At 45.2% G+C, this 72,089-nt stretch overlaps 1 protein-coding gene across 1 annotated transcript; it reads left to right on the top strand.

The window, feature by feature from the left end:
* Positions 1-31,361: 31,361 nt before the first annotated feature.
* LOC135379094 (uncharacterized protein K02A2.6-like) lies at positions 31,362-35,498 on the top strand. Its single transcript, XM_064612351.1, has one exon. The coding sequence runs from the start codon at positions 31,362-31,364 to the stop codon at positions 35,496-35,498; it is 4,137 nt and encodes a 1,378-aa protein (XP_064468421.1).
* Positions 35,499-72,089: the final 36,591 nt, after the last annotated feature.

Below are 72,089 nucleotides of genomic sequence, written 5' to 3'. Positions count from 1 at the left end.
CTTCAGCGCCTTATGCACATCCCTGAGAACCTGCCAGTAATATGCGCTATTGATGGTGGTACCACTGGACAGAAAATCAACATGAACAACGCCAGCCTTGTCCCAGAAAACCGTGGCCATGACCTTACCCGCAGACGGGGTGCTTCGGAACTTCTTGGGAGCGCTGGCGAGCGCGGATTCTTCCACTGTTTTGATGCGCGTTTAGACTCAGGAGTGAAATGGTGCACCCATCGCAGGTGATGATCCGATCAAGGAACGGCTGTCCTCCAGTGTCGAAACGATACCTTAGCTCTTGGGAGATTTCCAGTCTTCTCTGTCAGTCAAACACGGAGAGCTGCCTCGGAACCAAACGGGCAATAACTTTCCGAAACTGGAGGTGTTGATGAATGATAGTGTTCAACGTTCCCACAGAAAGATCCGTCTTTCGAGCCAGTTCGAGACATGTTATCCATTGGTCCTTGAGCATCAGACGCTCCACAAGTTGGATGTTCTCAGGAACTCTGACACGTACTGGGCTCTGAGGCGCGCCCGGCCAGGATCGTCCTGCACTGATGTACGGCCCTCTCCGAACCGTTTGCACCACTCAAACGCTTTGCTGCGGCTAAGTGTATCGTGGCCATACTGAGCCTGAAGTCTTCTGTGAATTTCATATGACTTTACGCCTTCATTCACGAGAAATTTCATGACAATTCGCTGTTCGATGTGCGCGCTCACCTCGTTGTCGGCCATCTTGTCCAGCATGTGTCTTCTGTTTTGCACAAACTTTGGACCACCACGTGGTGAACGCGGAGGCCTGTCGCGTGTGAAAATGACGAAAGAGAAGTAGCGCGAGCCATTTGTACTCTCAGGAGACAGAAAGTCCCGGTTTGACTTGAACACCCCTCGTATACCCGTGCATATTCACGCGATGGTCCGCGCGCAAGGGCAGAGCCACGTAAGCTTTAGCAATCGGCACGCTTTATCTCGTTCTGTTTAGCAACCGTTCAAGAATGGTGTAACACGTAGCAGCTCCAAAATAAACGTCGTTTCCTGTGTAACCTGGTCTCTATTCCGCATCGCTGGATATACATAACAGACTGGATCACGCGACGGTTTCGAACGTCTCGGAGGGTTCAGGTAATATCGCACATACTCTACATGGTGGGTGCAGATAAAATAGCCCCACAACCCCATACGTGAATGAATGTGAGGCTACTTTATCTGCACCCACCATGTACATTGAACACGCCGCTATCTTGCGAAAGGTAAAGCACTGGACCATATACCATTACATACATTAGGTTAGGTTAGATGACCTAACTTTAGTTAAATCAGGTCAGGATAGACATTTGGGAGGGGGCCCAGGGGCGCCTCTCCCTCCAGTTACGCACTAGGGGGTTCCGGCTTCAGTCTTGGCCGCCTTCTCTACTGAGCCAACATGGCGACTGCTATGTTTTGAGCGTGTCCAATGTTAAATAGGTGGGCGGTGCACCATATGTTGTTTCAGCATTCGACGTCACGAAGGCCAGCACACGTTGTAAAAGTAATTTTTCTTATATACTCTCAATACTGGAGGGTTATTTTTATGTTATTACTGAACTTGTGACTTGAACAGATATCGCTATCATCATCATTCATGAAATACGACAGTTATACTGCACGTTTGACACCTGCACGTGGAAATTAGACAAATGCCATTTAGCTAATTCTCAATTTCTCATCGGACGTACAACAGACATCTGACAGGGGGGTACTAGACAACGCCAAAATTTGTCAAAACAACGTCCAGTTGAATGGCACACGCGTATGCAACCTGACACGTTGCAAAACATGGAGAGAAACGTTCAACTATACATACTGAAAACTGGGTTCAGATCCACACGCGACAGATGTGATAGGGAGTAATATCTCACATACAAGTTCCACACTATCCACATATTCGTCATCAACAAGCCACAGGGTACTCAGAAAGACATCGAAAATAAAACTTTCATCATTCCCTAATTGACATCGCAACGAAGCTGCTCAAGCGCGGAGGTTGTTCACGTTAGTTGTAAAAGCCTAGTTGGATTTTGTCCCATCCACGGATCCTCTAAACCCATAATACCCATTTACAACGTCATCCCTGACCCTTTAAATAGCATGTCAATGATGAGGACGGAGCTGGAAATAGAAATAGTAGCTAGTAGACAACTAGATACAAAGCTGCAAGGTTGCTCCGAGCAACGTTGCTTCAAACAGTAGCTCTGTCAGAAATATAGACGAATCTCGCCCCGGGGTTATTCCCTTATGAAGACTGAAGCTAGGGTTTCCGTTTTTCAGCATTATTTTTTTCAGAAATTGCGGGGATATTTTGGGGGCAATTCCATTTTTTGTTCCGTAATATTTACAACAACTTTTTTGTAAGGTGATGGATGGGGAGCTTCATCGCCTGGGGCGATAATGTACCCCATTGCTGGTGGTGAAGCGGGGAATGAAATAATGAGCCCCTTAAACACTTGCGCTTAAACAGTGTCTCTGGCTGTTTCGCTGTAGATTAATTGTTTGCCCCTGGCAATTATTCGAATATATTCGGTATGGAAGAGGCATTCGATTCGATTCCAAATTCGAATACTGAAACTCGTATTCCGATCGGAATTCGAATCGAACATATCAGTATTACCTTCGATATTCGGACAATTCGAATATTAGCACGACACTACTATCAGCTATTTTCTTTGCTTCTTATCTATCAATCATTTCCTATTATTAGATTATAAATGCCCGATTTTTTGCGCTTATGGTACATTTCTCTTGCATACTTGCTTACACATGACTAGTCCTGAGCGTCTTTTCGCTTACACCTATCACGAAAAGGGAATCGCTTGCCGAACCTACCGGCATTCCGCCATGTCTTAGGCGTCCTCGGCCCGAGAAATGCAAACGACTGTCATGCAACAGTTCTCTCGTGAGTGATACTTCTCACATATGCTGTTTCAATATCCTATTTATGTGATAAGACGCGGGTTTAAAAGGAGAATGTAAACCAGGTAAGAGAGCCTCAAATGTCTGTATTTCTTAGCTCTATAAGCTTTGAGCGCGGTGACAAAGGTTGGGCAAGAAAATTACGTTAACCTAGTGCAACGATGCTTTTTTATCCCATCCCAGGAGATATTTATACAGCTTAATACAGCTTATTTGAGAACTTGTTAGTGTACTTTATGCAACAGAAACATTTGGTACAAAATAAAAGCTGTGGGAAAAGCGTGTGAACGATTATCTAATCGCGTGCCCGATAACCTCGTAATCTGCGGATTGTTGATAGCAGCTACAGTTTTCAGTAGATATCGGTGGCACGTGTTGGCAAAAGAGGGCGGGGTCTTTCTGTTTAAAAACGATGCCGCGTAAGGCACGGGGGCGTTTTTCCCTCGGTACGTCGCCAGGATCAGACCGCTTTGGTTTGGCACGGAAAACGGTTTCATCTTGTACCCGGCATCCTGTTGGTATGTTATTGAATGACTGTTAGTATAATCAGAGTTTGGTTTACTTCTCCAGCAGACGGATTCCCATAACTGGCGCCCAACGTGGGGCACGGTTCCTGCTCGTCGGAGTGCGTATTTCCTCCGGTAGGCTTGTGGGAGAATATGCCTCGGGACTGGGATTGTCGTCGGTATGGACTGGAGAAGGGTATCTGTTTTTTTTTTAGAAGGGTAGCCAATTTCCCCCGTTCTTTTTTTTTTTCTTGTTTCATCGTGTGTTTTCCGTTGCCAATCTCCCGTACCTGGCAGATCACGTACCGTTACATGGTTACGGCATCCCGAGTTAGACCTACAGTCTTGTAGTCCGGTGGTGGGAAAAGCGATGTCCTGTCGTCCGACCCCTTGCAGCGCAAACGGGGCAGGATTGCTTCCTAAAGGTACTTGCAGTGCCCCCTAAACTTGTCGAGTCGGCACCCCGACCCGAGATACAAGCGGAGCGTACCGAAGTTGCTGAGGAACATATCCCGATAGCGCCTCGATATAGCTACCTGGCCTATTCGGCAGGTCGCCCTACGTTCCCATCCCGCTCCCGAGCTTACCTCTAACTTTCCAGGCTTGTTCCTTGCAGGACCCGAGCATACCACGAAAGGAGCCGCGTCTGGCGTGTTCAGCGGGATTCTCCCCGGTTGAGTGCCCGCTTATCGCGGGACTGGATGAGTTGTCACTCTTTGTTACAGCACGAACTTGTCCCTCCGGATTCTCGATTCCATCGCGTTCCGCGAAGGTCGAGCAACAGGCACGAGTCATCTCCGACTCGACGTGTCCGACAGAGGTCAGGCCGTTTTCACCCCATGCCCTGTATGATGCCATCATACGTTGCCTACACCTGCTTTCCTCGGGTGATGCGCGTAATGGGCATTACCAGTCACAGTTTCCTAGTGCTCTGCATTTTTCCTTAGCTGCTCGTGCCCTTTCCGTCTTCACGGTCGCCCACGGTAGCTAAGTGATCAGAGGGCTGGACATACCCTCTTGGTAGGGAGAGTCCTCCCCACCATTTCCTGATTTTCTTTGACTTTTTTTTCTTCCGGTCATTTGGTGATGCCTCAGCAACGCGGAAAGCGATCGGCGAGTAGCTGCGCAGGATGGACATGGGAGAGCGTTCGCAGGCCCCGAACAGCGCCGTCCAGAAACGAGGGCTCAGCTGGCTCTGGGAGGGCCCCGAATGTCAGGTCTGTGGCGACTTGGACCGTCGTGGAATCCGGTCGTCCCGTATCTTGGGCATCGCGCTCGAAGTGGTCATCGCAACCTCTGCCGCTCAGAGGAGATGATCCACAACACGTTCCGCCGCCATTTCAAGGACTCGCGCTTCAAGATCGCCATCCCGCGGACCCCGTCATACCCTATACAGAGGATGAGCCGAGGACCGTTTCACCGAGGGACTCATCGTCGCGGTTCCCTGCATCGCGCCAAAGTAGAAGATGCCCGAGCGCCTAGGCTGGCGGAAGGCGACGTCGCAGCCGCTCTCGCTCTTCTCCAAAGAGAAAGACCGGAACTTCTCCGAGCCCCCGAGGAAGTGGGAGACCTGCTCATTGACATCGACCCGGAAGAGCTCTGAACTACGTCATGCTTTGTGAGTTGGACTGCCAACGGTCTGTGCCTGGTGGACCTACCGAACTGTTTTTCCGCGGAACACTCCTAGCTTATTTAAGTTCCTTAGACGCGTGCTGCGTCTCTGTCTTTTGTTCTGATGCACTTCTTGTTTAGGTTTTGTCTACGATATCTGCTAGCATGTTTTTGCCGGTTATTATTTGAACTGCACATTGTTTTTGGGTGTGGAGAAATGTGGGAAAAGCGTGTGAACGATTATCTAATCGCGTGCCCGACAACCTCGTAATCTGCGGATTGTTGATAGCAGCTACAGTTTTCAGTAGATATCGGTGGCACGTGTTGGCAAAAGAGGGCGGGGTCTTTGTTTAAAGACGATGCCGCGTTAGGCACGGGGGCGTTTTTCCCTCGGTACGTCGCCAGGATCAGACCGCTTTAGTTTGGCACGGAAAACGGTTTCATCTTGTACCCGGCATCCTGTTGGTATGTTATTAAATGACTGTTAGTATAATCAGAGTTTGGTTTATTTCTCCAGCAGACGGATTCCCATAAAGCTTAGTATAGGATTGCAGTTGCTACACAGTAAATCATTTTACACCTTTATTAACTCAAAAAAGGTGTATGCTTATAAAAACACAATTTTATATTCCGCAAAGGGTGCAAGAAGAGCATTACTAAAGGTGTAATATCGACATGTACCACGTTTTATTCAAGGGTGTAATGTGGGGCGTTGAAGCAGGTGTTTACCGTCTAATACCCCTTTATTACACCCCATGTAAAATTGGGAGTATGGTGTTAAAAACGGTGTTTTATTCCGTGACAGAAAAATCATGCTGGTTTCACAGCTCCGCTCAGGAAGTAATCACATTATAAACGACAACCTGAGTTAAAAACACAGTATTTGACAGGGAAGGATGTTAGGTATTTAGCTGATATATTTGACTCGTTGCAAGCGCGGGTGTTAATTGCAAAAACGCATTCCCGTCACCGTTACAAAGCATGGCAGAATAAAAGCGCTAAGAACACGAGGACGACGGACACACAGTTAGCGCACTAACATTTATTTTTCAACAACAACCATTCCTTAAAAGAGCTCACAAATTCCCTTTCCTTCGTTGTCAACCCAATGGAAGCGCTGCTGACGCACTTGTCACCCCCCTCCGCTATCAAAAAAGCTTCCCAGATTTCTCGTTCCCTGCTATCAGAGAACCTGCTCTTTATCTGCGTGTCACCAAACAAAGGGCACCAACAAAGGGCAGGTTCTCTGATAGCAGGGAACGAGAAATCTGGGTAGCTTATTTGATAGCGGAGGGGGGTGACAAGTGCGTCAGCAGCGCTTCCATTGGGTTGACAACGAAGGAAAGGGAATTTGTGAGCTCTTTTAAGGAATGGTTGTTGTTGAAAAATAAATGTTGTTAGTGCGCTAACTGTGTGTCCGTCGTCCTCGTGTTTTTAGCGCTTTTATTCTGCCATGCCTTACCAACAGGCCCAGTCTGAAGTTTTAAGTACCGTTACAAACGTTTCCCGCCCCACCACATGTAACGAACGTGCCCCAACAAATTGTATTTCAGTATATGATCCATCCGACACGCCAATATAGGCTACTGAGTGTGCCCGAGGTCTCTTCAAGCCTCGGCACTCACGTTGGTCACAGTGTTACCAAGCTAACGAGGCGTGCTTGCGACGCATTGCGCTCCGGTTTAGGTTCTACGATGGAAGCACGGCTGGTGCCGTGTTCAGGGTGGTGCTTGCATTTTTTAGTTAAATTGAAAACAGCTACGGACAACTAAACAATATTCGTTCAAAACTTCAAAACTCGTTATACGGCATCTATCAGCAATTTGATGCAATCAAATTGACAATTGCAAAATTCAAAACTTTTAATTCAATTCAAAACTTCAAAACTCGTTATACGGCATCTATCAGCAATTTGATGCAATCAAATTGACAATTGCAATTAAATTGATCAGCAAGCTGCTGTTATTGTAAAACAGTAGGCCGAGAAGGCTGCTAGTTGTTTGTAATCTTATGGCTAAAGTGTGTAATGTACATTGTAATGTTTTATTTGCGCACAAAGGTTGTAATTCTCAGTTCCGATTCAGATCTTAATTTGCAGTGGATCTCCCCACAAAGTTCTTCATGTAGTTTCACATGTATGCGTACCTCGCTGCTTGGGTTTTCCGTGCCCCGTTGGTGAGCTTGTTGTACACACTGTACCGCGCCAGTGGAGAGTAGTACGCCTGTACTGGACAGCAGAGAGCAGAAGCAGAGCAGAGCGCTGCGCCACCTCATTTTGACGTAAGTGCGCTTAAACAGTGTCTTTGGCCGTTTCGCTGTAGATTAATTGTTTGTCTCTGCGTGGCTTTTTGCGCGGCAATTATTCGAATATATTCGGCATGGAAGAGGCATTCGATTCGATTCGCAATTCTAAATTTGTATTCCGTTCGGAATTCGAATCGAACATATAAGTATTCGCTTCGATATTCGAGAAATTCGAATATTGGCACGGTACTGCTATCAAACATTTGCATTGCTTCTTAGCTCTCAGCCATTTCCTATTCTTGTTAGCTGTCAACCATTTCAACTCCTGTTTTCTACCGACTATTACTATTACTTCTTTTTCATCGAACATTCATAGCGCCTGTTTTCTACCGACCATTCCCATGGTTTCTTATCTATCCACAATTCGCGATTGCTTGTTTTCTACCGATCATTGGGGTTGGGTTTCTCCCTTTTGTACCTTATCCTCGTTTCCAATGGAGATGAACTAAAGGCATACATACATACATTTCTAGCGTACTTTTTCAATTGATCATTATTAGCGCACGTTTTCTATTGATCATACCTAGCGCTTGTTTACAATCGACAATCCCTGGCGCTTCTTTTCAATCGGCCATTACTATTGCTTGTTTTCTCTCGGCCGTTTCTACAAACCCGGATGGTTCCGATTCTGATCCGCAGCAACTCAGAAGGACACAAAACACAGCAACTAACAACAAGAAAACAAAGTGTATTTCTTACATCTCAAAAAGGCTCCGTCGGCGTCAAGCGGCAGGTTAACAAGCCCCTCCTCGAAGGCGCGCTCAGCGCTTAAGTAACTGACGCGCTCTACATTCTAAAATCTGTACATGCTACGTACCCTACGAAATAAGTGGTTCGTAAGAAACATAGGGTTCATAGACGGTGCGCCTTCGAGAACCGTCTCATTCATGGGGTTCCGGCTGCAGCGCGAATAGTTCTAAGCGGTACATAGCGGGTTTGTGAAGTCTCCGATGGGTTGAACCGCCGAACTGCGTCGTGAACCCTCTGTGAACCTTTTCTTCTCGGCCACGAAAAAGAAGAAGAAGAAGAAAAAAAACAAGCCGATGGTGTGTGCCTCATGAACTTCTCGCCAACCGAAGACACTTCTTTGCTTTAGGACGCTCTTGGCAGTGGTCCAGACAGCCGCTTGCTTGCGTCCGTGTTTCGTCATGTCGTCAGGCCGGCGTGGTCTGCATGGTGTTGTTATAGACCCCTTTAGAAATTCCTCCATCTGGCGGCTGTGAAGGGCGATAAGCGCCAAGTTGCGGGAGTCTTTCCGTATCGGCGTGAGTGACTGTCCGTCCGCATCCTGTCAATCCCACCTTCTATATTATTTTGCTGTCTCTGCACGACATGGAAAATGAATCGTTCCCCATCACTGGATGGGTAAGCGATTTGTCAAAGCTACCGACACTGTCAGAAGAGAGCGTGATGTCATACAATCCGTCAGGAAGAAATGGACTATTCTCTAGAGATCTGGCCTAGGATTTTCCCTCTCCCTCGCGCGCCCCGCCCACCCGGAGCGCGCCAATGGGAGGACGCGTGGGCGGAGTCGACTTTCATTTCCATCTGGGGGCAGAGGTTCGAACGTAGACGGAGACGTGCTTTTCGCGATGCTACGTCCACTGGGTCGTTCCATTCACCATGGCCCTGAGTTGGCCCGTGTTCCAGAGATGGCGCTGCTCGATCTGTGAACAGGGACGCGCGTTCCTTGGGACCACGAAAATGGTCGGCGATAAGTACTGTATCTGAGCGATGCTCGCGTTTGTCTGTTTGTTTGTTTTTGCTTTTAATGAATGTTTTATGATGGCTTGTTTTTGTTTTTAATAAACGCTTCATGATCGGCGTCTCTGAGCGATGCCCGCGTTTGTTTGTTTGTTTTTGCTTTTAATGAACGTTTTATGGTGGCTTGTTTTTGTTTGTAATAAACGCTTCATGATCGGCGTCTCTGAGCGATGCCTGCGTTTGTTTGTTTGTTTTTGCTTTTAATAAACGCTTCATGATCGGCGTCTCTGAGCGATGCCCGCGTTTGCTTGTTTGTTTTTGCTTTTAATGAATGTTTTATGATGGCTTGTTTTTGTTTTTAATAAACGCTTCATGATCGGCGTCTCTGAGCGATGCCTGCGTTTGTTTGTTTGTTTTTGCTTTTAATAAACGCTTCATGATCGGCGTCTCTGAGCGATGCCCGCGTTTGCTTGTTTGTTTTTGCTTTTAATGAATGTTTTATGATGGCTTGTTTTTGTTTTTAATAAACGCTTCATGATGGGCGTCTCTGAGCGATGCCTGCGTTTGTTTGTTTGTTTTTGCTTTTAATAAACGCTTCATGATCGGCGTCTCTGAGCGATGCCCGCGTTTGCTTGTTTGTTTTTGCTTTTAATGAAAGATTTATGATGGCTTGTTTTTGTTTTTAACAAACTACTATCAACCAAACACGGGCGCAACGATTCCGCGGACGTCTTATCAAGATCATTCTAACAACGCGTGTTCCATATGTTTAATAAAGCAAACAAACGCGGGCATCGCCCAAGGACGCCGATCATGAAGCGTTTATTAAAAGCAAAAACAAGCCATCATAAAACGTTCACTAAAAGCAAAAACAAACAAACAAAGAAACAAACGCAGGCATCGCTCTGAGACGCCGATCATGAAGCGTTTATTAAAAGCAAAAACAAACAAACAAAGCGGGCATCGCTCTGAGACGCCGATCATGAAGCGTTTATTAAAAGCAAAAAACAAACAAACAAACGCGGGCATCGCTCTGAGACGCCGATCATGAAGCGTTTATTAAAAGCAAAAACAAACAAACAAACAGACAAACGCGATCATCGGTCAGATACAGTACTTATCGCCGACCATTTTCGTGGTCCCAAGAAACGCGCGTCCCTAGGTTCACAGATCGAGCAGCGCCGTCTCTGGAACACGGGCCAACTCAGGGCCATGGTGAATGGAACGACCCAGTCGACCCAGTGGACGTAGCATCGCGAAAAGCACGTCTCCGTCTACGTTCGAACCTCTGGCCTCAGATGGCAATGAAAGTCGACTCCGCCCACGCGTCCTCCCATTGGCGCGCTCCGGGTGGGCGGGGCGCGCGAGGGAGAGGGAAAATCCTAGGCCAGATCTCTAGAGAATAGTCCATCGGCTTAAAGGAAGAGGTAACACAGGAAATTGCGAATTTTAGAAGTAAATTGGGTCTCGAAGAGCTGGGGTAGAGGTAACCTGTGGGGAAAACCCCTGTCTTCTCCTGGTTACTTGTACGTGTTACTTGTAGTGGGAGTCGATTACTTCTACGTCGTAATGCGTTCGCAAACAATCACAGCCGCTTTTGATCGCTTTTGGTCGCTCATCTGGCAACAGTTTACAGTATCACACGAGAAGGGACACTACATCGCGTCCTCGTGTTTTGTCGGTTGCATCTTTTGAAATGTGACGCCTCTGTGGCTGACAAGTTAAATCACGCTCGTGGTTGTAGATGTGCTATGAACTGCTTCCAAATAGCGTTTACAAACAAGGACTTCTGGGGAGTGCCGAGAGACAGATGCAAAGAGTGCGAGGACTGCAGGAAATACATGGTGGAGTCCGGCAGTCGTCATCTAAAATATGAATACTGTGCGCACAGCCCGGTTTCACATAACAGGATACGAGAAATAGGTAAGTGCGTATTTCATCGGGATCGTTCTAAGTAGATTCGCTGTTGGTTCCTGTCTTATGGCAAGTCATACATGATGTGCTGTCTGCGCACGTGTAAGCTGTTGGTCGCAGTGTCAACGCTCGGCCTTAGCGCATTCTGCTTTCTCTTGCCAGCATTGCTATCTGCGTCGACTTTACTTTGTATCTCTCCGTGTCGTCTTCTTGTCCCAGCATCTTTCATACGCTGAATGGTATACGATACCTATAGAGCCATTTTGACATTGGGTTTTGTGTAATGAAATTTAACTATGAGCAAATTGTTTCCATTCAGCGTTGAAGAAGAGTGATAAGCGCTATAGTATGTGTGTCGTAGCAATGACAACGAAAAGAAACTGGATTTTTCGTAGGAAGGGAGTTGCCTCAGGACAGAAGCCGCCGATATTTCGAACAGAGACTGTTCTTCTTCTGGGCACCGTCCTCATCATTGGCATGGTATTTAAAGGGTTAGGTGTGACGTGTTTAAAGGTTCATGCGAATTGTGGGTCAACAGCCCGGAGGGAAGAAAGGGTCCGTACGGGCTTCTACGGCCGCAGTGAATGGCTGCTTTGTTAGAGTGTGGAGGGATTATGTGAACGTAGTGATCTAGGCTACAGACCGGTTACAGAAAAATGGAAGGTCCACGAACACGTGGACGAAACGGGACAACAGGCAAGAATTGGCAAGCATAGCGAAAGATAAGGAGGTTAGTGGTTACGTGGGGAAAATTCCAGGACGAGCAAAGGATTTTTTTTATTATATATTTATAATACAAAGTTGTGGCATGCAATATAGAGAGCAGAAAGCAGTGACGATGCAGAACATAACAGATGATAATGAAGGTAGAAGGGAAAAGCATATTTTATTTCTGAAGTGTTTCTAGGGTACCTTGTGATTTGTTGATACCGGACGGGTGAAGAGCGTTGAACTTGTATATGAGATAAGACTCCCTATCACGTCTGTCACGTGTGGATCCAAACCCGGTGTTTCTAGAATATATAGTTTAATGTTGTCAAAATTGCGACCAGGAACGTTAAAGTGTTCGGCGACTGCTTTGGGGAGTTTGTTGGACGTGTCGGTTCTGTGTCCGGTAAGGCGGTTGTTCATTTGTTGGCCAGTTTCACCAATGTATTGCATAGAGCAGTCGCCGCATTCAATGCAGTATATGACATTGGAGCTTGTGCACGTGAATGCGTGGTTAACGGGGTGGGTGTAATTGCTCGCAGTGCTTTTGATGGAGTTAGCGCGTTGAACGTGCTTGCATGTTTTGCAGCGCGGGAGGTTGCAGGGTCGTGTTCCCGTGTACGGGGCGCTCGTTTTGCTGATTTTGGCATTGACCAAGGAGTCTGCCAGGTTTCTTGCGCGTCGGTGTGTCACCTGTATGGGATTTGTGAATATGTTGCTAAGTCAGTCAGTGCTTTGGAGGAGGGGCTCGTGCTTCTGTAGAATGGCTTTGATGTTTGGAAGTGCGTTGGAATATCTTGTGATGAAGCTTATTTGGCACGCGTCGGGATTTTTTCGGTTTTCCAGAACCTCGTTTCGATCGAGTGTGAGTGCCTTGCGACGGAATTCGGTTAGGAGGGAGTCTGGATAGTCCCTTTGGGCAAGTGTACTGCAGAGTTCGTCAAGCTTCTCAGCGTAATCTGTGTCGTTTGAACAAATTCTGCGTAGTCTTACACTCTGCCCATTAGGAATTCCAACCTTACAGTGACGCGGGTGGTGACTCTTGAAGTGAAGGTATTGTTGTTTTTCAGTTGGCTTTTTGTACAGGGTTGTGATGAGGTTGCCGTTGTCTGGTGATATCGTGATGTCGAGGAAGTTAATTAAGTGAGTTGACTGTTGTGATGTGAACTTTATGTTTCTATGCGCGGTGTTCAGTAGATCTACGAACTTTTGAAATTCATGTTCCCCGTGTCCCCATATTATCAGTACATCAGTTCCTACATCTCTACCGGTTCGCTGGATTTCTACCCATCTACGTTCGCTACTGACGATCCGATGGCCTCAGGAGGTAAGCAACCCGTCCTCTCTTTCTCACATGTCGCACTCCTAGGGGATAGCTGTTACAAATGCATACACGAACACATCCCGCACAGAGAATACGGACCTCACATACACTTCTCAAGCGGCGCAAGAATACGAGACATCATGACACATGTAACCGCCGCCCCACCGAACATCACGCACTTCATACTCCACGTAGGGACCAACAACATCGCACTACTGATAATATGGGAACACGGGGAACATGAATTTCAAAAGTTCGTAGATCTTCTGAACACCGCGCATAGCAACATAAAGTTCACATCACAACAGTCAACTCACTTAATTAACTTCCTCGACACCACGATATCACTAGACAACGGCAACCTCATCACAACCCTGTACAAAAAGCCAACTGACAAACAACAATACATTCACTTCAAGAGTCACCACCCGCGTCACTGTAAGGTTGGAATTCCTAATGGGCAGAGTGTAAGACTACGCAGAATTTGTTCAAACGACACAGATTACGCTGAGAAGCTTGACGAACTCTGCAGTACACTTGCCCAAAGGGACTATCCAGACTCCCCCCTAACCGAATTCCGTCGCAAGGCACTCACACTCGATCGAAACGAGGTTCTGGAAAACCGAAAAAATCTCGACGCGTGCCAAATAAGCTTCATCACAAGATATTCCAACGCACTTCCAAACATCAAAGCCATTCTACAGAAGCACGAGCCCCTCCTCCAAAGCACTGACCGACTTAGCAACATATTCACAAATCGCATACAGGTGACATACCGACGCGCAAGAAACCTGGCAGACTCCTTGGTCAATGCCATAATCAGCAAAACGAGCGCCCCGTACACGGGAACACGACCCTGCAACCTCCCGCGCTGCAAAACATGCAAGCACGTTCAACGCGCTAACCCCATCAAAAGCACTGCGAGCAATTACACCCACCCCGTTAACCACGCATTCACGTGCACAAGCTCCAATGTCATATACTGCATTGAATGCGGCGACTGCTCTATGCAATACATTGGTGAAACCGGCCAACAAATGAACAACCGCCTTACCGGACACAGAACCGACACATCCAACAAACTCCCCAAAGCAGTCGCCGAACACTTTAACGTTCCTGGTCACAATTTTGACAACATTAAACTATATATTCTAGAAACCGGGTTCAGATCCACACGTGACAGGCGTGATAGGGAGTCTTATCTCATATACAAGTTCAACGCTCTTCACCCGTCCGGTATCAACAAATCACAAGGTACCCTAGAAACACTTCAGAAATAAAATATGCTTTTCCCTTCTACCTTCATTATCATCTGTTATGTTCTGCATGGCCACTGTTTTCTGCTCTCTTTATTGCATGCCACAACTTTGTATTACAAATATATAATTAAAAAAAAAATCCTTTGCTCGTTCTGGAATTTTCCCCACGTAACCACTAACCTCCTTATCTTTCGCTATGCTTGCCAATTCTTGCCTGTTGTCCCGTTTCGTCCACGTGTTCGTGAACCTTCCATTTTTCTGTAACCGGTCTGTAGCCTAGATCACTACGTTCACATAATCACCTCCACACTCTAACAAAGCAGCCATTCACTGCGGCCGTAGAAGCCCGTACGGACCCTTTCTTCCCTCCGGGCTGTTGACCCACAATTCGCATGAACCTTTAAACACGTCACACCTAACCCTTTAAATACCATGCCAATGATGAGGACGGTGCCCAGAAGAAGAACAGTTTCTGTTCGAAATATCGGCGACTTCTGTCCTGAGGCAACTCCCTTCCTACATCTCTACCGGTTCGCTGGATTTCTACCAATCTCCATCAATGTAAGGTTTGGAGTGTCTGTTAGAATGAAAATTGTATAGTGTTCGATTAGATTGGATCGCGAGTATGATTTTATAGTGTTTCAAATGATAAATTAGTTTCCTCTGTTGTTTACATGTTGGAGAATGCGCCGCTTAGAGAAACCGGTTCGCTCCGATATCGTTGTCTGTTCTCTATTAGCATTGACTATTGTTTGTGTCTCTGTTCTTCAGCCTTATGTCTGTGCTAGTAAGAGTTTGAGGTAACTCGTTACAAGCAACTGGTTACTGTAACTACGTTCTTTTTTTTTTTTTGGTAACTTGTAACTTAACTCGGTACTCTTGCGCCGTGGTAACTTTCAGAGGAACTCGTTCCTTTTTCAGGAAACTTTGGCAAAGTAACTTAAGTGAAGTTCCAATTTACTTTTAACTCGCTTTTCACTCACGTCCACATATTTTCTTGCTTTCTCTCCGTTTCCTTCATGGCATTTGTTGCCATAAAACGTTATATTCAGTCAAGGACAGTATCTTATTCAGGAAGTAAGAACCGCTGCCATTGAAATGTAGCTGAACCATTGTGTGCCCAGAGGGAGTCAGATACAAAACGTTCGAATAGACCTCTATCATAGAAACATCATCATGGCATTGGTAGACAGACTGAAACGGAAACAAATCTGAAGGAGAGGGCTGGGTTCCACGAACGGACACTTGTTCGTTGCCTCGAACTGAAAGAAAAGCAGGGCCAGCGTTCGCGTCCCTTTTAGGGTCCATATCATAACCCCCTCAAGACCGTGGCTTTCGTGCGCGACCTTGTTCACCTCTAGCTTCGAGCGTATTTCAATTCTAACAAATTTGTGGCGCTGTCGGACACTACGACGTCATTTGTTTACAAACAGGGAGAGGTCTACTGTTGGACATAAACGACAACGATCTCAGCGTGTTACACTCCTCTGCACCTGCGTAATGCTATTTTGTGTCCGAAGTAATTTGGAACTAACTCGTTCTTTTTTTCTAAGTAACTCAGTAACTGCGAGTTACATTTCAGGCTGAAGAACTTCGTTATTAACTTAGTTACACTTTTCGCACGGTAACTTAACTTGTAACGAGTTCTTTTTGACGGGCAACTTCTCAATCTATGGTGCTAGTCACTGTATTAAATTTGTAGTGTTTCTGGTTTTGATCGATTACTTGGCAGTTATTTTCCTGCGTGTATCTCTTGTTTGTGTGTTGGAGGATGTGCGGGTTTGGATCTCTGTTAGTTGTAGCTGTTGATTGTGTTGTTTCTCATTATTTCCTTATGTCTGTGCTATTCACATAATAAGAAAATGGTTAAGTAAAAGTTGTGTCATGTTGGAAGAAAACATATGCAACTTAGATTCCACGTTGTGCACGAAATTCCTTACAGCACTTAATAGGAAACATTATAATGAGGAAATTGTCAGTGTCGCAATAATGGTGTCGCGTCTCAGACTTTTTATAATAACATAATTTTGATTGTAATTGTTGTTCTGCCTGCGCAGCTTGTATTTCTGATGTTTTCCTTTGTTTTCTTTCCTTTGGTGGCGCCACCAGTTCTTGTGCTATTATTGCTAGTGTTTTCACTGCTACTTCTTCGTTTTTTCGGGTTCATGAACATCGAGAGGTCTCGTGTTCTCTTTTTCTTCGTTTCGAATTGAGCGACCATGAGGGCTGCAAGGTGAATTATAGCATCATTTTTTCACCTCTTGTTACTGGAGTTTTTCAATTGGTTTAGCTATCTGACAAGTCTTCAGCTTGGAAGCATTCAGACGAGGTCAGAATAATTGTGTTGATTAAGATAGCCTTCTTTGACAAAACGCGGTGTCCTAGATTTTGATTCCTCTTGTGTTCGTGTCGTCCCTCTACGCGCCCGTGGTCTTACGGGGTCTATGTTGTGTACAATTAATTACATCTATCAGAACTTGTAATTGAAATTAAAAACCCACTATTGCAATGACAGTGGTCACGTCTCAGACTTTTTATAATAAAACTTGAAATTTTGATTGTTATCGTATTGATTAAGAATATATTCTTTGATTAAAAGTCGCGTCTGTTTCTCGTTTTGATACAGTATTGTTTTGTTATTGATTCCCTATATGTAACTGTTGTTTGCATGTTGGAGGATACGCAGGTTTGGCTCATTATTAGCGCTAGCTATTGATTGTGTTGGTTCGAATTATTTCCTTACATCTGCGCTATTCACTTAATAAGAAATTGAATAATTAAAAGTTGTGTCATGTTGGAACAAAACATATACAACTTAGATTCCCTATTGTGCACGGAATTACTTCAAAAACATAATAAGAAGCATAGTAATGAGGAAATTATTAATGTTGCAATAATAGTGATCGCGACTAAGACTTGTTATAATAAAACTTGTAATTTGATTGTAATTGTAATGATCAAGATTGTCTTCTTTAACTAAGTGTAGTGTCCTGTGTTATAGATTTTATTTCCTCTTGTGTTCGTGTCGTCCCTCTATGTGTCCTATCGTCTTCCACGGTCTCGTGTGTGTACAATTAATTACATCTATCGGCACTTAAACTGAAATTAAAACCATACTATTGCAATGATGTTGGTCACATCTCAGACTTTTATAATAAAACTTGTAATATGGTTGTAATTATATTGATTAAGATTTAACTTTGAACAAATGTGGTATTCCATTTTAATTCCGATTCATTGAAACTTGTGTGTATGATTACCATTAATAAAATATTGTGTTTGATTCTTTGTGTTTAATACCTCTTCAGTGCGATTGTATCGTACCTGTAATAAGTAAGTATATTCTTTATTATGCGTATTGTATTGCATTGTGTTTCTTCTGTTTGAAGTTCTTTGGCTGGGTTCTACTCCTTCACAGATTGGCGTTACACCATTGGCAATACTAAATATATTTCCACTTGTACTTTTGTGTATGGCTACCCTTTGCATGCCTATACTTGCATATAAACCACCCACCGCACAACTGTTGTAGCGGAAAAAAATTGCGAGTGAAGTCGGCCCAGGTGGAAAAATTGCGAACGAAGTCGGCCCAGGCTGAAAAATGCGCGATGGTAAGCGCACGCGCGGCCCTCCGACCACCGCTAAGCGCACATACAATCCTCCGCCCACGCGCCCCCCACCGCGCACGGGAAGAAAATCGCGAGTGAAGCCGGCCCAGGTGTCAATAAACGCTCCTGGCCATTGCTAGGGGCCGGGGGGTCGTTGCTATGGGCTACCTCTGATAAATGCTATACTACTCAGGTGACTGCTTTACCCGAGACGAGGTTTCAGTAACAGGACCCCACGACCAAGACCATTCAGCATTATTCTGCTGTTTTTCATGCACTATTGTGTTAGATGCGAGCCTCAAATGATCTACATGCACAAACCGTGTTTGGCCATGTACCTTAAGTAGGAACGTTACAGATGATTTAACCCTGATTATAAGTCCAGGCAACCATTTTGTCTTTTCACCACGCACAGTTTCACAAAGTCTTATTCATCAACACTGTACAAAATCATCTGGCGACGCTTTTTGTCTGCGCACAACATAACCCCTTTGAGCTTCTCAGTCATTACAGATGCCAAAGTTTGCTTTAGTTGTAACAACCTTGTCCGTACCTTAAGCCCTTGAAATAATTCGCTCGGCGTTGTATTGGTGAAAGTGTGCGGAGTGGTTCCAATGTACATCTAAACTGGCAGCGTAAACTAGCGAGAATACCAAATCAGACCCATCGACAAGGCTATCAACACGATGGCGAGCGATCCTGGATGTTGGTAGTAGATACGATTGTGATGATGATGATGATGATTCGGGTTTTTATGGCGCACAGACAACTAAGGTCATAGTGCGCGAAAACTCTGGTGAAAAGACAATGGTGGTTAGTGACTAGGTAAAAGCAGAAGAATTAGACTAAAATTAGAGCTTCAGAAAGATTCAGTCATAAAACATGATACATGAGCAAAGCTGGGTAAAACTATATAGCGTTTAAAGAGCCAATATCTTTAAAATAGCTGTAAATTCTCATGAAGGGTAAAAGGGGGTTATCGCCCAACAACAAGGCTGGGTGAAATGGCAATTGATATCTGTAAAACTCTTGAAAGTCATAGTGACGGTGAGGCTCATGTAGAGGGCACGTGATTAGGATGTGCAGCACAGAAAGCTGCTCCTTACAGTGCGTGCATTCAGGTGGTTCCTCCCGGCGCAGTAAGAAACCGTGTGTGAGGAGCGTGTGTCCAATGCGTAACCGACTAAAAACCACTGAATGTAAACGATTTTTAAAACTGGGTATGCTTCCCAAAATTGTGTTTTTTGACAGCCAAGGCTTGTTGTTTTCCCGCGTAGCCCACTCTTGTTGTCATTTACAATTAATTTTCCTCCTCAGAACTGACCTAAGGTCTTGAGAGGAACTCTCCAAAAGGCTCACCTCACAAGAAAGTTCACCTGCGAGTTCATCACCGGGTATCCCAACGTGGCTGGGCACCCAGCAGAAACCTAAACAGAGACATTTTTTCATTACAGTGTTTCCAAGATATTGGGCCCTTGATACAATATGATTTTTCTGTTTGCGTATTGTACAGATAGGTTTTAGAGAACTTAGCGAATCACTGTAGATGACTGAAGACTTTATCTGATCGTCTAAGATGAAGCTAAGCGTCATGATGATTGCATATAGCTCTGCAGTAAAAAGTGATACAGAGTTTGGAAGCCGCTGCGACTTCGTGCAAGATTCGGTAACCATTGCACATGACACCGATGTGTTTGTCTTTGACCCATCGGTATAAAAAGCAGTGTGTTCTCCAAAGCTTTCTGTGAGATAACTGAATTCTGGTTCGAGAGCACACGGCGGAGTGCCATGTTTGATATGTTTAGCTAAAGAGTAATTGCATTCTGGAGGTACGTCCCATGGCGGAGCTCCCGCACACGCTTGCAAGATTGGAGTGTGATACTGAGGAAACTCATACGCTTCGATTCCCTGTAGCACACGCATACTGAAAGAAGGCATAACTGTGGGTTTGCTGAGAAAGAACTGTTTAAAACTTGTCTCCCTCACACATTGGAGCGCAAGGTGTTCTGGGTAGCCTCTCACTCTAAGTGCATACAACACCGAAAGGTAGAACCTACGTCTCTCCAGTGACCATTCCTTGGATTCGACATATAGGCTCTCAACCGGTGATGTACGAAAGGCACCAGTTATTAAATGCAACCCCTGGCGGTGTACTGGGTTCAAAATTTTGAAACAGATTCGAGGGCAGATCCATAGACAACGCACCCGTAGTCCACTCTTGACCTCACTGTAAACTCTATGCAACGTGTCCAGATCTGCACCCCAGGATCTGTGTGACAGCACCTTCAAGAGGCTTAGGGACTTGATGCATTTAGTTTTAAGGCTCTTAATGTGCGGTAGGAAAGTAAGTTTGCTATCAAACGTGACCCCAAGAAATTTGTTCTCACTCTTAACAGCGAGGTCCTGTCCATTCAGCTTAAGAGTAGGTGGAGGAAGCATTCCTCTGACCCTAGAGATGTGAACACAGACAGTTTTCTCATGCGAGAACTTAAACCCATTCTCGAGAGACCGTGTGGTAAGCTTGTTTAAAGCTAGCTGCATCCGACACTCGCTAGATTGGTAGAAGAAAATGACATTTGAATACCATCTACGTATAACGAGAATGACATGGAACAAGGAATTACATCGGGTACTGAATTGATTTTCACAAGAAACAGAGTGACACTAAGGACAGATCCCTGTGGCACTCCATTCCCTTGAACCAAAGCACGAGATAGTGTCATTCCGAGCCGTACTCGGAATGTCCTGTTTTGTAGGAAGTTCATGACGCACCTGAGTATGCGCCCCCTGATCCCAAAAGACTACAGATCTTGTAGGACACCATGCCGCCATGCGGTATCGTATGCCTTCTCAAGATCAAAGAAAACAGAGAGGCAGTGTTGCCTTCGGACGAAAGCCTCAGGTATCATTCTTTCTACTCGAACGAGGTGATCCGTTGACGAACGTCCAGCACGAAAACCACACTGAAGTTCAGAAAGACATTTCTTTTCCTCTAGGAAATGGATGAGGCGACCATTGAGCATACGCTCAAACGTTCTGCCGATGCAGCTCGTGAGAGCGATAGGTCGATAGCTAGTTGGATTTGAAGGATCTTTTCCAGGTTTTAACAGTGGAACAACAGTAGCAGTTTACCATGCGGATGGTAATGTGCTATCTGCCCAGATTTGGTTGAAGAAACTAAGCAAGCGTTCTTTCGATGTTTCAGACAAGTGTTGAAGCACTGTGTTGAACGCCTAACACCCTTGTTCATCCGCTAAAGATGCTTTAAGGAGGGCTTTTTAAGTGTTTATACAGCATGTTCCGCGTATCCAATTGACGCAGGATGGTACGGAGATTGTTACAGTGTGTCGTATTCCGTTGGCCTGAAGGAAGCTTTCAGACTGATGCGACTTAAACTGAGGACCGTTGTCCGTCACCACATCTTTCGGCAACCCGTACGCAGCAAAAATAGAGCGAACCTGTTCCACTGTGTTATCGCCCGACGTGTTGCTCATAATACGTACTTCGAGCCACTAGAGTGCGCGTCAGTTAATACCGAGAAGTATTTCCCTTCTTTCTGCGTAAAATCAATAAAAACACGCTCCCACGGCGTCATGCTCCATGACCAAGGTTGCAAGGGCGCAGCCTGCAGCGGCAACACTCTGACAAATGTCGCATTCGCGTGCGACTTGTTCCAACTGCTTGTCATTACCAACCCGCCATACTGTGGATCGAGCCAAAGCTTTTAGTTTGTTAAGTCCCGGGTGCTCCTCGTGCAACATTTCAAGCACTTCACGTTGTAAAGCTTGTGGTATGACTACACGATTATTCCACACAACAGAGTTCATGTCCACTGACAGATCGTACCTACGAACAAAAAATTATTTCACCTTCTCATTTACCTTACGTGGCCAATCTGCCAATGTCATTTCCCTTACACCTCATCCTTGTCAGTCGCCGTCTGGACATCTATGGCAGTTAGCGGTATGCCCCTCATGGATGAGAAGTAGTAAATTTGTTCCACTTTGTCTGCTGTGTCTCGAAGTGAACTCGTGACAACCCGTCTGCATTACCTATGGTGCTGCCTTTTTGATACCGCATGTGGTACCTGAAATTTGCTAGAAACGTCAACCAGCGATGTAGTGTGCTAGCTGCTACTGCACGAGCGTGTTTCTTATGATCAAAAACTGAAGAGAGTTTCCGATGATCGGTCACAATTAACTACCCAGTAATGAAAACATGTAAGCTTAATAGCCCACATTGGGTTCGTTAGTAGCCTTCGTTGGGGGTGCTCCGTGTATGCAGGATGATTGGAAGTTACCCCATCCTCCCAAGTCTTTGTAGACGCGGCTTTGCCAATTCGCGAGCTTCCTTCACACGTCAGCGAAGTGTGTACGCACAAATTTCATTATGTAAAGGACAGAAAACAGGCTGCCATAAAATACTATTAAAACGATATTATGTTAGTGTTTTTTTTACTGAAATCACTGTTAAATTGTGCATGTTGTTCATTTTCCCGATTATTTACCACTCAGCATCCGTTGTCAACTAAAAGGGCGCGCTGCGGCCGACCTATCGCAACAAGTGATTTCATTTTTATGCATTCAAAGCGCTTTAACAGTTGAGCTCGCGTGTTCTCGAGTACTTATGAAACATACAGTTAAACTATTCAACTATTTTTAATGAAAGTAATATGCCGACGTGGCTATGTGAATCATTTATGTAGTTCACCAAAGTTTACATTTCTCGCGCTGATCCTTTGGTGCGCCTCCTGAGCAGCCAAACGCTGCAGAAAATTCGTCCATGTTGCTCAGGGGCACAGTGACCTTGGAAGAGAAAGATAAATAGAACATAATACATGTCTCTGTTTGTGAAAATTTGTCGAGCAAAAAGAAACCAAAGTCACGCTGTAGGAAATACCTGTATTTTGGAGGCGTGTGGGTGCCGTATTGAATTACTTGTCTCAGCCACTCATTGCGTAGGTGTTCACACCAAGCCTGGAAAGGATTGCGTCACAGTATTAGAAAGACACAACAGTGCTGACACGTGACACAAGTGTGTGTACAAGGAATGGCGTTCAAGTTAACTCTGATGTGGGCTGTACAGCTAATATAAACACAGTACAATAACTTTGAAACACCAAATGAACGGCGGTGAATGTCATGTGCGTAAAGCTGGACAGTCAAAACCTGAGGGTCCTACATTATGGCGGCAAATCTGCTAGCGACTGTGGCGCTCTCCTGCGGACGACATCATGTGAATAAACCCCATTGGAAGCTCTCCGGCGGGGTGTGTTTCTCGCCATTTCGTAGCTCCGAAAGTTCGCTATCGTTCCGAACGCCTTCGCCTGCGCAGGTGGGAGGCCCTTGAACAGTGTTGTGCGTAGCGGCGCTACTTGTAGCGCCGCTTCTGTAATCGCTACTTTTTTCAGTAGCGGAGGTGTAATTCCGCTACATTTGTTATTTGTAGCGGGAAAGTAATTTCCACTACTTTTGAGGGACAAAATAAAATAAATTTGACGCTAGACTCTAGCGTCTAAAGGTGATTTTACTACATGCTCCGTATCGTATTCGACTGCGAAACCGGTAACGATACATGGTATTCACTTTAGGTTCGACCGATTCATGTCAGACCACAGCCTTCAAATCGCTGCTGTCTTAATTCTGAGGTTCAAGCTCTCATGGCTCACGGATGAAAACCAACGAAAGGAAGTAACCAGCTTCACCGTAAACGAAGTGCTAAGGTGTTCGGTCGCCTCAAGTGAGAGCGCCGAGGAATCCACGAGCAAGCTCCATGCAGATGATTTCTTTTTTTTTTTTTGGGGGGGGGGGGAGTCAACTTCTACAGCAGATCCAGCTGGTCGTGAGCTTACTCAGTACCTCTATGTGCCAGATAACTTTAATTTGCCGTCGCTAAAGCAAGGTTATCCAAGGGCGTTCCTCAGGCTGAATATCGCCATTCCGTCAAGTGCGTCTGCCGAACGACTTTTCAGTATTTGCGCCGATACGCACCAAGAAACGTGTTAGGCTCAGTGACGGGAACTTTGAGCGGCAACTGTTCTCGAAGTTCAATGCAAGTGTGTAATGACTTTTTCAGAAAGTGATGTGATGTGATGTGAATAAAGAAAAAAATGGGGATGTGAGTTTCGACGAAGTCAAACTGGCTCCCCAGTACACTTTCAGAAAGCACTGATCGCAAGAAACGAAGTATCAGCAAGAGCACATATCTTTGAATGTATCGAATCACATATTCATACGCCTTCGGCGAGAAAGTAGCGGAAGGGTAATTGCGCTACATTAGTGAGTTTTAGTACATCGTACGCTATCCCTTTGCGTACGCAAGGGATAGCGTTGATAGTTCTGCGCACGTCCACAACAGAAAGCGAGCTTCGCCCAGTGCGCAGAACCAACAACGCTATCGCTTCCGTACGCAAAGGCGATAGCGTACGATGTACTAAAACTCTCTATTTTTTTTTTTTGTAGCGGTAGCGGTATCGCGCTACTTTTAAATAGGGTAGCGGGTAGCGGTATTTCGCTACCTAAATTGAGTAGCGGGGACAACACTGCCCTTGAATGATCACGGGCGTGTTCACGCGTCATATCTCAGATTCGCAATGCGTTGACCCAACTCGTCATCATAGCAGCAGGCGAGCCACATAGTACACTCTTAAAAATGAACTTCACCGCATAGCACGCTCTTAGCCAACCATCATCTCGAATGATATCGTTATCTGCCCTGATTTGATGGAAACGGGAGGCGTACGCCTTTTCTGTGACACTTATGCTGTTCATAATTGTCACAGAAAAGGCGTACGCCTCTCGTTTTCAACAAATCAGGACAGATAACGATATCATTCTCGACAATGGTTGGCTAGGAGCGTGCTATGCGGTGAAGTTCATTTTTAAGAGTGTACACTGCGCGGGATGAGGGACAAAGAGCCGTCCCTTGCCAGCCCCTCCGCTTAGGATCGTCGCTGTTGGGAGAGGAGAGTGAACGACGAAAATGAGTTCCATGTTCGACGTTGGCTCCAAATACGTCTTTACGTGCTCTTAAATAACGAAGACGTTGCGAATGACGACCAAGTACGCAAACACAGCACCTATAGAATGCCTTCGCTACCATGTGGTCAAAGGGAATAAAGAGAGCATGGTGACAAAAATATGTTGAATTAAGTTTGTTAGTTTCGTAAACTGTGTATCAATACTAAACTTGCATACAATCCAAGTAGGCTAGGAATGTATTTGCTAAACAATTTATTTAGACTGTTCAAAGATATGGTATTATTACCATGTGGTAACATGGCTCCATTGCACATTACACTTAGATCGTATGGAACTCATAAAAACAATCTCGCTCCTGTGTAAAGCAGAGGTGGAGGTCACATTTCCTCCACATTACACGGGACGTGCATGTGCAGTCAGGCATCTTACAACGCCCTCTTTATGTTGTCATAATTGGAAGACATTGCGGATGACGACCCAGTACGCAAACACGGCACCTACAGGACGCCTTCGCTACCATGTGATCAAAAGGGAATAAAGCGAGCATGGTGGCAGAAGTATGTTGAATTAATTTTGTTATGTATCGTGCCATGTCTGTACAAATGCCTCGACTTGAATATCAGTGTTAAGTTATACTAGACCTGCCTTGCAATATGCTCGTGAAGCTTTAGCGATCGCGAAAGACAGACAAGCAGCAATGTACGATAACGTAGGACATAACAGAATGACATTCTCCGCGCGCTCTCGTGCAGCACGACGACGGGCTGGAACAACACCATCTAGGTAGGAGAAGACCTCCGTGCTTCCCTCTCCAGCGCCATGACATCACAGAATCCCGTCCGGCTACTTCGTCTACTGCTCGTGACCCCGCGAGATTTTACATTGCTAGATGCTCGCGTTCCACTGCATGCGTGATTATTTCATCACAGAACGAGCCTTTTAACGTTGTAGCATGCTTAACCGACGAGCCCGGGTGCCAGGGCAATTGTGACAAAGGTCCAAAACGGAGGAATTTCAATCCTCCTGAATCATCAAGGACAAAAGTACTAATAAAACTGCCAAATGTGCTCATGCTACTTTCTTTTTTGTTCAACTCTCGCAGGACCTTGCAAGTAGAATAAAGAAGAATAAGGAGATGCACACATATATCAATACATATTTAGTTCGTGAAGAACAGCACTGCATACAAAGCATTAGTCGTAAAAGTGTAAGATTTCTACGTCGGTTTGCGAGCTTCATTTTAAGACAGAACCAATCACAAAAACATCAGGCTACGTTGACCCCAAGACAGAGAAGGAAGTCGTCGTCTAACTGAAGCCCCATGGCTGACTAGATGATGTGACGTGTATGTGCTAACCGCCTGCCCCAGTTATTTGTCTACTGCAAGCATGTTACAAGAGGCACCTGAGAAGAAAAAAAAGGGAAGCGAGTACTGAAGCAAATGCTTTGCAACATCATATGATTGGGTCAATGAAGAAGGAAAGAAAATGATGGGTGCATCATTTCAGCAGCTCCTGAATGTGGTTCACTACCCTGAGTTCTCCAGATTCTGGACAGCTGTCACAACTAAAAAAGTATGCATAATGTAAAACCCCGAGACTAAGGAAACGAAAGGACAGACACAACTCGTCCTTTCGTGTTCCCTAGTCTCGGGGTTTTACATTATGCATCATTTTCACTAGCTCACTTGCTTCCTAGCCATTTTTTTATTAAAAAATTATATTATTTATATTATTCATACATGTTCTAGGGGGTGATACTCCACAGACACGGTTATCTGTCAGAATCACCAATTGATAGGCTGTTATCTGAAGACTATCAAGACATGCCAGCTGCAGGACGGTATGGAAGTCAATGATATCACAACCTTCTCAAATGCATTAGACAAACTGGCAAGCCAACTCATTTTTTTCACTCAGTTCACATCCTAAAGTATATCTTCAACAGCTGGCTCAACAAGCAACAACTGGGTCAACCAAAATAACGCTGTGGAAGGTGTTTTTTTTTTAACCAACCTACAATGGCATTGGCAGGAAACCAATGTTGACGGAGCATCATTAGTGCATTATAAAATTACTATGCGCTCGAGAGAAACAGCAAAAAAAGCATGCAGTTGGACTGACATTTAAGGTCCTCAACGCAACAAACATTGAGCAACAGAATTGTAATTGTACAGCTAAGAAGAAAATATTACGGAATACCGGGGTGTCGCATTTCTCCATTGAAGTGACACGCTATAGCTGCAACCAGGAGCGGAGACACATACTGAGAGATGGATAAAAGAGGTGGTCACCCGTTTCTTATTCGCTCTCCTCCTGGTAACTACCATGATGCCCTTCCATTGAAGAAATACGCCAGTGGCGTGTTCCGTAAACTTTTGTCCCAAGCTGTACGCTACAAAGTACAACTTTTGCACGTATTTCGAAGTCTGTTGTTGACAGACCATTTTAGAACTCTTCTGGAAGAAGTATTCAAAGCTACACGAGTACAAACGAGTCCCTGCTGGAAACAGTCCAATTCAAAATAGCCCAGAAATCTCATTCTGTTTAAGTGGATATCGCATTCAAAATTCTCTATTAGAGTGACCAAAATTTCCCATTCCGAATCGATAATTTTGGGCCAATACCATATTGAAAACAACGGGAATCTAGTGGGTTTCCATGAGAAAGCACTGTAAATATCAATGGGGATGAAGTGGAACCACACTCAATCACACCCAGTGCAGGCCAGTGAGTTTCCCATTGGTCCAATGTGCCGCAGCAAAGATTTTCCCATTAAAGTTACCTTGAAATTTTGATTACCGATGCACCTGTTAAATGTGCAGTAGCATGCGATTCTACTGCATGAAATGAGCAGAGAGCATGTTTTTGCTCTAAAAAGGAGTTACACTAGATGCCGTTTCTGCGTTAACATTTATTCTTACACACATAACAATGCAGTAGATATGAAAATATTACAAGTGGCAGATACAAAGGTGAAAGTTATTTCAGATGCTTTGTATAAGTGTGAATATTTATCAGTCAATTGAAAATCGCTGGCAAGACATAGTAAACAACAAGAGTAGGAACTTGATTCAACACTTAAATGTTTTGAAAGCATACTGTCCATACTCAACACACACAACATAAATCCATAATGAGAAAATTCATCCAAACAGCGCCGACGAAAATCTTGACGAACTCAATGCCACTGGGTTCTTTTGTGTTTCGTAAGTGATTGGCGATGCCCCGTCCCGCTTGCCTTTCTGGCGTGAAAATTAATGCCATCCAAGTTCGGTAAAATTCCGTTTTGACCACCTGCTGCAAACGCCGACGCCCTTATGCCAGCCGCGTCGTAGACCATGACCTTCAAGAAATACCCCAGCAAACCATCAATATCCCACAGACCTCCCAAATTGGTCTCACACGTCACAGATGTCACGCGTATCTTCACAACGTCCGCTGTATATCCACCATGAGACGTCACAAATATCCCCCAGTGAATATTCTGTGGATATACAACGAATATCACAACAATGACATTTCTTTACCTTACAAGGATTTATTGTGTCGATAACAGCCATTTCCAGCATTCTCAGACGTGGCAATTTCATTTTTTGCATAAAAAGGTTATAAACTATCCTTAAATAAATCACGTCTCACTTCAGGCATGTACAACTGAACAAATAAAAAGCTCTCACAGAATAAGCTGCTGTTCAACACCGACTATTGGTGTAACGTAGAATGCACGTTGTCTAATGTTGACTAATGTTGAGCAATGTTGTATGTATAGATAGATAGTGCTGAATCAACGCTATTTCAACTGTACCTGGTCAATGGTGGATTGTGAACATAAAGAACAACGTTGATTTTCCAAGAGCCACTCAACGAAAGATTTGCGCAGCAAATATTTGCGTGGGTTCTATATTGTACCTTCGACATATTGTCAACTTTTATCACGAACGGAAAAGTCGTTGCGTCTTTACTCAACATACTGCGCACCCAATTTGTTCACGTGCCGTTCGCATGTAGAGGAAGGCCTGTTTGATGTGGTACTTATCTCACTCTTTCCTCATAATAATAATATTGATTTTATGCCATCATATCCATACGTTTTCTAATCATATTTGTAACGACTCATCACGTATCGCACCATAGTCAATAAACAAAAGAGAAAGAGAAAAAAACATATTTTACCTTTTCCACGGGAATTATAATGATCGGTCAGGTATGTTGAGTGATATAACAAGAATGAAGTTCCCAACAAGCGCGAGCCGAAGCGTAACGACGTCTGCCTCATCGCCATCGACATTCTCCAACCGCCGTTTCAAACAGGCGAGGTGCATCGTCGTAGCGGTTCGGTAGGATATGACATGTCACACGGAAGGGTCTTTGGAACCTCAGCATCGTGCGTATTTTGTACTGGAATATCGGGAGCATCGAGGCAGTACTGGCCAGTACGTCGAACAACTACGTTGTGCATAACAACGATTGCCGTGGTGTGCGAGAGCTAGCGTTCCTTTGTTCTGCGGCTTTGCAGTTAAGGTGAGTTCGTTCTACCTTTTGCCTCACTTAAGATTTGTGCGTTGTTGTTTTTTCAACAATCACATGTGGTAGAGGTGTGGAGCAATGACAGCTTTGTATCTGAGTAAACAGCTGTAGTTTGCTTTACCTGCGGAGTCTGGTGCGTATCACTGACGAACTCATGCGAACGGCGGAACCGTGTGAGATTGTGTGTGTACAGGTACAAAGTGCAAGTCCAATTCTTCACATCTCTTTGATTCAGGATTTGATTGGGGATGATGAAAGCAATGGTGAAGCAAGTTCTATTAACTATGCGCAGCCTGCTAGTAGATACTACAGTTGTCTTTCATGTAAAGGATGGAGTTATGTTTTCACGTTTGACTGCACTGTTTTTCAAAGTTCCTTGTTTTTTGCATGACCGCTTATCTTTCTTAAATGTCACATGGACGCGATGTGACTCTAGATTAATAAAACATGACTGTTTTACAGTATCCACACACAACCATGGATAGCCTCACATGTGTAAAGTTACTGGTATCTCTACAACACTGAAGAGCCAGGCATAAACCGGAAGACGTCGCTTGGGTCTGCCAGTGATTAGGCTGCTTCCGCATGTAACCATCTATACTGCAAGAGAAACTGCGGTAAGTCACTGTCTTGCATTTGTTCCCACTTTTTGCACAGTGTCTGTTCTTTACGCCTATTTATGGCAGTGTTTGAGCTGCTATCCCAATAGATGCAATTAACTATGTTATTGGTTATCTTTCAGGGATGACGGTTGCGAAGTGGCGTAGCTATCACGTGATTATTATTATTATGACCATTATTGTCTTATTATGCGTCTTATCCGTGTCACCCTATATTGTTAATAATTAGCCTATTTATGTTGTAATATCATACTTTGTACTATTAGAGAGAGCGTTTCTTACAGTGCATGTAACATCACTGTACTTGGTTTGTGTTCAATAAACAAGAGTTCGTTGATACGATCTTCTCTGTTGCAGAGTAGTATTTTCCGTAGAATAAGTAAAAATTGCAAAAAAGCTACAAAATACAACAATAATAATACGTCCTGATATGTCCTCTATATGTCCAAATATCCCTGAGAGACATTCCTGGAGCCTTCCCTGGATCAGCAAATGTGGGAGAAATACGGGTCCTCTGTCTGTCCCAGAGACGTCAACGGGCTATTCAGCCTAGTCCCTGGGATATCCCAAAATCCCAAGTGGGATATCGTGTGGACGTTTCTGAGACATATATGGTTTACTGGGACCATTTCAAAAGTCCATGTAAAATATACTGGAACAGCAGCATGTCAGCGTCAAAATATATTACATACCGATGCACACAGCGCGGGTGGCTACAAACTGACTGCACGTCTCTCCCATCAACAGACGTAATGCCTACGAGCAGGGGCAAAAAAAAAAAACTGCGATGAAAGAACGGGAATACGTGACAAATCGGCTACATACCTCAGAAACGGATAAAATCCACAAAGTGAAGCCCGAATGACGCCAACTGCCTGCGAGCGACAGCGTGGATCCTACCACCCCAACATTTCGTGAGATACTCATTAATCCGTTGGTGACTCCCGGGAACGCTTCCACATACATGCACTGAATCTTGCGCGGAATGCACAACAATAGCTTAGTAAGAGGTGTAGCACCAAGGTACCACGACACATGTACTTTTGACGATATACACAAACATTTGAACTAACGCGAACTATTTTCAACTCGGACGAGCCACTATGCGGTGCGGCGCGGAAATGTGTTACAACGCGTCCTCTTGGCGACATCGCGACCAACGGTCTGCTCGCCTCCTCAGTTGATTTGTTCGGAATAAATTTTAATTTCAAATTTTCATTCAAATTTCACTTGCAATATTTTTGATACGATGCGTATTCTGGAATTTCATTTGTTTGAATTGTGTCGTATATGTACAATAGACGACGACAACGAGACTCGCTCGTTGTCGTGGACTAGCGCGAGCTGGTGAATGCTGGTAACGTCATTAAATGTTCTGCTGTTCTACCGGCTGGTCGTCTCCTTGGCTTCTGTCCTCAGATCTGCACACGCTGGACCACGACATGGTGGCAGCGGTCAGTGGCTACTGATCCCACGTCTCAGCCTACAATACTGCCGCGAGTTGCTGGCGCAGCACTTCTGCATACCCATGTCGAACGACGAGCCGACTCCGGGAACTTCTGCCACGTCGACGGTACCGCACACGTCCTCCTCCTTCAACCCCTTCGCGATCGAACTCCCCGAGCGGTTCGACTTCCGCCACCCCGAGAGTTGGAAACGGTGGATTGTGAGGTGGGAGCGGTACCGCGTCATATCGGGCCTCCAGAACCAGAATGCCGACACGCAGATCAATACGTTTCTGTACGCCATGGGAAGCGAAGCGGAGGACGTCCTGGTCTCTCTACGTCTCGACGATGAGGAAGCAAAGGACTACAACAAGCTGAAGTCGCGTTTCGAGAAGCACTTCATTCCGAGGCGCAACGTCATTTTCGAACGCGCGCGCTTCAACCAGCGCAGCCAGCTAGAACATGAGGCCGTCGAGGAATTCGTGACGGATTTACATCGTCTGGCAGAGAGCTGCGACTTCGGATCCCTGAAGGACGAACTTATCCGAGACCGGTTAGTAGTCGGACTCCGGGACAAGAATTTGAGCGAGAAGCTTCAGTTGGACGCTAATCTGACTTTGGAGAAAGCAGTCAACACGGCTCGCCAGTCGGAAACGGTGAAGGGCCAACAGCCTGTTGTTCGGGGAAATGGTCTGTCTTCCTCGACAACCACGCCTGCGCTGGACGCGGTAACTCAACATCCCTGCCAGGGAACCAACAACTCTCGACGGACTCGCCGACCCACCCCTCGTCACTCAGCTGGGCAAAGCGTTCAGCAACGGAGCGCCTGCCGATGGTGTGGGTCAGCGCAGCCACACGAAAGAGCACAGTGTCCGGCACAAGGGAAGCAGTGCATCCTTTGCCAGAAGCTTGGACATTTCGCAACGGTCTGCCAGTCGCGAAAGACCAACGAGCCAGGGAAACAGTCCCGCGCAAAGCGTCCTGGCCCCTCTCGGGGACCAACTCCCAAGACCGTCTTGGAGGAAGTCTTCTTAGGCACGATCAGCAACAAGTCACCCACCACTGATCCCTGGTTTATCACAGCGCGGGTCCAGGAAACCGACATCCGGTTTAAAGTGGATACAGGAGCGGATGTGACAGCTATACCGGCATCAGCTCTGCCGCCCAAGGATCTGTCGTGCGTGACACGGCCTACTAAGGTGCTATACGGGCCGGGAAGGTCGAAGATCGACACAGTGGGACAGCTCAAAGTCGACATAACATGGAATGGACGGACAACCCGTCAGGACGTTTTTGTCGTCCGACACCTACAGCATACGCTTCTCGGGCGTCCGGCCATCCAGTCACTCAACGTGCTCCCGCAAATACTGGCAGTGGAAGAAAGCTCTACAAGCGACCCCATTGCATCCAAGTACAAGAAGTTGTTCGGACCGTTAGGCCATATGAATACGGCATACGACATCAAGCTAGTCGCAGGTGCAAAGCCACACGCAGTGAATTATCCCAGGAGGGTGCCCATCCCCCTGTTGCCCAGCGTGCAGGCAGAATTAAAGCGGATGGAGGGTCTCGGAGTTATCCACCAAGTCGACCGCCCTACAGCTTGGTGTGCGCCGATGGTCGTAGCAAAGAAGAAGGATGGGAAACTGCGCATCTGCGTAGACTACGCAGAACTGAACAAACAAGTCATGCGCGAGAGGCTTATCATGCCAACGGTGGAGGAGAATTTATGCCATATCAGCGGTGCCAAGCTCTTCAGCAAGCTTGACGCAAACGCAGGGTATTGGCAGGTGCCACTTTCCCCACCAAGCTCCGAGTTGACCACGTTCATCACGCCGTTCGGGCGATACAGGTTTCTGCGACTGCCGTTCGGAATCTCCACAGCGCCCGAATTTTTCCAGAGGGAGATGCTACGCATCTTGGAGGGCTTGGAAGGCACGTCCTGCCATATGGACGACATTCTGATCTACGGCAAAGACCAAGCCGAACACGACCAGCGCCTGGAAGCCGTGCTGAAGACGCTAGCCAAAGCGGGTGTGACACTCAACCCACAAAAGTGTCAGTTTCGAAAAACCAGGATAGAGTTCCTCGGCCACATCCTGGATGCAGAGGGTATATCCGCGGACCCTGCGAAAACAGAGGCAGTTCGTCGTCTGCCACCGCCGAGAAATGTAGCGGAGCTACGATCATTTTTCGGCATGGTGAACCACCTCATGAAGTCCCTACCTGGGCTAGCGGAGAAGACCAAGCCATTACGCGACCTCCTGTCGCAGGACGCTGCGTGGCTGTGGAGCCCTCGACAACAACAAGCGTTTGAGAGCATTAAGGACGACCTCACAAGAACGCCGGTCCTCGCCTTTTACTCGCCGGAACGGCCAATCACACTATCTGTCGACGCATCGTCCTATGGCCTCGGCGCAGTACTGCTGCAGGAAGAGACAGACGGACATCGGCGTCCAGTCGCGTACGCATCACGGGCATTGAGCGAGGCAGAACAGCGCTACGCCCAAGTGGAAAAAGAAGCACTTGCAATCGTCTGGGCATGCGACAAATTTCGCATGTACGTCTTGGGGCTGCAGTTTCACGTCGAGACGGACCACAAGCCGCTGGTGCCGATCTTCTCGGCGAAGAGGTTGGACGAGCTGACCCCTCGCCTCCAGCGCTTGCGGCTCCGTACGTTGGAGTACGACTTCACCATCACGCACGTACCGGGGAAGCAGCTTTTCACAGCCGACGTACTCTCCAGAAACCCCTTGACGAGCAACTGGGCCGAGGACTTTACTCTCGCAAGGGAACTCAAAGAATACGAGGCTCTCGCTCTGGATCTACTGCCTGCTTCGTCCGACATGCTGACACGCATAAGGGAATCGCTACCGCAAGACGCAACACTCAGCCTCGTGATGGAGTACTGCAGCACGCAGTGGCCGTCAGTAACCGTCCTCACCGAAGAGTGCCGAAAATACGTCACCGTGGCCGATGAACTGGCACCGATCGACGGCCTCCTGCTGAGAGGAACTCGGCTTGTCATTCCGGCAGCGCTTCGACACGAGGTGATGACCCATCTGCACACCGGCCACCAAGGCATTACGAGGTGCCGGGCAAGAGCTAGGGAAGCTGCATGGTGGCCGGGCATCAGTCAGCACCTTCATGACTTCATCAAGAGGTGTCCCATCTGCCAGATGCACAGAAAGCCCACAACAGAACCCTTGCTTCAAACGCCTCTACCAGAACGGCCGTGGCAGGTGATTGGCATGGATATATTCCACGAAAATCGACAAAACTACCTTGTGGTCGTAGACTACTTCTCAAAGTTTTTCGAGGTCTCACACCTCAGAACGACCACATCGTCGGACTTGATTGCAGAGCTCAGACCAATGTTCGCTCGCTACGGCATGCCAGAAGTGGTACGCTCAGACAATGGGCCCCAGTTTCCATCATCCGAATTTCGACGGTTCCTGGCAGCGTGCGGGAGTACGCACATAACATCCAGCCCATACTACCCACAAAGCAATGGACAAGCTGAGCGCTCTGTGCAAACTGCAAAGTCCCTCATGGCGAGGTCGCCGGACTTGCATCAAGCACTACTCGCTTACCGCACAACGCCGGGTGCATGCGGTTACACGCCAGCTGAACTACTGATGGGACGCCAGCTCCGTTCCAATGTACCTGTCCTGCCTACTACGCTGACTCCTTCATGGCCACACCTGCGGAAGTACCGCCGGAGGTACAAACGGGAGCAAGCCGTTCGTGCGGCTTCCTATAACAAGCGACACCGGACCAAGGAGCGCCCGGAGCTACGTAGCAACACGGCAGTGCGAATCTTCGCAGGGGCAGCAGCGCACGGAACTGTCTGCACTGAGGGACCAACGCCAAGGTCGTATATGGTCCAGACTTCGTCGGGGGTAACCAGACGGACGAAGCAACATCTTCAGGAGGGGGCGATGGCACAGCCGACGACGTTGAAGCCACCGGTACCGCCTCAGAAAAGTATAGGTACCACGCGGTACGGTCGAACTGTGAAGCAGCCTGATCGCTACGGCTACTAGCGGAGGGGTGCAGTGTTTTGTGTGTGTCACCTGAAATGAACACATGGGTTTGCTGTGCTAAAAGGGGGAGATGTCGTATATGTACAATAGACGACGACAACGAGACTCGCTCGTTGTCGTGGACTAGCGCGAGCTGGTGAATGCTGGTAACGTCATTAAATGTTCTGCTGTTCTACCGGCTGGTCGTCTCCTTGGCTTCTGTCCTCAGATCTGCACACGCTGGACCACGACAAATTGGACGCGTTCTCGAATTAGTTTCGAATTTGTCGAATTTCTACACGGACGTACGGCGTTCTTCCTAATCATATTACGTAATTTGAGAGTGAGATGTACCGTTGGTCACTATTAAGCTCGTTCCTTCAGAAACTGGTTTTTCACTTATTGTTTTAGCAGCCATGCAACATGTTGGATCCCATCAAATCAATGGGAAAGCAGTTTCTCATTGATACCCATAGGCTAGTTCCTCATTCCTTCGATTGATGCAGTCTGTAATACACAACATACCCGATCTCATTAAGTCAATTGGAAATCAGCGTTTTTCTTTGGCACCCATTAAACCAATTCGTTGAATTGGTTCCTTACGTTGATGTAGTCCTCGCCACACAGCACGGCGGACCACGGTTTCGCGAAAGCAGCTTCTCTTCTTAACTTCCAATTCAGTCAATGACAAATAGTGGGCTTTTACACGTTGAATGAATTAGCAGTCTGATTTCTGATTGAATCTCATTAGAATTGCGGGAAGAAGTCGATGGGATCATGCCTACTTATTCCAGCAGGGTAAGCTGTTCAACTCACCTTCGTTCGTGCTTTCGTATACTCGTAACAAAAGAAACTGTAAGTGGCTCGTTTTGCCGCTGTGTACGCAATTATTTCGTATGTTAAGAGCACAAATGCTCCAGTAGAACCCCATTCTTCGAAAGTACACGCCGGTTCGCTGTTTCACATCGAAAAAACGGGTAAACTCGTCTTCAAAATAGCATCTCTGCCGAACACAACCACAGCAAGCGGACGCCACGTTGTATTCCCGTCGCACGGGATGTGTTGACGTCACGGAGCTATGAAGAGACCATCTCTATCTAGGTGGTGTTGGCTGAGGCGACAATTGAGCCACTACAAAGCCATGACCTTTTCTTCGTTTTTACTTGATCAGGTGGTCGTGACGTAGTAGTTGCGGTGATGGCATTCCACGCTGGAGACTAGGGTTCGAATACGGGCACTGGCTGTACTCCATGTGCGTGTTTTCACTGGGTTTTCCTCAGACGCTGTAATACAAATGTCGCCACAGTTCTCTGTGCAGTCGGCCCAGGACGCTCGGTCTCTCCTGCGATACACTCTTAACTCCGTACCCTTTAGTAAAGGGTAAAAAATCGCAATATTTTACCCTCTATTTCAGAAGCTACAAGGTACCCTCTGAGTGACACCTTTTATAAAAGTTACAAGGAAACCCACTAATTAGAGGTTACGGCCTTCAATCCAGCACCTGCCCGTAAAGGTTACGCCAACGTGCGGCTTTTTATACAGGATGTTCATTTTTATTCGCAACGGAGTAGCGCTCATTTGGCAGGTGGGTTATGTGAATCTTTGCTAATTAGTCGATCCGTAGTTACAAACACATGCGTCAGGAAATGTCGGAAATGTTTGTAACTACGGATGGGTTAATTTGCGAAAATTAACATAACCCACCTGTCAAATGAGCGCTGGTGTGATGCGAATAAAAACAAACACCCTATGCGTGGGATATGGACAGACATTTACAGAACACACCAAGGTACCAAAATGAACCAGCAGAAAAGGAGATCTTGAACATATGTATATTACAAAAACAGAAGTCTGTCGAGAGGTGACACATTGTCCACAAGTGCGATTCTGGTGTGAGGAGAAACCATGGTCGCTTTACCATGTACGTGGAAAAAAGAACTATCTTCTAAGTGAGAAGCAATGCATAAAAGTGCGAGGAAGCTAGCGAGTCAAAATAACTGACCTATGTTTGCTAAGCTGAACAGACCCAACGAAATGGAGAACTGCAGCAGAAAAAAATTTATTCCACATTCGTGTTGCAGAGGCGAGCGCAAATGGCAATACAGTATTACATAAAACGCACACAACCTTGAGGAATGTGAGTGTACAGTAACGCAGGAGACACTACATTACTGCGTTATCAGCGTTGGAGGCGCTCTGGGACGAGTTTGTGAGGTACTGCATTGCGCTGGTGACGGTATGTGAACCTGCATGTGGGATCCTGGGAACAAAAGTTTGGGCAATGAGAGTAGCATTTACGGAACCATTCAAATCCGTACAAAGCACAAGGTACAAAGCAGCATAAATGCGGGAAGGCGTTCACTCCGCGATTGAGTCTTAGAATATCGTAAGAATACAACAAGTAGGAAGCTGCGAATTATATATCTCGATGCATATATCCGCAGCTCGCAAAATGCACGCCGGTGTATTGACTTGGCGACCAAGTAAGAGCAGAAAAGTAGCAAGCGTAAGTGGCGTTCATATGCAGGACCGCAAAACGCTTGCCATAATCACAACAAACCTGCGCTAAGAGCTCTTGCTATCAAAATAACGCACGTACCTAGCACAAAATGTACACTTACCCAGTGTATGAAGTGTGTGAATTAGGGCTGCGGTGGTGACGTTCGTTTTCGGTTATATATTCTTTGCAATCTTCGCACTCACTACACTTTCCCCTGAGAACACCGAAAATATACTTGTTTGCTAGCGACATCTAGCTTTTCCGTTGTTCCTGACGATACTATGATAAAACCACTGATTAAAACAGATTACACTTGTTAACGGACGGACGACGAGCGTTAAGCGTTTCAAGGAAACCGCTCTCAGTGTGGATAGACCTAGACCAGGCTCGGCTACGCAGCGAAATCGAAAATCTTGTTGGTTGCGGCATTGACAATTGTTTTCCACCCTTTAGAAAGAAACATACTATCAGTATTTCAGACTGCAAACTTATAATCTGTGTTCATACAGCATTGATAACATGTAGTTGACGTATAGGTGACGCTGAAACAGATAAAAAATAACAGCGTAGATTCGCAACTGTCGTCTCGAATGGGAGGCTGAAACGCGGCATTATGCTGAAAAACAAAACGAAAACAAACGATAAGAAACTAACAAAGAGATTATCGTTGGAGATTTCGCTTAGAAGTTACAGTGTCGGAGTAGAGGGTACATTTATAAGTTACAACAAGCTGTTTTTGTTTTTTCCGAGATGTAACTTCTATTCGCGTTGTAAAGACATGACCTTGGTCGCTTTTAACCTCTAAATATACGTTACAGTGGTGTAACCTATAAGAAATCTCGAAATCTCCGTCTATACAGAAGTTACATGTTTCTAAAAGTTACAATAAAAGGTACGGGTTTAAGAGTGTAGTCTTGACGTTGCCCGCCTAAGCTTGCCAACTACGTCAAGCTGTTCCACCACCACCATCTTTTCGCTTGGACCACTGCATTTTGACGACCTCTGGCATATCGCTGACGAGGGCGGAACAAAGGCGAGCTTGCGAAAATAAGAAGTGACGAGGAACGCGCCCCTGGACTGCGCGCTGCACGCGTACTTTTCGTGCGAATCTGTGTCTCAGGGCACGGAATCGTAATTTTTACTCTTCCCGGCACTTTTTTTTTTTTTTTTCGGGGCGTTCTAGGCTCGTTTAACTGTTGTGATTTGTATATTTTCAGAGTCAGGTGTACTTTCCTTCTTGGTGTAATATCTATACACTTCACTTTGTTTGTGTTGGAGGAGAGAAGAGAACAGAGTCGCATACTGACATACACAGAGCATACTGCAAGCCATACTGCAAGGAGAAAGCACAGGACTAGCCGCGTGCTGTGTTTTCTCGTGTCTCAAATCCCGGAGCCGGCTTTGCTGTCTGCGGTTTTTCCTAGGTTTTCCTCAGATGCTGTCAGGGATATGTCGGCACTGCTCCCTTAGAAGTCGGGACGCACATTCCCACAAAGCGTTAGTCGTGACATTGTCCACCTTTGCGATGCCGACAACGGCGTGCTCTTTCCTTAGGACTACCGCCACCATCACCACTTCCATTACTAGCCCTAGTAGCTTTTGCGCCAAAAAAAACCCAAATCATCATCACTTCCATTACTTCCCAACGGTTGCGTGCTTAGAAACGTAGCCATAATATATGTTCCTTTTGTTGTCGCTTTCCCGAGTATGTGTACTACTCTTCGTCAAGTCAGATTAATTCATCCATCGGTACCCTGCTGAAAGTCTTAACGCTCGTTTTTGCGCAGACTTGCGTAGAGGGTGCTTCTACAGATCATATAATTCTTGCAAAGCCTCCTATTTTTGTGGTGATTAAGTCCATATATATGATCGCATGCTCTAATAAATCCTTACCGCAGCATACGAAAACATTTGGTCACCCGTCACGTTTTCGAGGCCAGGCCGGGTTAAATCTTCGTAATCATGTCCTTCGCGAAGAAGTTCTTTGTACGTCTGCAAAAGAAGGGCTCTAACAATTTGCCCCTTCTATAAATACGAACTTTCCACGACGTTGGAACCGTTAGAAGATGGCTCTTACAAGGAAGGCACCGATGAGACCACCATTATCTTCGATGTTTTCTCCTTGTGTGTTAGCGCCGTTAAGCTGAAACGTTACGTTAGGTTAATTAAAAAAGCAAGGAAGACCGAAGAAATTTTCTAACGTAGAATAAGTGGCGTTTTTCATAGACAGCTACGATTATTTCAAATATTGAGTACGACTATGCCGCCAGTCGCTTTATTTTGCATCACATTAGCTATAGTTTGACATATGCTGTAGGTATTCCAGGCGCCTGTCATGTATGAGGTTTACATCGCGGCAAATGTTCTAGCACAGCCAGGGTTTATCTGTCGTCAGTGTGAACTCGAAGTTGATTTTACTAACTACAGTGTACTGCTGAACTGCATTTTTTCGGACTGAAGAATTTCTTCAGAGAAAACAAACTTATTCAGTAATATCACAGTAGCTTGCTTCTGGTAGCACGAATTGCGTATGTGTTCGAAGCTATTCTTCCTTGGACCAGCAGTTATGTTGTCCAAATGAACCCGCGATGGTGGGAGGCAGCACGACTTCGACAAACAAACTACTACGGAATGCTTGATGGTATATCTGCTTGGTCTTTTTGCAACGAGCGTCAGCCGCGGCTGTTCAGCGATGCCTGTGCCCATTCCTACGCCAACAATTAGCACCAAGGTAGGCCTAGGAGACTTGGGGCGAGCACTGGTGCGCACTCAAGTTGCACTTGCGGGAACTCGACAGTTCCGCGGAATCTCAGGAAAAGTTTCGCAGAATTCCGGTTGAGAATCTCTATTAAGAACTATGTCCGCTCAAACGCAGTTATTCTGCGTTGCACATACTAGACTGCATTCGGTCAGATTAATTTTGGTACTGTTCGTATTCGGTTCTTCATGTTTGCGTAAGCCTTTAAGTGTTCTGTTTCGTTTTATGTCTTCTGAGGCTGTTCTTTATATATATGTATGTCATCATGTTCCCGAGATAAATAGATAAATAAAAACATCAATTTAAGAGGACATACCCCCCCCCCCCCCTGTTTTCTATGTGAACTTTGCATAGGTTTTGTGGCTGAACTACGAGACAGATCGAATTGCGGAAACTTTCATTGGAAAGGTGACGTCAAGATCTCTTAACTCTGGGAACTGAAATATCGCTCTAGCGTTGTAATTTTTTTTACGGACCCCTGAAGGTGGGAACCCCTCTGTTTTCTATGTGAACTTTGCATAGGTTTTGTGGCTGAACTACGAGACAGATTGGAATTCGGAAACTTTCATCGGAAAGGTGACGTCAAGACATCTTAACTCTGGGAACTGAAATATCGCTCTAGCGTTGTAATTTAAAAAAGAAAAAGAAACGAATTTTGTCGCTACAGCTTCAAAAAATCCAAATAAATAAATGAAAGCAAATACAAACAATCCGCTTCTGAGGTTAACCGGGGACATGTTTCAGGATTCAAATGACGCTTTTTTTGTGTGTTTTTAGCATTCTGTTTTTCCGAAAAAGAATTAAAAGTGAGTACAGGCATGCATCCAAGGCGTTTACCACTGATTCCGGAAGGTGGCGCCGTCCGCTCGCAGCGCTCGAATGTAGTGCGATCGTAAACATCCGCGTATTGCGCAGCAGCTGATCGGCGTCCGTGGTTTCGGCGGTTCGTCCTGAAGTGACCAATTCGTGGCTAAGTTACGCGTTTTTTTCACTTTCTTGTCCTGTTCATTTGCTCTCTGTCCTTGTGTGTTTTCTACGTATTCATGGTATTTATCCATTATGGGTGAAGTCACGTCTACGGACAACGGAAACGTAAGAAGAAGGACTTCGCGAATTTACGTGGTAGAGGCAGGCATGTGACGGAGACTGCGGATTTGAGAGATTTTGGTAATGCAGGATGCTCCATCCGTGCTGTTCCCAGTGATCGTTGCACTTCGACGACCCCACATCACGCAGATACCCTTGTAGGCGCAACCTTTGGTGGTAGTGTTGTTCCTCAAACTGTAAGTGGTGCCGGTCGGAATGCTTGTTTCGCTTCGAGCACAAGCGAAATTCGTCATTCAAATTCGTCATTTGCTGATTCAGCTGAGGTTGATAATGTAGTCCCCTGCAGTTCAGGTTGTGACGAGCTTGCCGGTTCCAGAGCAAGTCCCGTTCCAATCACTGCCGCTGTTACACCCAGTCGATCTCCATCTTTCGATACTGGCAGTGTTCACCAGACACAGAGTCAGCGCACAAGCAGTGTGAATGGTCGGCGTATAGTGGAGATTGATCACTTCTTCTCGTCTTTGCAAAGTTTGTCGGTACATAGTCCGTTTGGTGGCGGCCTGGCTGACATGGAAATTGTATCAGAACATCGGCGAGGTCTGTGTAGCTCTTTCAGTTTGAAGTGCAGGATGTGTCTGAGGAAAGATGTAGTCACAACGGAGGCACCAGTTGATCAACTTGTTCAACAACGGATGGACGTCAATTCCTCAGCAGTGAACGGTATCGTGTCTATAGGTTCTGGTTTCTCAGGCCTTCTCGAGCTCCTAGGTGCTCTGGACATACCCGGCATGGCTAGTAGCACGTACAGTAAGTATCAGGATATTGTTGCTAAAGGAATCGACGAAACAGCTTGGGAAGAAATAAGAAAAGCAGGCATTGAGGAAGCTCGGTTAGCTAGGGAGGCTGGGGACGTCGAGGCTGACGGTTTTCCTATAATTACGGTCGTTGCCGATGGTGCTTGGTGCAAACGTTCATACAAGAACAAGTACGACGCTCTTTCTGGCTTGGTAAGTAAATATTTTTATCTACACGTAATAAAGGTGCCCGAAAAAGGAGGATTTATCTTGCACACCGCTTGGCAGACGGGATATACAGGATGTCTGTGCCCACCATTTGTGGAAAGAACACTATGAGCATTTATTTGGAGGAAAAAGTTGACCCCTCTGGTGCTATTAGTGGCACTGCTGTCTTTTGGTAAACACACTTTCTAGAGTGGTATACATCCTGTGGCATTAGTTCGTACGAACGGGTACAAATGCATAATTCCTGGAAACATTGTCATTGGGGGTAGAGTTTTGTGGAATACAATCCTGACATTTTTTTCGTTTTTGCAGGCTGTAATTGTTGGGTACCGCACAAAGAAAGTACTGTTCCTAGGCGTCCGGAACAAATTTTGTACACTGTGCGCAAGTTGCAAGGCAGGGTCGAGCCCAAAAAAGCATCTGTGCTTCAAGAACTGGGACAGCAGCTCTACCAGTATGGAGAAGGATATCGTCGTTGAAGGCTTCAGGCGCAGCATTGAGTTGCACGGGGTAAAATACTTGCCGTTGATCGCTGACGGTGATTCGAGCACATACAAGTGAATTCTTGAAGCTGCACCGTACCAGCATCAGGTAGTTCAGAAGGTAGAATGTCGCAACCACCTTCTTGGAAACTATGTAAGTCGTCTTCGAGATGCTGCTTTTGCAAAGAGAACAACCCTCATTCCCCCATCGCTGAAGAAGCTACTTCTGGATAATGCTGTTCGACTAAGAGTTGGAGTTGCTAGGGCTATTCACTATCGCAAAGAGCAGGCCGAGTTCAGCAAACAAGATCAGATTCGGAACCTGGTGGCTGGTATCCGTAATGGGCCACTCCATGTGTTCGGCGACCACGCAAAATGTGCGGGTTACTTTTGCAGTGGTCCAAAAGAAGGGGAAGTCAATCACGTCCCAGAGCTCAGGAAATGCGGACTTTTCAATGAAATCCTTGTAGCGATGAGTCGTTTGGCAAACAATGGTAGCAGCTTGATCCTTGACGTTAACAATAATGCTGCAGAACATTTCAATTCTCTCGTTGCAAAGTTTTCTGGCGGTAAAAGAATAAACTTTTCCCAGAGGGGATCATTCGGAATGCGGGCTTCAGAAGCTGTCGTGTCTTTCAACTCTAAGCAGTACCATCGTGCTGTACATAAGGCAGTGTACAACACCAGCCCTGGGAAGTATGCAAAAATTATGCTGAAGCGTAAAGCAGCTGTTCGTGCTGCTTGCATAAGGCATCGGAGTTCTGGGGCTGCTCGCTGTAAGCGTTCACTTGAAAGTGCGCCTTGCAAGCGTGCTTCCAGCGACAACCACTATGGTTCCATAGTGGATGCTCCAGACGTGAACCACGATGACTATGTTGAAGCTGCTGCGGCGTACAAGGATTCCCTTGTGCTCTCCCAACCAGATGCAGAGCAGCTCGAGGCTGATACTCGAGGTCAAGAAGGGAGGACTTTGTGGATGCAGGAGAGGCGAAAGCGACTCACCGCTTCTAATTTTGGCAAGGTATGCAAGATGCGAGATGCAACGAGCAGTGCAAGTACTGTTCGTTCCTGGCTCTATGGTCATTTTGACACTGAGGCTCTCCGATATGGTCGCGACACTGAGCCCATTGCAATTGCTAAGCTGCAGGATGAGTTAGCGGTGACTGTTTCACCATGCGGCCTTGTTGTTGATCAGGAGTTTGCATACCTTGCTGCAACACCTGATGGGCTTGTCAGTGACGACACTGTCGTGGAAGTGAAGTGCCCTTATTCGGCTCGGTCCCTTACCCCTGTGGAGGGACTGCGGGCAAAAAAAATCACCTTTTGCACTATTGATAACTCTGGTAATATTTCGTTGAAGGAAAACCATGACTACCACTATCAGGTGCAGGGACAGCTCCACATCACTCGACGTCAGTTTTGTCTTTTTGTGGTATATTCTGGTGAGGAAATTTTTGTCCAGAAGATCGAGAGAAATGATGGCTTCTGGAGCAAAGTGATTGGCCACCTTCAACTGTTCTACTCGCATAGCCTTCTACCGGAGTTGGTTGACCCTCGTCAGTCCCGTGGGCTGCAGCTCAGAGATAACAAGAAGAGTGACCATCAGGTTGCCTCGCTCTGTGATGCCGCCAAAACAACTTCCAATCAGGGCGATTCATCCAGAAAGAGACGGAAGACTGGTAAAGATAACTAACCTGCCGCTGTTCTGTAATTATGGCTAGATTGTGGATTTACGTGTCATTTAGTTTGTGCGGCTCCACCTTTGCCAAGTGTTTAAATGCATATTTATCCATTTTGATTCATAATTAACTGAATGTTTTTCCATATACATATATTCAACTTTGGCTCAGGCTGCATATCTTCACGTTTGTGTTACATATTTAAGTTACCTTTTTCCATTTTTACTGTGCATATCTGTGCATATTTTTCAATTTTCCTAAATATTTATATTAATATATTTCTATGTATAAATCCACAGACTAGTCGTGAGATGCTTGTCATATTTTAAACATGGCGTAAGAGTGTGAAATCTGAATCCAGCCATCAGCACGTGAGGATCTAAGTATGAGAATGGTGCACAATCTCCCAACCATAGAACCCTCTTCCCCGGCATTGTTGAAACACGTCCACACGTTGATACTATATGTGTGAGGCCATCATGGTATTCTACCTTGGCTTGAGTGTATGATGATATGGGAAAGCTATCCCTAAACCGTCGTTCTTCCCAGGCATGGTTGAAACACGTCCACACGTTGATGCTATATGTGTGAGGCCATCATGGTATTCTGCCTTGGCTTGAGTGTATGAACATATAGCAAAGCTGTCCCCAAACCGTCGTTCTTCCCAAGCATGGTTGAAACACGTCCACACGTTGATGCTATATGTGTGAGGCCATCATGGTATTCTGCCTTGGCTTGAGTGTATGAAGATATAGCAAAGCTGTCCCCAAACCGTCGTTCTTCCCAGGCATGGTTGAAACACGTCCACACGTTGATGCTATATGTGTGAGGCCATCATGGTATTCTACCTTTGCTTGAGTGTATGAAAATTGTGGAAAGAAACATGAATGGTATTCCTAGCACTTTTGAAGCTCCACCAGCCTGTTCAGATGTCGACATCCTGAGTATGAATCCATTTTGATATTTTGACAAGGTCGGTAAGTACAGTGAAACCTTCCTATGTTGGACACCCGCGGTGCAGCCGAAGCGTGTCCCACTTATAGAGGTGTCCGAGTTACAGAATATGAGGGAAACAAAAAATGGAAAAGATCACAGCTGTGTTGCCAGAAATGTCCCCCTTCTTCAATTTATGGTCCTTCGTGGTACCTGGTGGTAGTGGTACCTCTACCCATTATTCACTGATAATTATTACTGATTTTGGTAGATTCAATTCCGTTCAGATTCCACTCAATGGCATTACCTCTGGAGCTTTTCGAGCAGCGAGGACATGTCTCTGAAGCGTCAGCCCGCTTTTCATTGTTTTGGTGCAGTGCGCGTTCAAAGGCTCTAGACAAACCGAAGACAAGTGCTCACACAAAGAATTACAATGTGGACTGACAGCACTTGTTTTTGGACTCGAAAAACTAAAGCAACAAAATGCCGAGACCAGTATAGGGGAAAAAAGGGGCGAAAGTCAAGGTCACTGGCTCATTTTGAGTCTTTGGTGCAAAGATGGGCCGAGATTGAGGTAATTTGGCCAGGGTTTTGTCCGACTTAGCAGGGAAAACCCTGTCCTACTTCCGGAATAGGGAGGTGTCCGACATAGAGAATTTCGTCCCCATGTAGTTTCAATGGGAGCCTGCCTGTGCAATGAAATCTTGTCCGACATGGGGAGTTGTCCGAGGTAGGGAGGTGTCCGACTTTGGAGGTTTCACTGTATCATAATTGTGCAGAGCTGTCTCCCAACTGACGCCAGTTCCCCGCATTGTTGAGCACGAGCAACATCCCAACATGTCGCTCTGCGTTACGTCCTCTTGCCATCTTGCCTTTACTTGGGTGTCATTTCAACATATGAAAATTGTATTTTCAGATTCAGGTATCCAGTACTACTGCAAATATGATGGCCAGACGCCCAAAGGTCAAACTTCCTAAGTGTTACTGTCTTTACCTGTCATTTGAAAATTTCATACTCTCTCCCTGATTATGAAGCACCTGCCCTTGCCAGTGTTGTACCTGGTTGAGCATTATGTGTCCAATGATGAATGGTGCCCTGTTGGACTTTTTTTTCCATAAACACACACTCTGAGGCTTTAGCTGCCAACTGACAAGAATGGCAAAAGCAACTATCAGTTGCTACTTCATTGCTCAAAAAGGAAACTCGTTGCTGAGTAACACGTTCCAAGTTTTTACTATTCCCATATTATGAATCTGGCTCTGTCCACCAGGATGCTATATGTTGATGCCGTATGTGCGAGACCTTCATGTCAAAGTGCGCCTACATGCAGCGGACTGTATGGTACTTCATTATGTGTGTATGCCACATCGCCAATGACGAAATGTGCTGTTGGATACTGTATCCACGAATGAACATTCTGAGGCTACAAGCATGAGCTGATACGCATAAGTAATGCAGAAAACGTGACGATGTATACATGCTGCGTTCTTCAATAAAATATCTCCAATCTACCAATAGTGAACACATGCTACTGATTTCTTTTTAATCTTTCGGGTGCTGGCTGTCTAGGATTTTCTGCTTGCAGGAATCTGTGAACCAGTGGTTACTAACAATGGCTATTGGTCACCTTGACCAGATTTCATCTGAAGAAAAACTTGAGACCGGGGGAACACTGCAAACACATCTGAACGGACCACAATACGAATTTGAGGAGAAATACATTTTTCCCCTTGAAAAGCTTGCTATGAAGCATTAATATATTTTATTAACCAAAATATATCGCACGAGTTGCACCCGTAGGAAAATACCCAGCCACCTCATTCAGGCTACAGTGGGCATCAGTGACTCACTCATAGTGGCAAGCAACGCAGTAGTCTTTCAATTTCAAATTTCACACGCATTATCATGCACCACCTCGCTGTGTTTAGAGTTTCTGCTCCAGGAAATATCACGGGGAGGGGGGCATATGTGCCCTGGACCAACTTCTAAGGAAACTACTGGTCTCAGGGTGCCTAGGGTAACGAGCAGACAGCCCAGCCGGAAGCTGGCAGACGGCATGAAGCCATTACAAAATCGCCATCGGAATGATGATAGTTGTTTACAAAATTTTATCGGACAGGTCTTGCGTAAGATGTGGGACATTTGTACACTAATCATGGGGCAAAGTATGCGATGGCAGGAGGAACAGGTTAGAAAAAGCTTTGACTACGTTGCTGCTGCTGACAGAAGTGAGCATAGGATTGGGGATCAGATGACGTGGTTGTTATAATACAGCAGGTAATGGTGGTAACATCGTTCTGTGTCGTCATGACATGGCGGCTAAAATGGTGAGCGTTCACCACGGTGAGCGCACAGGCCTGCATGCACTCGTGGGGTGTCCCTTAGCACGACATTCTTCACACGACTCCATTGGCTTGAGTACGATGCCACGACGCGGACCCGGTGCTTTCAGCCATGGTCCATAGCGTTTCACGAGGGCTGTGCGGAGGATGCCTGCTAGGCACGATAACCCCCGTCCCCTCGAAATGTGATAGCCATCCCGTGAAAGCATTCCCTCTTTCACCTCCTTGTTCCTGGTAAAGACCTTGTGCTGGAAAAGATATTTGAACATATATACGGAATGTTTTTGCAAACAGCACTTCACAAAGACAGCAATACAAATAAACCGGAATTCCTGGTAGGCATGTGCCAGTACTTCGTACGCATTTTATTTTCGGAAAAAATGCGCGATAAAAAGCAACTGGAAACTAGCTTTTGTGATATTTGAATTACAAACAGGTACCGCATCAAGACCAGCACGTGTTTGTAATTCAAGCACCACAAAGGTAGCCCCAGTTACTTTTTGTCGCACTGTTTTTCCAAAACTAACGAGCATACTGTATAAAATACCTGCCATGACCCCCAGGAAGTTCCAGAGTTAGCGTTCGAGAAGCGACTACTCACGTCAATGCTCAACACCGTAGCGTCACCGGCACGGACAGCTGCATCTACGGTGCGCAGCATCGCGTTATATCTCTGAATTGTGCCAGAAAGTTCAGGCCGTCTTGTCTGTGGCATCAGCTTATACAGGAATATATGCTCCGCGTAGCCTTTCACCACCTCAACGGTATCCTGTGAAAGAAGACAATTCATGGAAATGAATCTTCCCTGGCGTGTCAGAGGAAATTGGTTTTAGCAGCACGGAGATTGAAATCGTTGCAATCTGTACTTACTGAGACTTCCCGCAAAACAGCTGCGGCACTCTTCCCATCCTGGATATCGTTGCCACCGATATACATGACGATCCAGTCTACTGCTAGGTGCAGTCGATGGATTTTTTCTCTCAGACGGGCCGCTGTAGCTCCGGGATAGCTAAAAGTGACGATTTCCACGTCAGAGTCTACGAACAGCCTGTCGCGCGTCATAAACTTCAGCTGGCTACTGCCAACCAACGCGCCTTTCATCGTTTACGTTTCTCTGGGATCACAATGCGTTATGCGGCGAACTGCAAAGTCAGTTGAACGCTAAACAAGTAAATCTCCGAAGAAGCTGCAAGGGAGAACCATGCGTGCGTCTGTGCCGTGCGCGAGACGCAGTTGGCGCCGTTGCGTAGTCCTCCTCTCCACAGCTGTCTGGTCGTCTGCTCGCTGAGGTCGACGCGACCACCAAGCCTTTGGCAGCCCGCGCGTGCAGACCGGGATGTTATGTGATGGGGCCCACACAACAAACCCACCGCATGCAAAAATATAAATAAAATCAAATGCGTTTGTGGTGTTTTGCACATTGGTTTAGGGATTGGTTGGGATGACCGTGAGGGTGGGGACGTTTACCACAAGATTTCGCGGCACGCTACCCAAACCCGGATTTATTTGTCATGAGCATTCTGCATGTATTCCTAAGAATCCTTCGCTGTAGTGGGACGATCATATGTTTAAACACTAAAAACAACAAATTATTTATCGAGCGGTCAAAAGCTTCCTTTTATGAACTGTATATGCACCTCGGAAAAGATGGAAATTCGCCTGCGATCTCTGACGGTGAAAATGAAATCATAGTTCGATTGCCGCGGAAATAAACTTTCTTTTATTTTTGAATCGGATAGTCCGCAATTGATGCAACATACTATGATAAACAGTTGCGTCCGAAATATCGAATATTCAGACAAACAATTCAACACGTCAGCCTGAACAGACTGGAAGACAGATTGCTTTATCTTGGAATTATGAAATTTTTATCGTGGTTGAGGAAGGCCCGGCTAGCATTAAACCCCATAAAAAAGTAACAATAATACAGTGAAGGAAGTAACAAATTGATACCTGCCGTCTGCACGCACACTGTATCACGAAATTGGCCAAATCCGGCGGCCATTTACTCAAACTCGCCGCCAAAATTTTGGCACGATTTTCGGGTATGTTATGGAGCTATCCTTCCCGAGAACACAGAAAGAAAATCGGAATGGACAAATGGGACTGGCCATCGGGCACGCTGCGAGCCTGGGGAACCTTAGAGCAGAGGTGGGTTTGGATAGCGCCTCAGTATGGAAATATTGGTGTATGGGCAGGGCACGGGCCTGAAAATCCGGCCCATGCAGTGCTCTAACCCTTCTCAAAGGCGACTACAGTGCCAAAATGCGCATGACCTGTGCATACGTGCACTGTTTGATTTGTTTGATAGCTGAAGAAACTCGGGACGGGGGACAAGACAGCCGTTTCTATAGAAAAGCGCTATCACGCATTTTGTTTTCCCAAATGTTCGCGTAAGCCAGACGGACACTTGGTAATTTGACGAAATGGGCATTTGGACCGTATGACGTGCAACCCATTATTTGAGGATGAAATCCATACCCGACCCCTAAATCCTCTGACAAGACCCGCCACCCGCGCTCTACCAGAAAATGAAATCCACACCCAACCGGACCCGACCAGCAGGGGCTGCGGCGCCTTTGTTTACTTATTATTTGGTATGATCATTTCTCTTCGTTGTTGTTGCTGTAGCCGTTGCTTGTTCGTGGCCGACCCGCCAGCAGTGCTTGTGCCAAAAACGCTGCCCGCAACAGTCTCGCTACCCGCGCGGGTGTCAATAATACCACCCGCAACCGACCCGCTACCCGCGGGAAACTCCAAACCGGGATCCGCACCGCATGATAGAGCGTGTCGTGCAGAACCCTGCACTACGCCTGAAAACTCCGCACTTCGGCTTTCCTCTTGATCAGCGTCTGACTCTGCTTCACGGAGAGAGCGGTGTCGTGTGTACGCGGTTGCTCCTCTCTGGCTTTGCTGAAGGACGCTCCTTCTGCTGTCCAAACGCGCCCACCACGCCTGTGGGCCCCAACGTGTGTGAGTGCATGTGTGTGGAATTTTGAGTAGCAAGCCGTAGCCACCTGGCTGACATCTCCTAACCCCTATGTAGAAGAAGAACCGAGACCCGACACAAACATTCAGCTGTCGAGTCTCATGAAGTCTGTTGACGTACATGCCGTACCATGTGTTGTCGAATCCGAACCTGGCACGGGCACGTGCGAAAAACGTAAAGCCCGGCCTGACAAGGCCCGCGCAATGCTCTAAAGGGGAGTGTGAAACCCTATCGAAATTTGCTAGCAGTCCTGTGCGAGCGCACCTGCCTTGAGTTCTACTATGAAATAATGCGAGCCGATTGAGGGAGCGCTTTCACGACACCAATCGACAGCAACGAACGTCATGGTTCAACAGCGTAAATGTCACTGGCAAGAAAAGCAGGGATGTTTTGCAACGGGATGTTGCAGTGCCATATGACCGTCGACAACCCCGCGTCCTTTCTGGATACTGTTGCCTCTGACAAAAATCGCTATTCAGCTCAACTGGAGTCCCCCGATTCTCTCAGGGACACGTGATCCTGTGACACCACGAAAACTGAAAGCTATGATCACTATATCACGAATAGACACCTCCACGGACAGTCTCTGCGTATCGGGTGAAAAGCTTTAGCCCGCTGCTACCGATCAGAGCAATCTTCATCCACGAGAAAGCGAGGTGGTAACGGCGGTACGCGACAGTCACACGGCATGTTCGAGAAATGCCAGTAAAACGTGCACAGCAAACGCGATACAACCAAATCCACCGCGCAAAAGCAAATCGGGGAAAGGAGGAAATCTAAAAATAAAGGAAACACAACCCAGCTCATAGGTCTCCGCCTGTCACGTGGGCTTGTCGTGTCCTCCAATCAGAGACGGGATGGATTTCTTACAAAGTCGGAGGAGTGAGAAGGGCGCGTGTGGCGCCATCTATCGCAGAAAAAAGTTCATTTTTGAGTTGAGACCTATGTGATATGTCCTCTTAAGGCACAAGACGTACAAAATTGGATTACACACATAACATCTATAACAGGAAAGGACAGTACTAGGGAGTTACTACGGACCAGAAAGCAAAATTATTTTATTGCATTTTCCTACTATCAGCCTGATGTGTGTAGCGTTTGTTTAAAGAAAGCTGTCGATTTACAGGTAATTAAACAAAAATAATCGTAATAGTAACCTTAAACCAGCATTATAAAATGTTGTTAGTGTAACATCAATTAAAAACTATAAGGTGTAACCTCCTGGCTTAAACATCCTGATGTTATGTAGCCTAGTCAGATCACGGGTGAAATCAACAGTGTCAGCAGTTAATAAAGTGGGAACTAAATGGCGAGATTAGGTCAGATATAAAGAACGAGAATTTGCCGAGGCTGACCACAATTAGGGACGACAGGGACACGTAAGCCTCAAACGCCAAGAAATTAACGAATTCAAACTCAGGGAAAAGGGGTGCTGGTGCCAGGTAACGTGCCAGGAATCGAATCTGGGTCTTCTGGTCTCCGGTCAGATATGCCAACCGCTACACCACACCAGCACGCTTTTCCCTTGAGCTAGAGTGTCTCAAGCGCAGGGGGGACGGACAACCAACCACGCTATTCCCATTCTCTCTCACTCTCTCATTCAGCACGAGGCAGGGCGGTTTGTAAACGACGTATAAAACGCGAATTGGCCGAGGCTGACCACAATTAGGGACGACACAGACACGTAAGCGCCAAACGCCTAGGAAGTAAAGAATTCAAACAACCCAGGGAAAAGTGAATTCGTAAATCTCTGCGCGTTTGAGGCTCATGTATTTATAGCTGCGTTTACATGAATACAACACAAGTGTATCGTATCCAGTTGTCGAATCAAATCCACCCATGTAAACGGGTCAATCCGCTAGGACAGCGTATCGTATTCAATCCGCTAAACAGAGGTGGATCAAGACGGTGGATGCGCATTCAGGTTGTGATGTTTCCAGACGATGCGCGTCGATGGAAGAGAGGATTATGGGAAGCGGAGTTTGGCTCCGGCTAGTTGCGTTGTCCTCTACTCCCAGTCGCACAAGGGGGACGTAAATCCGCCATCTTTGTAACTACCCACAAGCAGGTGCTTTTTGCAAAACCGCCACCTTCTCCTCGTCGCATGTCATAGAAAACATTAGTTTGAGGTCATGGGACTTTCCATGTTGTTTTGCCGCTTACGGACATATTTCCGTTGTCATAAAGCCAAGAGATGAACGTATTTTGCCAGCGTGAAGTATGCGGTGCTTCTTCCGCTGCATGGTAGCCCATTTCTCCTTAGTTTAAGTAACATCGCATCGGCTCAGTGAGGCTTAACGCGCGTTCGTCATCACATCTTTGAAAGTCGTCAACAGTACGAGGCCTTATGTGCAAAACTCTGCGCTTTACAGCGCGGAGTTTAAAAGAGAAGTTTAGAGTTTTTTTTAGAAGTTTAAAAGAAAGAGTTTAAAAGAGAAAATAACCACCGTGGTCGAAAGACATCCAAAACGTCACGCAGAAACAATAACCACATTGTTTACAAACAGTTTTGGCGCCGCTCACGAGCGCGGCCATCTTTAAGGTCATGTGTGCCTTGACGTTTGCTGTGATGTGCGTCCAGGACCTACCCAGAATGCACTGCGTTCGCCCAGCACGCGTTCGTCTAGAGACCTATACATTGGATGCCACCTCTGCGCCTAGCAGGAATGGCAAAATGGTGATATTAGGGAGGTCAGCCATGCTCCTCTTTGGATATGTGGGTCAGTCTACACTAGGAGGACTCGCTGCCGTAGAGCTGAGTGCATTATGATGTACGCTTGAAAATGGAGCGTAGATGCTACGTTTTCGGCGTTTTGACGTTCGATACGAAGGTAGCAGGACAGAGGAAACGGCAGTGTTTGCGGAAGTGCGCCTCTAACTCCCCGATATGACACGGTCTGGCGCCATCTTCGGTCTGGACTGAATGCGCATCCATGTAAACGGTGGCGTATCGTCTTCTCTCCCGTTTCGACAGGATTCGATACGCTTGTGTCGTATTCATGTAAACGCGGCTTGTGTCGTCCCTAATTGTGGTTGTCCGTAGCCCCCTGTACATGAGGCACTCTAGCTCAAGGGAAAGGCTTGCTGGTGTGATGTAGCGTTTAGCATATCAGATCGGAGATCAGAAAACCCATGTTCGATTCCCTGGCGTCAGCACCTCTTTCCTCTGAGTTGCCTGAATTCCCAGAGTTGTTTGAACATGCAGGTCAGATAACCTGCAAAAGCGCGAAGAAAGAAACGCGATGTTTCCAGCAGGGTGCACTTAATCAGAGTATTTGATATCACGGCGGAGTTTAAATGTGCTCATCCATGCTAAATCATCAATGCTAAAAGGGTTGTCTACGTTACGGCGGAAGCTCCGCCTTCGAAGGCGGAGCTTCCGCCGTAACGTAGACAACCCTTTTAGCATTCCAAGTATCTTAAATGTAAATAAATTCTCCTTTTTTTCTTACTTCCCGTACCTTCGTAGTCTGTGTTTCAATTTCCATTTCAGCTATATATATATATATATATATAAATTCAAAAAAAGACACGGAAACAGATTTTAGGGAAGTTACAAACACGAGTTTATTACATAGACGTTAAAAAGTGAAATGGGCAAGGGGTCGACGTTTCGACAGTGGCACTGTCTTTGTCAGGAGAAAAAGACAGTGCCACTGTCGAAACGTCGACCCCTTGCCCATTTTACTCTTTAACGTCGCCCTATGTAATAAACTACCGTTTGTAACTTCCCTAAAATCTGTTTCCGCCTCTTTTTTTGAACTTATGTAAAACTTCGTGGCCGTTTGATAATCCTTTTATCTCAACCTATATATATATATATATATATATATATACAGGGTGCCCCAGCTAAATGTGACCATATTTTTTTAAAAATATATCTATAACTTTTTCCGAGATGAAATCAATTGCAATATAGCATATGCTGAAGGGCACTCCCTAGGAGGGCATTAGCAGACTCCTAAGGCAATGTCTTAATTAACTTTCCATAATTAACTTTTTAATTATAAAAGCTACGAAGTTGTTCCAATGAGAATATCTGATCTCTTCGGTCACCAGATATCAAAGCCGTTTTCAGAACAAAAATCCGTTCGATAGATCGTTCGCAAAAAATTCGTGAAGGAACACAATTTTTTACTTTATTTTATTCATTGCGCATCTCTACAGAAGCGTCTTTCCTTCGCCCCCAATACGAGAGGATGAAAGAGCACACTATCGCCTCTTGCGTCCTGGAAAAAGATTAAAGGAAACAGAAAATGCAGCCCAAGATAAGGGCACTTGCGATAGAGTCACCCGATAGATTTGTGTTTGTTTTGTTTCCACAAGTTAAGGCTAATCTTCGACGCATGAGGCGGCACTGTGCTCTTTCACTCTCTCACACTGGGGGTGAAGGAAAGCGCTTCTTCGAAGATGCGCTATGAACAAAATAAAGAAAAAATGGCGTTGCTTCACGAATTTTTTGCGGACGATCTATCAAACGGATTTTTGTTCTGAAAACGGCTTTGGTATCTGGTGACCTAAGAGATCAAATGTTCTCATTGGAGCAACTTCGTAGCTTTTATAATTAAAATGTTAATTATTGAAAGTGAATTAAGACATTGCCTTAGGAGTCTGCTAACGCCCTCCTAGGGAGTGCCCTTCAGCATATGCTATATTGCAATTGATTTCATCTCGGAAAAAGTGATAGATATATATTTTTTTTAAATATGGTCGCATTTAGCTGGGACGCCCTGTATATATATATATACATACATGCATACACATACATATAAAAGAAACACGGTTATGAGCCACGATAAAGTTCAGTAATACATGAGACGAAAATCAGTGGAGATTTAGAGGTAAATGCGAGAGAAAAGCGTTAGCATTAAACGCCTTTCCCACTCCACACTTGACTTCCGGGCATACACTTGCGGTTTAAATCCCACTTCCGGTTGCCCATTTCCCGTCTGTGCTTGACTTCTGGTACCACTTCCGGTCCAACTCGACTTCCGGTTCTCTACTTCCGGTCTAACCTGACTTCTGGTTCGACACTTTCTATCAGTATATGCAAGTTCATTTAATTAACCTTTAATTAGCCTCAATTATTTCAATCATCCTTTAATTACCGACGGTAACCGCAGGATACCTGAGGCAACCTTGAATTTCATTTCCCGTTAATTACGTTTACTTGCATTAATTACTCTCAATTCCTCTTTAATTGACTTTAATTACCTTCAATCACATTTAGTCACCTTCGGTAATCTGTAATTTCATTTCATCTTTACTTTAATGGCATATGCCTCACATTCATTTAAACTCAACTTTCCTGCTTTAATTGCGTTTAATTACCTGTAATTACTTTCAATCACCCTTACCTTTTGCTCTTAATTACCTGCGACTACTTTAATTCCACATCATTTACCTCCATTTAGATTTACCTCTTAGGTCCCCTTTAAATTTTACGCCGCTAGATGGCGCCGAGTACAGACGCATGTGCTGTGTGCTCCTCTTCTTTCTATGGCCGTCAGCAAAAGCTTACATGTTCCGGACCATGTGGGAGACGATTTCATTGCAAGTGTATTAACGTCACACATTCGGATTATGATTTGCTTTGGAAGAACGACGTCTGTTTGTACAAATGCACTCGATGTACAAAACGTGCCTCCAACGAACAATCTACAGCTTCAGCTCCGAACACACATGCTGCTACGCCCCTTGATTCTTCCACTGTATCTCCCAGTTCTACGCCTCCGAAGGATAATGCAGCTAACACGGAACATACGAACTCCTTGCCTGAGCAAAAAGGTATTGTTACTATATCTGACGAATGCTGTACTTCGCTGGTTGGAAAAATTGACTCTCTTATAAACGAGGTTTTGGAGCTGAAAGCAGAGAAGTCTAAACTACTAAATGCGTTTCAGTCTCTTCAAAAGGATAGCCAGTTTCTTCGTATTGAACTGGCCAAAATGAAGGCAGAAATTATGGGCGGCTTTGAAAGCCTCCAGCAGCCTCGAGCAGCGTATCTTGAAAATTCGATGGGTACCTATTCTACCGTGCTACGAAAGAAAAAGACCGCACCTCCCTCGTCGGGCCCGACAGTTCGAGGCACATTCCCTTGCGACGCTCATGTAGAGGATACCTCCGTTTCAGAACTGGGAGGGCATCCTGTGCTCGGTAACTCCTCTGTGAAACAGACGCGTGGATCCACCAATTCTGGAGACCATCCCTCTGCTCCACGTGTACAGCAAACTCCTGTTTCTACTACTGTGTCTCGCGACAATGCACTGTCTTCCGTGGTGCACAACATGGATGACGACGGATTCACTATTGTGCAGAATCGCAAAAGGCGGCCGCCAGTGACCCTTGGTACAGCTAAATCTTCGGCGCTAAGGATCGCCCCTCTCCCAGCAAAGGAAAAGGCGCTTTTTGTCTCCAGGCTCGACGCAAGTACTACTGTCGACGAAGTCTCCAACTCAGTGAGTGATGTTCTGCAGAGTTCGCCATTCCGTTGCATTAAGCTGCAAACTCGTCGGGATTCATATTGTTCATTTTGCATAGTAACAGACAGTGCTAAGTTCCACCTCATTAACAATCAAGAAGTGTGGCCAGAAGGATGTTTGTTCCGCCCATTTCGCGGTAAAATTCCTGACACCGAAAATCTAGTCACTGTCGCTGCTGACAATCGTAGTCAGCAAAACGCATGACAGGACACACAACTTTTTCTGTGTTTTACCAAAACGTGCGTGATCTCCGCACAAAATCAACTGAATTTTTAGCAAACGTCTCGTTAAACAATTACGATGTAATTTGTCTTACGGAGACTTGGCTGAATCCGGATTTTAAGTCTAGAGAATATTTCCCATATATTTTCCCATATATTTTTCGGCAGGATCGTCAGTATCATCTTATGGACGCAAATTTTGGGGGCGGTGTTCTTATTGCTGTTAAGAAAACTCACTCTGGTTTTCGTCGTAACGACCTTGAAGTTTGTAAAGAAAGCGTGTGGGTTGAAATCTGTACAGGAGGTAAACCAAATCTGATAGTAGGTTGCTGCTACTTTGCACCAAATGTAAATAGGCATGATTTTGTCTGTCAACTGGATGATCTGAGCAAATGCCTAGACACCTTTAAATATCGTGTGTTGTGCCTCGGGGATTTTAACGTACCCAACATTGACTCGACTGCTCCACGTCGTGTCTCACTTTCTGGCGATAGATCTGCGTCCAAGGCGGACTCTGTTCTTTTTCTTATGTCTTTCCTGTCTTTAAGAGAGCTGAATACATTCCAAAATGATGCAGGATACGTATTAGATCTGGCCCTCACAAACTGCGACGTAGAAAGTATCGAAACTGTCAGAGAACCTTTAGTGAGGGAGGACGTGTTCCTTTTTTGTTATCCTTGTGCCTTACTTCAACGCCGTATAATAGATTTGATAAAATCACTTACAAGTTCGCCAAAGGCGATTACCTTGGCATGTATCGATATTTTGAATGTTTGGACTGGTCTGCAGTTCTTGAAGCATCCGATGCAGACATTGCTGTCGAATTGTTCACCTCTGCTGTTAAAAAAGGTATTGATGTCTATGTCCCTAAGAGTTGTGCGAGGAAACAAAATTATCCCTTTTGGTTTTCTGCCGAACTTCGGCGTGCGCTACGTAAAAAACTGAAGTTCCATCGTCGTTTCAGAGCATTACGAGATGTTGATTCGTACTCAATATACAGCGCACATAGAAAACAAGCGAAGGCTTTGTATCGTCGTGATAAAATGCGTTACCTTGATTATGTTCAAAATAACTTAGCTCGTAACCCGCGAGAGTTTTGGCGCTATACGAAGGAACTAGGTTCCAACCGCGAAAGTATCACACATGTTAATGATCCTTCGGGAAATAGGAGGGATTTGCCTCTTGACATTTCCAACGCTTTTGCGGATCATTTTTCTTCGGTTTACGCCTCACAAGAGGCAAGTTACCCATGCACACCTATTTCAATAACTGATGATTGCCTTCATGTACCTTTCATTGATTCCTCTGAAGTGCTGACCGCAATCCAGATGCTTAGGTCAAAAATGTCCTTAGCCTTCGACAGTATACCTTCTTTCATTATCAAGGGCTGTGCTGTGCTTTTTGTGGTTCCCCTGACACATGTCTTTAACTTATCGTTATCCACATGCCGATTCCCTAAACTTTGGAAGAATGCCGTTGTTATTCCTGTATATAAGTCTGGGAACAAATGTGATGTTAAAAACTACCGTCCAGTATCACTGTTATCTGCATTCGCCAAGGTTTTCGAAATCATTCTGTGTAACCGCCTCACGCATTATTTTAAACGCAAAATCGTACCGCATCAGCATGGTTTTATCAGAGGCAGGTCCACTGAATCTAACTTGGTTTGCTCTTTGAATGATGTATGTCCTGTATTTGAGGAAGGCGGTCAGGTTGACTGTGTCCATTTTGATTGTTCAAAGGCCTTCGATCTAGTTTTGCACCATGCCCTTGTGTCAAAGTTAAATTGTTATGGTGTTAGTGATCCTCTCTGTTCATTTTTCTTAGACTATCTTACACATAGAAAGAACTTCGTACGTGTGTCTGGCTGTTTGTCGCAACCATATTACGCTGTACATGGGGTTCCCCAGGGCTCAATACTTGGGCCTCTTTTGTTTAACGTATTTATCAACGACTTATGTTTTAACTTAAATTTTGCGAAGATACTGCTGTACGCTGATGATATTAAGCTTTACATGCCTATAACTTCGATAAATGATTGCCTTATTCTTCAAAGTGAAATTAACAAGGTAAAATTATGGTGTGGACAAAACGGAGTAATATTAAACGCATCGAAAACATGTGTAACGTCTTTTACCAGGAAACGTTCTTCCGTTGATTTCTTGTATATGCTGGGGGATACCCCTTTGAAGAGATCACTTGTAACTCGCGACCTGGGTGTGTTCGTAGACAGTAAGTTGAAATTTGTAGAACACGTTAACTATATTATTAGCACATCTTACTCTGTGCTGGGATTCATTTCAAGGGTCACGCGTGGATTGAGCGATCCTCATTGTCTCATCAGATTATATCGTTCTTTAGTCTTGCCAAAGCTAGAGTACTGCTCTATTGTATGGAATTGTATTGGAAATGTTTTGGCACCGACCATAGAAAATGTACAACGCCGATTTATCAGAATTTACTTTGATAGATACATCGGAAGGCGATATTTTTATGAGTATAACAGAATACTGAGTCATTGCAATTTAGAAACGTTGGTTGCGAGACGCAAAAGTCGAGACATTATATTTTTGTGCAAATGCGTTCATGCCATTTTCTACAGCCAGTGTTTGATCGAGTCAATTAGTTTTCATGCACCAATGAGAACTTTCCGCCAGTGTCGCGTTTTTAATGTTCCGAGATTGAGCTCACTAAGTCATCTGGCCCGTGTGCAGCGTCTTTATATTAATGAAATTTGTGACATTGACGTTTTTGATTGTACAATGTTTTACTAATTCAAGTTCCACTGTTTTGTACTAACCATTGTACCATATTTTAAGGCCATCGCGCTGTTTATGGACAAGCTAATAAAACTATATAAAACTATATAAATGTCCACTTATACCTCTGCCTTAGTGAGGCTTAGTGAGGTGATACGTACATACAACTTTTTCCATTTTGACACTCCTAAGGCTGACGCATTAAAAGAAGGGAGGGTGCCGCAGTCAATGACCGTCTGGTCTAACTTATTCCATTCATCAGTAGTTTTAAGGGGAAACGAGTACCGTATACAGTTTGTTTGGAAGCGATATTGCACTAAATGTTTGGTGTGCTTTCTGCGACGACTACCAGTGTCGTAAAGTTTCAAGTACTTACACTTGGGAATGCAAGTTTCGTCGTTAAGTATGGACCAAATAGTTTTTAGGTACATTATTTTGTTTCTGACATGAAGATTCAGAAGCCCCGCCGACTGGAGCATTTGAGTTGGTAAGTCAAAACGGGAAAGTTTGTTGTACACGACGCGAATAGCTCGTCTTTGAATCATTTCAAGCTCTTTTATTCTCGTTGTAAATTCTGGAAACCCAACGAGAGACCCATAATCAATTACCGAACATACTGAGGTTTCATAAGCAATTAGCTTCACCTGTTGATCGGCATCGCAAAGATTTCAACTCAATATTCAAAGCTTTCTACTGGCACTGCTGATAACATCGTTTATATGTTGATCCCTTTTCAAGTCTTCGCTAAATGTAAGACCCAGGTATTTATGTTCAACATTTTTCCTTTTAGTTGTTATTTTCATACACTGCGTCTACGGCGCTACCCATCGCCGGCATCAATGTTTCACATGAATAAATCATAATAATAATAAAAAGGAGTGTGATAAATCAGAAATCGAGCTGAACTGCAGCTACACCCATGGCCATAAATCAGACGCACTGAGCGACGGAACATAACATGTGCTTAGAAAATAACATGTATCGCACATCAGTATGCATCCTTGGAACCTCAGTCGTTAGATAGACAATTAAAATATAATGATCCAGTAATGATCCAGTAATGATCCAGTAATCTACAGAGTAGTAGTTGCTGTGGCGCAACCGGTCGAAGCCAATGAAGGAATCTGCCAACGTAATATTTTATTCCAAACAGTGGCGATGCTCGACGGCGGTTATTCACAGTTCAGACCACTTTTATGAGCCACTTTTTGCCACACCTGGATATATATATTGTCACTGTGAAGTAGGGATGATTGTTGCGTAAATACTAACCTGTGTCATCGAAAGCGTGGGTAACTTCGTGGCCAATGGCAGTTCCTATTCCTCCCATGTTGAATGACCTGAAACGTTGAAACATGTTCATTACTGACATAACCTTCAAACGTTGTCTGAAAAAGAAAGGGTTAACGAGCACATGAACAGAAATTACTTTGTCCTCGTGTCTGCATTCTCAGAGATATACCTTGTGATGAAACACGTAGGCAAGTTGCACACTAACTTCTGCAAGGAAGTGTTTTTTTTACGTCTATTTATAGTATTGTATTGTAGATAAAGAAGATACTGACTTGCAAAGAATGACAGCGTTGATATCAAACAAAGAGGAGAAAACGAATGAAAAACGGACGGTCTGGAGGACTTTTCTTTGTGAAGTACTTCTAAAGTGGCTTGTGTCTTGTTGATGCCGAACGGGCTGATCTCCTATCTGAATACATATATGACTACTGCCTATTACGTCAGTCGCGTGTGAATCTGAACCCGGTTTCCAGTATGTGTAGTTCACTATTGCAAAAATCTTTTTCTTTTGTGTGTGTGTGTCGAGGGACGTTAAAATGTTCGGCAACCGCTTTGGAAAGCTTGTTGGAAGTGTCCGTGCGTTCTGTGGCCAGTAGGGCGATACTTCATTTGTTGTACCGTTTTGCGAATGTATTGCATTCAGCAGTTGCCATGTTCAATGCAGTACATGACATTAGAGCTTCTACGTATGGGTGCGTAGTAAATGGAATGGGGGTGTGACGAATGTTGTCGGGTTCGTCACCAGCTCCTAGGGAATGGCCTTGTAGGCAGGCCTGTTCGCTCTTAGTTTAAGTTTCCCCTGCAGCGACGCCACACTATGCAGGTAATTTGGACGTCTGCGAGAAGGATATAGGGAGGCTAGCAAACAGTTGACATTTGCAACATTTTACTGGGAAATATAACAAAGGTTAACAACGAAATCAGTGCAGCAGTACTGGTATGGTACATATATGTCGGACTCCTGCAAAGTCGGGTGCTGGATGCCTCCAGCGGTGGTGGACGATGATGAGTCACGGCACACTTGCGCTGGCGGTTTCTTTGAAGTTTCTTAACGCCGATATGATGCCGAAATCAGCTTGCATTGTATGTCAAGATACCAATGCTCAAAAGTACGGCCCGAAATCGCCTTTAGGTGTTTACGTTATTAGCTGATAGGAGGATTCGTCTGCCGCATTTACCAAGGTTGCAATTTTTGCTGGCAATGAAGTTTCCATCAGGTGCGTCGCCTTTCCGTTGTTTATGGAACTGCAGGGGTGATTGCGAGGAGACAAATAAACATATCTCTGTGGTAATAAAGGTTCACTAGCCAAATATTCCAATGTGAGGGAAACAGTTCGTCAGTTGTTCCCTTTTGGGATCAATTGGTACTTTTCCGTATTGAACTGCTTGACGTGCAACGCTTCTGAATCTCTGCAGATATCTTCAAAAAGTTCTTGGACATTAGTAGAAGCTTTGGAAATGGTTCTAGGAATCAGCGACGGACACGAGAATAATAGTGTTGGGCTATGCACAACCGAATGTGAAGGGGACGAACGTGACCTATGAACACCAAGAAACTTAGAAAGGGCTTAGAAAGAATTGTATACAAACGATTGTATGCGTTTTTAGATAAACATGCGTTGATATCTAACTGTCAGTTTGGTTTCAGGAAGGGCATGTCCACCGAATCGGCACTCTTGAATGTTATGAAGGTTGTACTGAGGAGCTTTGAAAATAAACAAATTGCACTAGGAATTGTTATTGACTTTTCGAAGGCATTCGATAAAATCGATCATAAAATATTATTGAATAAACTACACAGGTACGGTGTCAGGGGTAATGTCTTAGAACTTTTTCGTAGTTACTTGCACAGTCGTAAACGATGTGTACAAATAGAATCAGCGACGTCTAACTTACGAACAATAACTACTGGGGTTCCTCAAGGAAGTATTTTAGGGCCACATCTTTTTCATTTGTACGTGAACGACATTGTGAGAGTGGCAAATACACCAACGTACATAATGTATGCAGATGACCTCAGTATTCTTTTATCAGGACCATGTGCTAACGATCTAATCGAGAAGGCTAAAATAGTTCTGGGAGACATACATTCCTGGGCCATCAGTAATAAACTAACAATTAACACAAATAAAACCAAAGCTATAGTATTCCGGCCAACAAATAAAAAAATTGAATACAACAGCAAACTAGAGATGGCCTCTAAGACCATTGATTTAATAGATAAGTTTAAGCTTTTAGGTGTGCATTTCTTTTATACTATGTCCTGGAACGAGCACTTTTACCACGTGCACTTCAAAGTATCATCTGTTGTTGGTATCCTTTGTAAACATTCATATTTTGCCATAAAGGCTAAACTGACTATATACAACGCGCTATTCTTATCCCATATACAGTACTGTTACCTCGTATAGGTCAACTCTAGCAAGAAAAACTCTCAGTGCTTGTTAAGACTGCAAAAAAAGGCTGTACGAGCAATCTCGAATGCCCCATAAATCTCAAGTACGAAATATGCTTTAGAAGAGCTATCTCTCGTAAGGGTGTGCGTTATGTATAACTACCGACTGGCCTTGACGTATAACCGTGCGTGTCTTCAGCATCACCCCCATTTCTATCAATTGGTACGCCTAGTTAGAAATAATCCTTTACAATGCCTGCGTACGGCCCCAATTTGGCAACTTGAAAGGCCACGAACGAATTATGGCACTTAACTAATATCCTGCACTCTCCCGAAACTGCTAAACACTTATAATCAAGTAAATCCTGTAGAAATGAACGCCAAGTACATCAGGCTCCTTCTCCTTAATTCTAATCAATAGGTTGTCCATTTGTTTTGTTTTCTTTTCTTTTATTGGTATCGATGCAGTAATACAACTGTAAAATAAGTGTCACATTTTGTAAATTGTACAATATGTACTTTTTCTCCATTTCTGCTGCTTGATATGTTACTGTGTTATGTATCTACATGTTCCCCGTGGATGAGTGGTATACGTAATATAGTAAGAGTAACTAAGAGTACATTAACCATGTGAATGTAATTTCTTTTTGTATTTTCATTTTGTTTGTTACTTATCACCTGCTGTCTCGAGGACAGGGCCTGGGGCTTGTCAAGCTACGTCAGTAGCCTTTCCCCCGGTGCTCTGGGTTCATTTATTCTATTGAACCGAGTAAAGTTGAAGTTGAAGTTGAAGAAGACGAAGAAGCCGTAGCACAGACACTCTGCCAGGTGATGTAGCGGGCAAGTCGAAGGAAGAAGTGGAAAGTGCTGTGGGCTGCGGAAGTGCTGTGGGTCGGTCACATGTACAGAGTGGACGTCATGAACCCCTAAGAAAGAGGAACAGGAGCACCGCCAGTGCAAAATCGGTAAAACGAGAAGGTTACACTATCCCAGCAACCGCGAGTCAGCCTGAACAATGTCCCCACTTGGTGGTTTGTCGCCCTTGTTGTTCAAAGCACACACTGTTCAAAACATTTCTTGAATGATAAGATGGCTGTCTTCTGGTGGCAGAGACTGAGAAATGAGGTCGTCAAAGATGAGCTTCGGGCTTCCATGCGGTGCATCCGCTTACCCTTGCTTGCGCTTGCACCGCTGAGAGTGCAAGACGGTAAGACGTTGTTGTAGAGTTATCGGAAAGCAGGGCGGGCACTAAAGGTCTAACTTCGCGGCCGTACCTTGCCAACTACCTTCCTAAACCCTCTACTCTACCAGAGGTTTTCTTGTCTTTCTCCCTCTTTGTCTTTAGCACACGTTCCATGCGTGGCGCCTTAGCGTCTACAAGCTTCTTATTACGTTCCCCCTCGAGGGAGGAAGACATAGTGCGCGCAGATAGGTTTCCCATTACGCACCTCTAGAAGACATAGAGGATACACACAGGCACGCCGTGCCCACAGTCGGCCCAAGTTGACCTGAGTTCTTGATCCTGGCAACCGTAAGCCCAAGACTCTGGATCACTTGTACAATGGCCTCTATAAACAGTGTTCCCACACACATACACTTTTCGACAAACATTTCGAGGGGAACCAGACTACGGTCTGTTCCCCTATTTTTGAAGTGAGACGACAGACGATCATGACAGGGTGTAATTGCTGGCAGCGCTTTTTTAGTTCGATGCTAACGTGGCGAAGCAACTGCGACTATGAGCGGCATAGAGGCATGAAACTATGGAGATAACTGAAGGCAGGAGTGGGGGATATGTATGAATTAGTATGTGTCCCGGTCAGACTTCAAGCGGAACTTTGCCGACATTCGTACTGTTTCTACGCGGGAAACCCCAGGAAAAATCTCAGACAGCACGGCCGGTGGCATATCTACCAGCCTTCAGCACGACCTTGGCTACCACTAACAAGTAGACGCTTTTACCAGCTCGGCCATGCCGTTGGTGGCAGTGCTTTTGACGCAGTTAGACTGTCAAACGCGTTTGCTTGTTGGTAACATGGGAGGTTGCAACACTCAGCACCGTGGGACATGCCCATGCAACCTTATACGTCGCAAAACTTGCAGACACATTCAACACTTTAACTGCCGTCAAAAGCACTTCCCCTAAACATTTCCTTAGCGGATGCCAAGTGCGATTGTAGGCTGCTCACTGTAACACGCGATATGTCACTCTAACTTTTGGCGTGAATTATTCGTTAGTGTGACTTAATAAGTGGAAGCAAGTGTCAGATGAAAGTTTAATTCCCTCGCTCCTAGATCGATATTCCGCCACCATCAAAATTTAAGGTCACTTGGAGGGACATCGGCAAAAAAGATCGGTTACTTACACTGGTATTCCGTACTCGTAGAAGGGGGTTGAAGAATACCGGCAGGGGGGGAATGCTACAAAGAAAAACAAATACAATGTCTTGTATGACCACATGAAAAGAATAATGTATAAAATATAAGCTTAGCGTGTTTGTTAGAAACAACGTGGAACATACGAAAAATATGCATTGACAAAATGTAAAAGATGTGCCAGATATGTAGATAGATATGCAGATGTAGATATGCCATGTAGATATGCCAGATGCAATGTCTCGACACGATTGTCTCAAAATACGTAGTAGTGGTGGTGGTAATGTTTTGTAGCTTCTCGTTGATGGCCTCAGAATAATCGACGGAGAACAACTGCAGCTACATGCAGGAGTGTGACGTCCAGATGGAATTGACCAACAACGTCGATGGTTGCCACAAAAGACGCACGACCAAAAAATAGAAGCGTAGTCACAGGTATAGGACGGCCTTAAAGCCGGATATAACAAGTAATTAAATTATCAATATTAACCCTGTACCCGCTAAGGAAGCGTGGATTGTGAGGTCCCGTGCGTCTCGAGGAACGTTGCTCTATGAAACGATATCAGTTAGTTCTTCCAGTGTGCATGGTATGTTTGCGGCGCGTCAACATATGCGTGACATATGTTGACGCGCGTTGACATATGTTGACTCATAGGCGTCATTTGGTTGTTACTGAGGGACCTCTCGTAGAATCATATAACTGACGAATCAGCGTAATCTTCTGGATGCTGTGGAGTTCAGTTTCAAGTATGTTTCTGATAATCCGTTGAAGGGAAACTTCCACGACCGAATGCGTGGCGAACTATTATAGGCCACTTTGGCCAGAGGCGTTCCTCGTGGTTTCTAGAAAAAATAATAATAAATAAACATAGAAGGGAACCACAGTTGATAGAGTCAATAATGTCGTTTTTTTTTTTTTTCAGACATCTTTTGTCTACTTCTTACTCCAGATTTTTTACTGTGTGGAAGCCCACGTAATTAGCTTTAACAACATATGTTGCAGCTCCTAGGTCATTACACTTCAGGTAGACGTCTCAACTGCAGCTTCCTCTGTTTTGGGGTATTGCCTGTGGTGTGTCACCTATCGTTTTATTTCTTTTTTAACGAACTAATCGCACAAAACACGAGTAACGCACGTGCCTACATCTGCAGCACAGGTTTAATGTCATCCAGAGAGCGATTACAGCGAAATGGTGTGCAGAAACTTCTGAAAGGCGCCCGTGCAAAAAAAGCAAACAGGAACAAAACGCAGAAGCGAGGCGTATGTCCGCCTGGTCAACTCAAGGTTGCGGGTTCAAACCGAGGACACCAGCAACATGGTGGTAGGGTACAAATTGTTTACGGTGCGTACGGTTCGGCGTGTCATGTGCTGAGACTTTGACGCACGCTAAAGAACCCTGAGGTAGACAACCACTGTGGCGTCGCTCATGATAATTAGCAAAAGTGAGTCAGATTTCACTGATAGCAAAAAAGCTCCCTGGCAGTTTTCTACGGACAACGACCCCTTTTTGACTGAAAGCCAAATTATACTGGATAAAATTAAGATTGTACGCATTCTTCTGATTCTGTAGCCTATTTACAGTGCAGTAAATGTCGAGTAACGGCTTTCTCTTGATTTTACAGCATTCAAGAAGACTTGTGAGGATGTGTTAGTCTGTGTTCTGTTCACAGTTCATTGCATACTATAATGAAACTTACTGACGTCGTTACTGTGATGGTCGTAGAAGGCGTTCACCACAGCTGCTCCAACTTGCCATCTGGAAGAGGTAAACACATGATTGTTACTCATACTTACACATGGGGACGAATGACATCTCTCTGTTCTTGATAACGTGTGCTCAGGAGCACATGCAAACTTTTTAGGTATGTAATTATTTTTATTTACACCCCGAGGGCCCAAGATGTACAATACAAGGGGGGAGGGCAAGGACGCATACAAACATTATAGAAATTCAAATAGTTCATTAGCAGCATATAACTGACACACATGAAAAATATGCAACAAACACACCTACAACATACGTAGAACCACGGTCCTTCAATACTCTTTCTGGTCAGGAAACTCCGCTCGAATACAATAGACTAGGTCACTTAGGGACAATTGCTCCCGCTTGGGGCGATGACGTCGTTCGGGGGGTGATAACCTCGTGGAGCAGACGACGTTTCCGCAGCACTGCGTGTTTGCAAGGAATATTTGATGAGCTACTTTTTAAAGTTCATTTCGTGTTCATAGCAGAAATAATTAATTCTCGAAACGATTCATGATTTGCGCTGATACATTTCAGTTCAATGAACGTAAATTTACAGATTTGCTGCGTATATTGCAACTTTCGTTGTTGTCTTTCTTTGACACAAAAAATTTTACTTTTGCTCTCACTCGGGGCTCTCCATGATGGTCGAGAAACATATTATTGCATTCTGTTGCACAGTCAACCCAGTGATATATTGTAAGCTAATGACGCTTTCCGTAGTTATTGCGTGAGGGCGAAACTTTCCAAACGCGTGATCTTCTTGTTTTCCTCGTAGCAGTTTGTTGTAACTTGAACAGAGATAAAATGACGAGGTGATTCTATCTCACCGCAGACAGATAATACTTTAGAAGAAGTACGTATAGAAATCCTGTATATTAATCATCTAAAATGATCTCTGACAGTATGAGAGCCGAGGGATACGCATGCTATAAATCGTATGCCTTGATCGTTTTCGGCGAGGAAATAGCTTTTTTTTTTTTTTTTCATGTGGTGCAGTGCCATGCACATGGTTTAACGTATCGTAGAGAGCAATTTTTACACACTTTGAGAATAGATGATGGGAAAACTCGTTGTGAGAGATCACAACAAAACGAGCTGGTACAATGATTGGTGCCTCCTGAATGTAGTTTGGACGAATACTCTGTACGGAGGAAACGATATGATCATTTGCCGATTCCAACAGGATACAAGCCGAGTTATTAAATTAGCACGATATCATTTGCCCTTGCTGAAGTGTGGCCTGATAGCGCTTTCAAACTATAGAATTTGGCTGACAAGATACAGATGTAAACCTCAACGGCTACACTATCATCGCGTTGTAGATAGCCTCGGCATATGAGTCAGGTCAGATGCAGGACATTTCACTGAACAAACTATTTAAAATATGGAATGGAATTTTACTTGGGAGGTCAGAAGGAAATTTTTGGGATTTCCCAAGAACTACGTTTACAGGAACAACACCGTGGTATCTGGTAACAAAAAAATAATAATAATGATAAAATAAATATATAAAAATGAAAAGAGATAAGCAGGGGGATGGAGACAAAATCTCTTGTGTTAGCCTTTCTCTTCAAATTCAGGATGAAGACAAGGAAACTGTATATTTAGCACTATACACGGCCATGAATGGACTCTTGAGTCTAGCCTGTAGTTTATGGTCGGCAGAAGCTTTTGACCCCTTGAAGAAGCATTACAGAAAGAGAGAGAGAAAAAAAAGGAAAAATGAATAGATAAAAAGAGAAAAACATCACCCCCCCCCCCCTCTGCCTGCTTCCGGTGCAACAAAAACTAATAGGTATGAGCGGACTTCGTTTACTAAGCCGACTTGGCATTACATCTCCCCCCCCCCCCAAATTGTACCCCAAGACAAGTTACTCTATAAATATCATGTTGAATTATGTATAATTGAAAATTTTACGGTTCTTAGTGTTTGATGCTACTCATGTCACACAGTGAACAACTTGGAGCTCAACAAACCACGCTGATCGCAGTACATCTACAATAAGGCTATCAGCGAATGTTTTCCGTAGACCAAGTCATCTCTGTTTTTTACACAAAGAAAACAATACTTTCATTCAGCCCTCGTCAAGTTAAGGCTCCCCTTCCATGAAGAACATACAGCCATCTCGAAATGCTGCCCGTTCGAATCAGACGAAGTCTCCTTTATATGTGTAGATCATTCTTACATACGAACAGAGTACAAAGACTGCAGTAAACTTCAAGGACATTTAAAAAAGAACCTCTGCTTACGCACTCAAAACGCAAGCATAAAGAAAGAAAAAGTGTACACTTCCAAACACCCATAGGAACATTCTGCAAGCCATTCGCGCAGGCACCCGCGGACATGAAAGTCTCCCCCGAACGATTGCCGCGCCACCACTCGCCGCTCGTCCGCCGAACTGAAGTTCTCGCGCGAGTTTCCTGACCAGAAAGAGTATTGAGTGACCGTGGTAGAACTAATAAAACGCATGTAGACAACGTAGAACATATGAAAAATATGCAACGACAAAATGATAAGTACATGTGGTACAAGGACCATTTAAGGAACACTAAGCAAAAGGTTGTCATGATTAACCACCTAAACTGAGTAGTTCAAAGATACAGTCTCGCGAAAGTGTTCTGGGTTATCTAGAGCAACTAGGTATACGGGTCAGGTATTTATCATTCAAATTCTAGCAGGGCTGCTCCCTTTCGGTATCCGATTTTCTCCATTATTTTTTACGTGTTAACCCCATCTGTGACATGAACATCGCTGCTATTCGCAAGTTCCATAACGAAGCGGCTCTCCAGATATAAAATGAAGCGTGTGAGGAGCCACAACTCTGGTTTCGCTTCGACGTATTTTTCCCCACTTTGAAGCGCTCTATTCTGACGTCTATGGCGACTACCGCTTCGATGTATTTATCACGTATTCAATGTGGCATAGGCTGTGAGGTAGCGAAAAATTTATTGTGTCTGATCATCAGAACGTTTTATCAAAATTGCGCGAAAACGTTGTCGCGTCAGTTCTGCGCACTCTTTCTTTACTTATTTATACCACAGACAGGGTGCGTCACGTAAGACTGACCAGCATTTTTATATATTCGCGATGTCTTTTTCTTTCGGAAAACTGCTTTAATATATCTATTTCCGATGGGGCCTACACAAAGGTGGTGGTGTATACAGTAATTACTGTAGCCGTTAATTAACTTTCATAATTAATCTTCATAATTAGTGAAAATAGGTTGACCGCGCAACCACAGAGTTGAAGAGCACAAGCCTGAGAAGTCGAGTACTCTAGAACTGAAACCGCAGATCTTTTCTGGGCCCTAGTGAAAACTATGCGAAAATGCACAATTTTCGAGCGTTGCGGGACTTTTGTGAACGCTTTTTTCTGTGCCCGTCTAGCTGTCACCCTTTCTCAACTGACGTCCTACTGTTCCTCAAAGCATGTGGCACCCTCTGCTTCCTAGTGCACCAGTCGATGCCCTTATTTTTCTTTTGTTATAAGTTGCAAGAACGTACTCCACGCATCGAGCAGCACTCATCAAGAATCTATTTTTGTTACCTCTGTCATTTTTGGAAGTTAGGGATTAGGCAGCA

The sequence above is a fragment of the Ornithodoros turicata genome, chromosome 1, assembly GCF_037126465.1.
Source record: "Ornithodoros turicata isolate Travis chromosome 1, ASM3712646v1, whole genome shotgun sequence".
In the NCBI taxonomy this organism is placed as follows: Eukaryota; Metazoa; Arthropoda; class Arachnida; order Ixodida; family Argasidae; genus Ornithodoros; species Ornithodoros turicata.
This window is presented reverse-complemented; position numbering and strand designations above follow the sequence as displayed.

Excerpts from the sequence above, each read along its gene's own strand:
- LOC135379094 (XM_064612351.1), top strand. The coding sequence starts at position 31,362 with ATGCTGGTAACGTCATTAAATGTTCTGCTGTTCTACCGGCTGGTCGTC.